The sequence below is a fragment of the Mangifera indica genome, chromosome 20 (genome assembly GCF_011075055.1).
Source record: "Mangifera indica cultivar Alphonso chromosome 20, CATAS_Mindica_2.1, whole genome shotgun sequence".
NCBI lineage: Eukaryota > Viridiplantae > Streptophyta > Magnoliopsida > Sapindales > Anacardiaceae > Mangifera > Mangifera indica.
Window position 1 is genome coordinate 8,396,475 of NC_058156.1, and position 63,453 is coordinate 8,459,927.

Sequence of the window (63,453 nt, forward strand, 5' to 3'; positions counted from 1 at the left end):
GGAGATGGGGTTAAAAACGCAGGCCAAGGGATGGCCTCATCTAAATTTTGCCTCAATATAGCAGGTGATACCCCTTCCTCAAATCGCCTTTTTGATGCAATTGCGAGCCACTGCGTTCCTGTGATAATAAGTGATGAGATTGAGTTACCATATGAAGATGTCTTAGACTACTCAGAGTTTTGCATAACTGTTAATTCCTCCAATGCTATCAGGGAAGGATTTCTACTAAATCTTCTCAGGGGTGTCAAGCAAGACAAGTGGACCAAGATGTGGGAAAGGTTAAAGGAAATTGTACACTACTTTGAATATCAATATCCATCCCAGCCTGGCGATGCTGTAGATATGATTTGGCAGGCGGTTTCACGCAAGGCATCTTCTATACGATTTAAAATTCACAGGCAGAAGAGATACAATAGATCTCAGCTTATGGTAAATAACGATCTGAACGAAGAATCTTACTGAAGATTGATATATTTCTTGACTTGACATCACTTGTCTGAGTTGTGGGATATTGAAAGAGAGACATCGATTTATCGAAATCTGTAAGAGCTTTTGTTTCTCATTTACTCATTCCTTTTCTTGATGTTGTAGTTGAAGAATATGTTATTTGTTGAGGCATAATCTTTAATATAGGATTTCAATTAAGCATAATCAAACCAAATTAGTAGCTTCATTGTCAAACAAAATCAAACTCTACCCAGAAAACATCACTTCTAGAAACTAACTTCATGCTTATCTCAATTTTGTCAAAACTATTATTTTCATCTTACTGAAACTGAGCACAAATGAGAAGGAACAAGCAAATCAAGATGGAAAACTTTCTGGTGAAGAAATCAGCATTTAGGTAGTAGTTTCATCTCCATTGTCCATATGCATGTTTGTGTATTTTTTTGGGTGTGTTAGTGATAGTTTGGGAGAGATTGTTAGGATTTCTTTTTAAAAAGCTAAATTAGAGTCACAAATCCAAAAGTAAACAAGTCTTTCTATAGATAACACTATATTTTGTATAAGTATGACAATCACCATTATATCTGATGAAAGTATTGAGCTGTTGGTTAGGACCTAAGTTTATACAATACAGAAAGGATGCTGGCTTACAGGTGAACTATACCTGCCCGTTTTCAGCTCAATAAAAACTTCATCAAAACAAATAGGAACAAAGAACAACAACAAACCCACATGAATGAACTTCAGAGAATGTTTGGAGAAACCTGCTGAGCCTTCCTCCAATTACAAAAATCTTCCTTACCATAAAGGTAGGGAAAAACAGCTTCAGCATGCTAACATCTGTTGTGAATAGGATCAGATCCTTTTCGAACCTGTCTTTTACTTGATTTATTAGGGTCAAGCATCGTCGTCGAAGGAGCAGGTGCCAAACTTGGGTTTTTTTGCAAATCCTTGAGAGCAACAGCCTCCAGAATACGCGAATTTCGGACAAATGGCAGCAACATGTTTTCCTGTCTGAGAACAAAGTCTATGCTTCTCAGGCCAGAAACTATGTCTGGTTGAAGAGCTAAAAAACCAATGCAAGCAAGAAGAATGACACCTCTATAAACCAAGAGAGCCATGAGCAGTACTGAAAACAAGAGAGAGACAACAGAGGTATCTCTAGTTTCGAAGTAATAATAAGAGAATGAGTAGTGTGTCTGAGATTGCAGGTTGGTGTTTCTTCAGGCTTATATGTGGGGGAATAATCCTGGGGATTATCTTTTGTGGGATTTGGAAGACTAAAAGTAAAAAGCACAAGGAGGGCCCAGAAACATGTAGGGAAGCTTTAGATTCACCTCAGTTATAAGCCTGCTATTGAAGCAATATATATATATATAAAGGCTGTATTAGAAGACTGACAGGTTTGAACAAAAAAGGCATAGTTAGAACACTATCCTTGGGAAGACAAGCATCTTTATTCATTTATATTTCCCTATCATTTGCCTTGCTCTTTTGTACAAAACGAAGTCCAATCCTGGTTTTTTTTTTTTCAAGGAACCTTTGTTGAGTCTCATCGTTCAACCATACTTAGTAGATAAAACCCTGCCATCGAGTTAAAGGTCTGATTTTAATATGACACCATCGAATTTTGAACTCAAGCTCCTTATCTTGAGAATTTTACACGTTTAACCACTCAAACTACCACTTTAGGGCAGTCCAATCTTATTTACTGTCAACTTAGCTGACTTGCTCAGCATCTGACCAATGCTGCCACCATCTCCTCTTCTTGTGTCAAAAGCAAACATTAAAAACACACCAAGGCATTCTTTGACGGGCAAGTTATTATTGAACAAGAAAGGAATATAAAGAAGCCTAAATTTTTGAACTGGGAAGTTACAAAATTGATATAGAAGGTATACTAATGTTATAGTTAAGTGCATTAATGCTTGTGATTAGAATAACTTTAGTGGGTTGGCTCTGAGAAGCAAGCTGCTGCCATTAGCCAGAAACAGTGCAAAAAAAGCCATTAAAAGTAGAGATGTTGGATGAAGGATGAAGGATGAAGAATAGTAAAATCCTTCAAAAATAAAAACCAAACATTTGCTTTATTATAAACAACTTTAGAATTCCAAGCTCTTCTCTCCATGCAACAAAAAATAACAGTCTTGGTTCCTTGTGCTAAATGGAATTCCTTTATGCTTTTCTTTGAACTGCCCGATTCCAAGCCCTTCATTCAAAGTTTCAAAGAGAACAACACCCCATCAGGCCTTCTCCAAATTTAGCCTTTTGTGTTTTTGTTTTTCCTTTTATTTTCTCGTTTACCCATGAAGACCAATGGACCATTTTATCTCTTTGCCTCCATTCAAATAAGCAAGCCAGCAAGCCTTCCCTCGCTAACTTTAATGGGGTTTTACTAGTTGTTCTTAAGGTTTAATGCATGGAAACTAAAGAGGGAAGAAACCCAGATGCTTTACTGAAATTTTCTAAGTTTGTGACCTTGAAATTGCATAATTTTCGATTTATTTTGTTTGATTAAAAGAATGCCAAAAGACTTATTCCCACCCAAGGTATAGTGAACTCTCAAACTCTCACCCTTCAATTTTCAAAAACCCAAATACATATCCAAAAGCTAATTTCTGTTAAAATCTTCAATTTGGGTAAAGAGTAAAATCATCATTTAAAAATAATATTTAAAAAATATAATATCATTTTACCCCCTAGATTTAGAAAATTAATAATTTTTCTCCAAAATTAAGTTTTGAAAAGTGACATTTTCCCCTTACCTAGGGTTTCAAATTTCATTGACGATTTTCCAACGAATGATGAGTGATCTCTCTCTCTCCCTTTGACGTTTTTCCTCCAACCAACGATATCTGGATTCAACAAAATCCAAAAATTGTTTTGATTTTTTGTTTAGATTTTGTCGAATCTAAACATCCTCAATCAAAAGAAAAGCACCAAAGAGAGAGACATTGTTGAGAGGGAGAGAAATCAGCCGTCATTCATCAAAATATCGTCATCAAAATTTGAAACCCTAGGTAGGGGGAAAATATCACTTTTCAAAACTTAATTTTAAAGAAAAATTATTATCAATGAGGTAAAATAATATAAACTTTTATTTTTTTAAAATATTATTATCAAATAACGATTTTACTTTTAACTCTAATTAAAAATTTTAATAGAAATTGATTCATAGATGAGTATTTTGAATTTTTAAAGATTTAAAGATGAGACTTTGAGATTTCACTATATCTTATATGGAAATGAGTCTTTTGGCCTTAAAAGAAAGTATATGTTGTCTTGTTAGAAGGGAAAATAGGGGCCTGCCATAGTCCTAGACTAACAACTGTTTACATACTCTATATGGAGTGGGGGCTTTTGCTTTTTAGCATCATCTCCATTTTAAAGCAAAAGAAAATGGATATGAGTTGTAGCTTTCAAATCCATTCTTCACTATCACATTTCACTTTGAACCTCTTCTTTCAGTTGCAAGGAATCATTAACTTCCTTGCTATTAGCTAGACTATTAATCAATCATGAGTTGAGAAGTACTTACTTTTAAGAAGGGTACATTTTTGGATTCCCAAATGGTGTAAAAAAAGGGTAATTAGAAGATAAGACTCAAAGAATATATGTCCCATCACAATCATTTTAGATATCTCAACATAGTAATTGAATTACGATTCATATCTTATATCAAAAATTTAATATTTATATTATTTATCATATAGTAAGATATGTTTTTTAAAAATTAAAATAATGAGATATTAATAAGATAATAATAATTTTAATTAGCATATCCACATTTTAAAAATATATCACAAATATTTTTAAAAATTTCAAATTTTTCATATACACTCTTATTAAATCATCATTTTCTCTAAAAAATATATTGATTTATATCAGTAATATATATTATATATTAGAATAAATATTGTATCATACAAAACATCTATTATATTATATTAATTCAGTACACTTTAAAACATATATTATTTTTCATATGAATTATATTATATCATATTATATAATACTAATAAGTATGATCTCAAAATAATGAGAAGGGTCCACATCCACCTCTATCTAAAGCCAGTGACCTTGGTAATTCAACACCTTATCCTGGCAAATACTACAAATAGTTGGGACTAATCATTGAGGGGGGTGGATTTAGGTCGAGCTGAGCCCGAACACCTCTTGGCTCAAGTTCGGTTCGGACAAAAAATGATCCATCTTGAATTTGGCTTGGATGAAAAATAGCTCAGCTCAGTTCAGTTCGAGTTTAGTTGGATTTCGTAGGTTGAATCAATAGTTTAAATTCGTAGCGTAGTTCGATTTGAATTAATGGTTTGAATTGACTGTTTGAATGTATGGCTCGAATTGGTGGCTCAAGTTCGTGGTTCATTGACAAAACAACGTCATTTTATCCAAATAATATTCAAAATTTCTTATTCGAGCTAAACCAATCTCTGAATTCGAACTAAATAAGTCACAAATTCAAACTATTGATTCAAGCTATGAATTCAAATCAGATTTGAGTTGAACACCCCTTGACTCGAGTTCAGCTTAAATTAAAAAATGAGTCAAATCTTTCAGCTCAAATTCGGTTTGAATTTTAATCAAACGAATTTGAACCAAACTAAATTGAACTAAATCGACTTTTAAGACTAAGTTGGTTTGGATCGTATTCAAGCATTTTTAAGCTTTTGTAATTAAGAAAAACTAGTATGGCCTAAGCCAAAACGACACATGGTTATGGAGGTGATAAAAAAATATATCTCTAGACCATAAAGTTAAGGCTAAAAGGCTTACTCCCACCCAAGATTTAGTGTATTTTCAAATTTTTATCTATTAAATTTTAAAAATCTAAATATTTACTCGTCTGTTAAATTTTATAACTAGTGTTAAAGATAAAAAAATTATTTAATGATTTTATTTTAAAAAATATATATTCCTTTTTTTTCACTTTAGTTTCGAAAACTAACATTTTTTTAAATTTAGTTTTAAAATTTTACTTTTTTACCCCTACCATTAGAATTTTCATATTTTAGGGTTACCAGTGAACTCTTTTAAAGTTCAAAACATTACACTTAAGCACCCAAAAATACATTCTGTCTTTTCTGCAACCATTATTCCTGATGATTCACTCTGCCACAGTTTCAACCCTACCGTTGGGACCTTTTCTCCCTCCCACATAGTTTCTCCACATAAAAATCATCTGTCATCTGATTGAAATGATTGGACAAGTCAAATCACACAAATTTAATGGACCGATAGATATTTAGATTTTCAAAACTTAGCGAATGAAAATTTAAAAATATGCTAAACCTTGGGTGGAAATAAGTCTTGTAGCCTAAAGTTAATTAAGACTATTGTGACTAGAACCATGGGACAGTTCAAATTAGCCTAAACAATTGACAATGAATAATCTTACAATCCATTTTCCATTGCTATACAGGACTGATTAGAAACTCCCATAAAAGAAGATAATGTCCTTGTAAGCCAGCTTGAAGCCTGCAACAAGACCTCGTACAAAATAATTGCTTCGAGAAATATAATTATATATACAAATAAATTATATAAATTTATCTATACAAACTAACGTAACAATTTGTGATTGAGTTATGTAATAATTTATTTTTCTTTTACTTCAAAATCATTCAATTAAATGTTATTATATCAAGTTATATGTATAAGTTTATACAATTTATTTATATATATAATAATACTCTCGTTTCGAAAATGCAAAGACCTCTAACAAAAAAGACTACCACCTCGATATTATGATCTTCGTTGTGTGACCAAAAGAATGGAAACCGTGTAAAATGTTAAAAGGTGTTTGATTCCAATGGTAAAAAAATTACTTTAATATTCTTATCTTTTATTGTTTACATTACTTTGTTCAGTTAGTAAATAATAAATAATTTCAATAATCTTCTACTATTAATAATGATAGAGAAAGTAATATGAAAAATAATATGATTACCATATTCACTGTAAGTATTAAAAAATTACTAATGTGATCTTTATTTTATTATCATTATAATCTTATATATTAATTTTTTAGGACAAAAATAACCTCATTTTCAATTAATATAATAAGTCACATAAAAAATATTTTAAAATAATTATATTAAGAATATTTAAATAAAATAATATCTTAAGATTATTTTATTACATCTAATCAAACATAATAATTATTTATATATATCAATTTTTATCAAACATAGTAATGTTTATACCCAACAATCTTTTAGATAATATATCTTTAAGGCAATCTTTTATTTTTAATAATAAAACATTACCTAAACTAATCGCCTCTATCATCGCTCAATCACAAGCTATCCTAAAATTTATTTTAACTGTATTAAAAATGTGTTTAAATTATTGAAATAATCTCAACAATACATAGAAATAGATTACTCAGATAATCTGATGCTAATTACATTATAATATGTAATTAATTTAACCTGGAAGGAAGGCTAAAATCTTAATTACATTACCATGTGAAACTTGCATGAAAGAATATCCACAAAAGTCGGCAATTATAGTCATCTGTAAAAACAGCTATGCAGCCCTGCTGACCCAACAAAGAACAATAAATTCAACAGCTGTGAGAGCCCTAATTCATGTACAAACATTATCATAGAAATGCATGATTGAAAAGGGTAAACAAAAAGAAAAGAGTTGCAGGGACATACAGTCTAACCATTTTCATTTAACCCCTTGGTGGCACCCCTGCAGCAGCAAGACAACATACTCATATCCATCATTGGCCTACTTTCTACACCAATGCAGTATCTCATCTGAAAAAAACGAAGACAACGTTATTGGAGTGGTTCCTGATGGGGGCTCACTGGAGGTCCTGGCACTACTGTGAAATGCAAACCACGGCGTTGCCCAGCGCGAAGCATAAATGCAACTTCTGTTGCAGCAAGTGCTGCTGCTTCCTGATTGAATACAAATAAAGCATACAAGGAAATCAACAAAGGAATAATAAGTCTAGGCAAAATACCATAAAATTTGCTTTCTAAACATGCTCTTGTGATACTCAGTGAAGATTTGTTTCATGATTCTCCTGAGAAAGACGGAGCCTGAAACTAACCTATCTTTGCCTTCAATGCTGCAATATGCCGACAGCCCATGCCATTATATAACATGTAAGAAGAAAACCAGCAGCCCAGAGCAAGAAAAGCTGTTAAAAGGAAATTGTTTAATAAAAAAAAGATGATTGTGCATTACTCAAAGGCAATGAACCTTCATATCCAACATACAGAGAAAAATGTAGAAGCATCATCCTCTGCATCTGAAATGGTGAGAGACAGTGCATGCCTCAAGAGAAGCAGCGCCATTAACTGCCAAAAAAAGGGAATCCTAATAGACATTTATCACACTAAAATGTGGAAAGTAATGTTTTTATTAGTAATTAAAAATATTCAACAAAATAAAAAAACTATAATTTCTCATCCAACTGTCAGAATAGTATGTCCAAGTTGTTCTTGCTCAACAACCTAGAGCAGATTCTGCACCAAGCACAGATTGATACAGTGACAGTTAAAAAGACATGGAAAAAACCTAGGTAAAGAAGGAGATGCATAACATAAGAAGCTATTAATCGGAGATGAATATTCATATTTCATATGTGTGCATGTGTTGTATCATTTTCTAATATATAACAATTCAAAACGGATACAAAACAAACAAAAAAATTGATTATTCTGTATGCCTTGAGCACAAAATTCTGTGTACCATATTATAATAACAACTCAAAATTTTCTTTTTGTGAAAGAATAACTGTCTTACAATTAGTGCTGCAGAGCGGCAGAAGGCAGCCCCGCTAGCATTGCTATCAGCATATTCATTGTACTCAGCCTCCAACAAATGGTGTTCTGCTGCTGCCATCACCAAAAGTCGTGGATCATGCAAGTCCAAGGAAGCACCAGAGACTGTCCAAGCCTCACTGTGCAACAAATTTTAAAACTGACGAGCATAAAATAGCAATCCAGAAAAACTGCAATATTCCATTCTTGATATTGATTTGCACATGGAGATAAAAAATTTGATATCCTGACTGGACTCCACTTTTGCTCTTGGGAATGTGCAATGACCCCCCAATGTATTTGTAGTTATGCAACAGTTTCACAGGTGGCATAAATACGACAAATCCAACATGGAAGGCTAGCTAGGTGTTCAAGTACTTATTACAAACATATTCATATTTATTAATTGAGTCCTTCAGATAATTCCCAAAAGAGTAAATATATTATATAATGACTAGCATTAGGACAAAGAGGCCCAGCACATGTATGATTAAAACTTGCCTGATATCAATTGTAGTATCTTCAGCCTGAGGGGGAGGTGGTGAAGTAGTATATCCAGGTTGGTATGGCTGTTATAACAAAAAAATTAAGTCAGCTGTAATGTAAACACATCAATATGGTAATCAACTCATACCAGGATTACTTAACTAACCATGTGTAAACAACCAAACTAACCTTTCAACAAATGAATAAACAAATTACTTAGCCAAACTACATGGATACAAATCCAGTTAAGTTCCCATTACAACTCAATTATTAGGAGCAATCAAGTATAAAAGATCAGACACATCAAGAGAAACACCATAATAACAAACCCTTTTACTGAACAGAAAAATGAGAGTAATATTATATACCTGATGCCAAATTCAAATTAAAAAAAAAAAAAGAAAAAAAAAACAAAACAAAACAGTCATACATGTCATGTTCAGCACAATCAAAATTTTCAAGGTAAAATGCTTCCTGCAGCAAGAAGAAGAATCCATGCAGGTCACCTACACGGAAAGCAAAAATGTTGACATTCAAAGGGGAGAACAAGAAGAATAAGAAGAAGGAAAAATACATTTTTTAAAGACAGAAACTGAATATGCATCCAACTATAGAGAAGCATTAAATTTAAAAGTAGCCTTTCACTGAAAAAAGAGGAAAAAGAATACTTATGGGATTATTCTATCAATAAAAAACTTTTAACTCCAATTACGAAGTTGATGATTTTGAACTATGCCATAGAGAATAATCTTAAAAAATGTTGCAGCAATTAGCAAAGCAAAAACACAAAACTTACACCTACTAATGAGATTTCTTGAGATCTTACTTCATTTTTTTATTTGAGATTTCCTATTAAATGTAAAGAATCAAGAATTAAGTTTGCCAAGTTTAAAGCTTGACGCAACATAAAAAAACATCTGAAAATTTTCAGGAAGAAAGTGAAAAAATCTAGTTCTCTAAAAAATATCACCAAATCATCTTCAATGTGCAATTTATTTAGCAAGCATCAGCCTCATGTTCTTTAGTATCAAGTAATCCAATTGCAAATGAATTTCTTCAAGATGGAAGAGAATTGATCCTAGTAATTAGGCCCCATCTTCCCCTCCAACAAGAGGAAACTAAAGGAAATATAGCCTAAAAAGAAAAAACTGCTTCAAACTATACTTCTATGTACACCATAATCCCATAATATATCATACAATAAACTTCTGCCAAGATTACAACATGCCACATTACAAGGTAAATATTTTCTACATATATCAAAAGTCTGCAATTTGATCTGTAAATTATACTTGACCTAGAAAGAAAAAGTACTAACAGTACCCCTAAGACCAAACCAGTAACATCACACACAAGTAATATTAATAAGAATTTAAAAATAGAAATAGAAAGCACTTATCTAGTAGATCCCTTGCTCAGCATTAATAAAACATAAATAAAAATACTTAGACAGCAGCAGCTTACCTGATGACATTTCTCACAAGTTATATCCCGTTTCTCTTTGCACCAATGCTGGACACATTTCCTATGGGCAAATTGGATAAACAAAACATGTCAGCCTTGGGATGACCTATAAAACCATAAATGTTTGAACCAAAGTCAAATACACATAAGACACAAGAGGAAAATTCCACTACTCTATTCCATACATGTAAGTGTACACTGCATGGCAAGAAAATATGTTCAAGCATGCTCTAACCAGTTGCGCTGTGTGTAGGCAGGTGTATCCATATTCTCCTTGAGAGAGGGAATAGAATTATATAAATTATTAACAGTAAATACACAGCATACAAAAAGGACCTTGAATTACTAGAGACTAATAAAATCCTTCATGAGAAATTTTAAAAGGGGAGAGATTATAAAGATCTGTACCTTCAAACTGCCACTGCAAGCACATGGGACCTCCAAATTCTTAATGCTATCCTCCTCCTGGCATATGCGACACTCCACCATTTGAATAAGTGGTTCTTCTTCTTCAGATACACCATATTCTCCCACTCCCTCAACATCAACAACACGAGCCAGTGGATCAGCAGCATGAGAACTGGAATACTCACTGGATGATCCCGGGGGCCCATTCCCTTGCAGAGTATGCAAATTATCAGGCGTTACAAGGCGGTCAACACACAAAATCAGGTGATCACTCATTTTTCCTGTTCTGATTCACCACCAAAAATACCAATAATACATTTTAGCCCAAACAATATGCCAAGCTACAATCCCAATCTACCAGTACACAGAGTACACAACCAGGTTACTAAGCAAAATATAAAACTCTTAGCCCAAAGTGACTATCCATCTGTTTAACAGTTCGAATAAATCAAAACCAAAACCAAATTTTGAATTTAAATTTTGCAGCTATAATTACATTCCCGTACAATAATTTCCCTCAGCTAAATTTTTAATTTTCCGAAAAAAAAAATAATAATAATAATAACTTAAAACATCCCATTTTCCTAATCTTCTCAACAACCAAGCAGTAAAACCTTAATTTAAATTCCCAAACCCACAAAAAAAAAAAATCACTAGCTCAATACCATCACCAACGGCTAATCGCAAATCCCGAAGACAAAAATTCGCAATCACAAAAAAACTTCAAAGAAATCGAAGATTATTGTGGCTTAAAGGAGCATTAAAACATAAAAATGGATAAATTTGAGGAAAATACCGGCAAATGTGAGTGTAAAAATCGGATTTTGGATTCTGCGAACAAGTCTACGCTTTTGAGATGATGAAGTTAAAAGGTTTTTTATGCATTTACACTTCAATAAATATAACTAGCAGTTGGGCTTTAACTAAGCTGAGTAAGCTCGATAACGTCCGTCCAAACCTAAGGGAAATATCACCGTTTGCTTGTCGTAACGGAGGTCATCATGATTTGTAGAAACCTAAATTACTATTAGAATCAAATTGAATTTGAATTTAAGTTCGAATTTATTGAATTTAAATTTAAGTTTGAATTTAATTCAAATAAACTCTAAAAAACCTAAGTTCAAACGAATTTAAGTCTGAGAGTTCAATATTTTTAACTATAAGTTTTTATAGGATTTTGTTCGTAAAGTTTGTAAATTTGAAAATTTGAGATGAATTGACCAAAACAATGTTATTTTAATTAATACGTATCAAAACGATATCATTTTAATATTAAACCAAACTCAAAACTCAATTCAAACTTGAATTCAAATCAAATTCGAGTTCGATTTCTCTCAAATGAGTTAAACTTAAACTTGAGCTTCAACCATATTTGAGCTTAAGCTTGGACTTTGTTTTACCAAAGTTAAGTCAAATTCAAACTCGGCTAAACTTTAACCCAACCCTATAGCAAATAACTCCCACCCAAGGTTTGACAAAATTACAAAGTTTCACTCTTTATTTTTTGAAAAAACAAATTTTCACTCAACATCCATTTATGAATTTATTTTGATTTTATGGAAATGATTGTTATGTGTTTTTATTGAAGTTACAAAAATATCAATGATACTTCCTATACATGTTAGTAGAGGTGTTTGAAATTATTCGATAATCAAATTGAATCAATTTTTGAACAAAAAATAGGTTATTTAAACAATTGATTTATATACAAGTTCAAAAATATAGAAAAACCAATTTTTTAGTTTAGTTATCAATTTATCTAACTTTCAAAACTGTTTAGTTAAATCAGTTTTAAAAAAGTTAAATAAAATATTAAATATATTTTTAAAAAATTAAAAAAATAATAAAATCGGATAATTATTTAAAATTCAGTTAAAAATGAGTTAACCAAAAATTTAGTTCGGTTAATTGATATTTTCAATTTGATTCAAAATTGATAAATCTTTTAATCAGTTTAGTTTCAATTTATAATTTTTTTAAATCAAAAATTCAGTTCAATTCAAAAAATTGAAAAACTGGTTTGATATACATGATAAATTACCAAAACATTATTATTAATTTAAAATTTTGTTATTTAAACCGCTAAAAAAAATCAAAACTCTAACTTACTTTAAAATGTAATGTTTTTATCATTTCTTTGAAAATGTAATTACTATTTTTTAAACTACCGAAAATTATTTTCAAAAATTAAAAAATTATTAAAACAAATATAGATGATGGTGTAAAAGATATATAATTGTATATTTAAGATATATTATAATTTTTTAAAATTTTAAAGGTAATGATAAAAACTTTTAGGGTTTTTAAAATTCTTAAAAAGTTTGAGGTGCTTTTAAAATTTTTTAATTTTAATATAACCCTCAATATTTTTAAAAATTAAATTGCACCCCAAAAAATGAATAAAATATTACAAATTAAAATTGTACATATCATATTAAAATTATTAAAATTATAAATATATTTTTTAAATATATATTATGAATATGATAATTTTGAAAGTAAGGTATGAAAAATATTTATTTCCTGCAATAAATTTTAAAAAATAATATTTACTTCTCTATTTGCATTCTATATTATAATATTTAAATATAAATGATATAAATAACGGTTAAAACTCATGGTTAAATTTAACATACAGATGAAAAATTGATTATTTAAACTTAAAAAGCAGTGGGATTATTAATTTATCAAATTTTGGGTTGGAGATTTTGCCTAAAATAAATTTGTTCAACAATCCTCGAATAAAAAAAGAATTATATAACAATAAAATTATATGTATAATTTTATCTATATATAATAAGATATTATTATATAATTGAATATTATTTTATTTTTAATTATTTAACAAATGACTATTTTTTATCCAAGTTTTAATTCAATCTCAAAAATATATTTACGATAGATGAAAAACTCAAACACTCATCAATCTCAAAATTGTCGTTAAATATAACGATAAAATCGTTATTTAACAATAATATTAAAAAATATATAATTTTATTTAATTTCCTTCTTAAATTTTAAAAATTAACATTTTTTCTCAATGTGTGAATTTTGAGAAGTAACTCCGTCCTCCCCCCCAACCAACATCTTTAAGTTTTTTTTTCATTATTTCCTTTGACCACTGGCGATTGGTGCTACATGTTGTTGGACAACATCTAAACAATGTTCATTGCCCTTCATTGGGCTACGAAGTGTTGTCCAAAAATGCGTAAGTTTTTTCTTCACTCCTCCTTACGCCCCCCAACGACTAGTGCGACACATTGCTAGATGATGTCTAAACAATGCTTATCATTTTTTATTGGACTACGAAGTGCCGTCCAATTTGAGCGACGATCATTGTCCTTGGACGACGCTCATCATCTAAAGGTCGTTCTCTAGATCACTCTGTCTTATTCCTCTATCATTCATTGAAGAAAATAAACAGATTTCAGATTTGGTATCCTATAGAAGAAAGTAAATTTTTCAAAATTTACCCTATAGAAAAAATGATAATTTTTTTATAAATATATTTTAATCGATTAAAATTTGAGTAGATATTTAAGTTTTTCATCTTCTACAGGTATATATTTCTCATTTCACTAAAATTTAGGTGAGAAATAGTCTTTTAATCTTAATTTTTAATTATTTAATCACATAATAATACACAATTTGTATATAAAATTACGCATATAACAGTACTTGTATTATAAATACTTAAGCAAGACTAAACGAAAATCTCCTGCTTCCACTGACGAGGGTTTTACGAAATCTAGGGTTTTAGTTTGAACAAAGAGGAGCCAATGGCGGAGGAAGCAGTGAAAGAAATCAGCAAGACCAACGCGGCCAAGGAAGACATGGATCTCGAAGCAGGAGGATACGAAAACGCCGACTTTAAGGCGAAGCGTTCGAGAGAGGAGGAAGAGGAGGGGGACGGTAACGCTGATGCTTCGAAGAAGCAGAAGGTTGATGAGAACGACAAGCCGATGGAGGAGGGGCAGTTGGAGAAAGAGTTAGAGGGTGCGGAGGCTAATAATGGATCGGGTCGGGTCACTTTGGGCCCGAAGATGTTCGGATCGTCGGTTGAGATGTTCGATTACTTTTTCAAGATTCTTCACTTTTGGCCACCCAATTTAAACGTCAACAAGGTATGTTTTTATTTTTGTTTGTTTTTCAAGGTTTAGAACATGTAACTCTTGTTATGGAACAGAGTGATGGGAAGTTATACGAAACATAAAACATGTCATGGGTAATATAATGCTATATTGTGACTTGAAGCAGTTGGACTCAGAAGGTATACGTTTGTTGTTGTGCTTGATTGCAGAGTCACAATTGTACTTGCAGATAATAGGTTTTTATAATATACGTGATTGTATAATACGTGTGGAATTGAAGTGAAATTTTGATAGAATGGGTATGAGGATAGTCTTATTTATGAAACAGAGTGATGGGAAGTTAGATATAAGCAGTGCATAGATGTGGCTGAAATTACAGAATTTGTGTGGAAAGTCTGAAATACAAGCGAGGGTAAGGCAAGAGATGAGTAAAACTGCCAGAGGATAGAGGTAGCAGCTATCTAGATAAGAAGATGGCATCCCTCTTCATGTAGGTATATCTTTAAGAATTACCCCAAATTTGGGGAGGAGAAATAAGTTAGAGCTATGGCTTTGACATTTGCAAGGTGACATTTTTAATTTCAAGGATTTATAGATTTTTGGGCACATAAACATTGGTGTAATTGATTCTGTTTTTCCTTTGATTAAGACGCCTGTTATGTGGTAGATACTTGTTGCTAGCTACACTCACAGTGCAATTACTGAATAGCTGTCTCTTAACATGGAATCTACTTTGTATGAGATGCCTTTTTATTTCTTTTTTTGTTATTTATTTCCCATTTGGACGAAATGTTCATCAATAACTATTGTTCCTTGAGTAATTAGAGACATCTCTATTGGTAATGGGTCAGATGCATCTAAGGGATAAGTAGATCATATCTTTAATTGTGCTTACCGAATTGAAAAACTTTGTATGAGTGCCCTTAAATATAGTATTTTCATTTTTTTCCCATTTGGACAAAGTATTTAAAAAGGACTATTGTGTCTTGAGTAATTAGAGAGATCTCTATTGTTAATGGGTCACATCCATCTAAGGGATAAGTAGATTATATGTTTTAATTGTACTAATCAAATTAAGAAACTTGGTATAACGGTTGCTGTTTGGTATAGACTCAGCTTAAAGGCACAATCTTTCTAATTGCTTCTTGGCTTGCAAATGGCAACTTCTTATTCAATGGAGTCACTGACTCTCTTGTGCGCTCTTTGATCCAGATGTATAGAAATTTTCATAAAATTTTTTTCTGGATTTTTGGTTTATACTGTACTACCATATGATCTGTATGTGCAGTATTTTCAATTAAAGTTGTCGTTGTGTTTGGTGTGTTTCAGTATGAGTACATGGTGTTGCTAGAGTTGCTCAAACGAGGTCATGCAGAAGCTGACCGCAAGATTGGAGGAGGAGTCCAAGCTATCCAAGTTCGATACCACCCAAGTTGGAAAAGTAGGTGCTTTTATCTCATTAGAGAGGATGAATCTGTCGAAGATTTCAGCTTCAGGAAGTGTGTGGATAACATACTCCCATTACCTGAAGACATGAAAAATAAAGTTGAGGCCAATAAGTTTTTGGGTAGGGGTGGTGGTGGCAAGGGTCGTGGAGCAAAAAATGGCCGTGGAAGAGGTGGCAAGTGGAGGAACTGAAGTGTCTGTTGTTAAATTATATGGGATTTAGTTGATTGTCCTATTGATAATGGTTTATAGACTCATCAAGCCTAAATCCAGCTAAACTGCTGTATTATCCAAATTTTGGGTATTAATGACTTTTTAATTATTTTTCTCACTTTGCTTTGCCTTTATTTATGTCAAGCAGTAGTTTTCGTCGGAGCTAAATCATCGGTCAATGGAGTGGACTTCTGTTGTTACAAGGCGGGCCTTGTATATTGGATTTGACTAAAGCCTGCAGTTGAATGATTAACATTTATAAATCGATATTTATAATAAATATTAATTTAAATATTGATAATAATAAAATATTATTTTATTTTTAATTTAAAAATATTTTCATATTAATATATTATTATTAGTATTTAAATTAATTTTATTAGTGTTTATAGTTTTGATTAATTTTGTAACATTTCTTGGATCACATGATTCTCCCTATCTTAAATATTTATTTTTACCAAACTTAAATATTTATCAATTAAACCTCTATCTTAAATTGAAAAAACAAAACCCTAAAAAATAAATTTAAAAAATAAAATAAATTAGCTGTAAAAACATATTCAATAAAGTTTTAAGGTAAAACATTAGTTAGCTCTAGGGATGACAACGAGGAGGGGCGGGGAGGAGATCTCAATCCCCATCCTCATCCCCGGCTCGTCCCTGTTACTGGGATAAAAATGATTCATCATCCATTTTCTGTAAAGAAAAATCTTTTCTCCATCCCCGCAGGAAAAAATACCCTCTTCATACCCACAAAAAAAAAATTCTTTTTTATCTTATAAACACAATATAAATATATTAAATAATATAATTAAATAAAATTAAAATTAACTTACTATTTCAAATATCACAAATATAATATATTAACTACTTTAATATATACAACAAAAACCTAAATAAATTTGAAAAGCATAAATAATTTAAAACTATAAAAAATATATTAGTATTTTAAATAAATATATTAATATAAAAGGGATGGGAGGAGGATGGGGGCGGGGAGGGGACACATGTATCCCTATCCCCGGCCCGTCCTCGATTGTGAAGATTTGATTCATCCCCATCCCTGTCCCCTTCTCTATTTCTATCGGGGAATCTCCTCCCCGTTAGGGTTAAGACCCCTAAAATTGGGTTCAAATTATCATCCCTAGTTAGATCTACTACACGATGAAAGTAACCAAAGAATATTTTGGTTTTTTTAGTATGCATATCCTAAAAATTAATGAATTTCATGAACAGTGGAAAATGTTATTTTTAAAGTTTGGGTAGAAAATATGAATTAATTCATTACAGAGACTTCGAACTTGATAAAATTCATATTTATCTCTCTTAAAATTTGGGGCCTTTACATTACTTTTTTGGCTTTGAAATTACTAGAAGCTTATATATTATATTTGTGTCAGTCAATCTAAGAGATCTTCTTCCAGTAAAAGCCAACATGCAAGAGTTTAAACCCTTTTCGCCATTGATGTCAAACTTGATAGTGAAGATAAGTTTGAGCACCCTTCCCTTCCCTTCCCTTCCCTGTATAGAAATGTCATAAGAGTTTTATTTATAATAATATCTAACTTTGATTTGATTAGACTTGGCATTTCTTTTTCAGTGAACAAATTAATCAATTTCTACAAGCTCCTACACAATCTTAATGGAAAACTTGTAAACAAAAAACCTAGATATATTCAAACCACTCTCACTTTTTTACATCTCATTTTAGCCTTCAATTAGAGTTTTGGGTAGTAGTAGTATTCAAGATAGGAGGTATATTACTTGTTATTGTCTGTCTGTTTCTTGAAAATTAATATTATATTATATTATACTACAAAATTAATCAAACATGATTGCTTTTTAAAACTTAATTAATTATTATTAAGAAAGTGGGAGATGAAAAGTGTAACTTGTTTCCTCAGTTTTAAAAGCTAATTATAATCAACCACTCATTTACACATATATGCTTAACTGTAACCTCCCACTGCATTAACTCACTTTTATAAATAATGGGCCAAAAGACTCAATCCCACCCAAGGTTTAGTGTATCTCCTGACTCTCATTTGTTAAGTTTAAAAATCTAAATACGTATTGTTTTACTAAATTTTATTGTTTATGTCAAAAGTAAAATTATTATTTAAAAATTTTATTTAAATAAAAAAAAATTGTGCGAAAAATTACACAGAGATAAAATTTTCTTTATTGAAATAAAATTTATACCCTTGATAATAATAAAAAAATTTAACAAATTAGCGAATATTTAAATTTTTGAAATTTAGCGAAACCTTTAGTGAGAATAAGTTTTTTGGCCTAAATAATTTAATGCTAATTATATTATCTCCTTTTTCTATCAATGAATGGAACGTTACACTTGCACCTACACCATATAGTTTAACAATGATTGTCTTAATTAATTATCCGAGTGAATAACCCTTTCCCACCCAAAGTTTAGCCTTATAACCTTTTTAGTTTCTAATTGATATAAATAATACTTTTTCACCCATAATCATAACCAAGCATAAATAACACTTTTTAATTTAAAATTAAATTCTGTTAATAAAATAATAATAATATTAAAGAGTAAAATTATTATTTCATTTTTATTATATTATTTTTTCAAATTATTATATAATTTTAAATTAATAAAAATAAAAAAATGACATTATAAATATCTAAATTTTATGAACAACTTTTTATTTTATTTTTCTTTCACTTTCATTAGTTCTTCTTCTTTTCCTATTGATAATAGTATCTTTTTCATATAATTGTATTTTTGGAAAAAGAAACTGTAAATTTTCAAAATGATGGGGGTCTTTATAAAATTTTTAGGGGTTATTAGAAATTTGAAAAAATGTGTTCAAAATTTTTGAAATATCAGTTCACTCTCTAATGGTTTTAAAATTGACTGTTGCACCCCAATAAAATTGAAGATAATACAACAAAGTTTTTTACGGGTTAAGTTGTCATGTTTAAAATATTTGAGTCTAATATAAAACTTTTATTTTTTTATTTTCAAAATTAATGGATAGTAACATTACTATTTTATTCTTATGTAGTTGATTTTTTAAACAAAATTTGGGTTTGAGTGAAAAAAATGTTATTTATACAAAATAAAAGTGAGAGTGGTTTGGTTAATCTTTGACTGGGGAAATGTTGTTTACTGTAATTAAAAATAGGAAAATTAAATTAAATACCCAAATATAATGTGTTTAAAGCAAAAATTCCCAACTATTTTCCCACAAAGTAAAAAATTTTCCCATAAGGTGAAGCTTGGCCCTCGAGATCCATATTTTTCGACCAAATTATCATTTTCCGAGTACTATTTCAACAAAAAAACAAATCTACACCTACTCTAACATAATAACTCTCAATTAATTCATTCAAAACAAGTAAGAATCAATCTATACAATCAAATATTCAAAACCGAAAATCTTAACTAAAAATATCTAAAATCTTCATCCGATTGATAAAATCTCAATACCAAAATGATTAAAACATAACAAAAGACAATACACTAACCTTTTTATCATTTTTGCTATCGGAAAACTAGAAAAATTGTTAGGGAATTGTTAATCTCATACACCTTATGGATGTCTCGTGAGAGAATGAATTTACCACCAAAATATAAGAGCATTGAGGTCAATTCACATAACTATATTTTGGGTATTTAATTTAATTTTTCTTAAAAATATATAAATAAAAAATGAAAGAAGAAATAATATAGATTATCGAAGCTTAATTATGGTGTATGGATAATTATTAAGCTTGCTCGACAAATGGTGGCGGAGATAAGAAATAATAATCTTGTTTATTGAAAAAAGAGTTGATGATTCCAAGTTTTTAGTGCCTTAGGGTTTAAAATAGACCATTCATACAATCGCCTTCTACGTGTTCTCCATGCATTAATTCCCTTCATTATCATATATCTGCTCTTAATTTCCAGTTAATTATACTCATAAAACTTGTATCAGCACGCTACCTCCATTTTCATTGATGAAATAACTGGTTTAAGCTTCGAAAAGAAAAGAAAATTTGGCACGCAACCTGCAAAATTTTCTAAGTTCATTGAAATACCTAGTAAAAGTGAATTAATTTTGCATAGAAATATATCAATCTTTCTAGGAAACCAAAACAAAGAAATACATAGTAAAATTGAATTTGGAATGTGGTTGATTCAGATAAAGTTTTATTATAAAAATAAAAAATTTATACAAAAATAAATTATTTAAAATATTATTGGGTATAAATTATTTATATATTTAATAAAAAATTGTATAGTATATTTTTAATATTGTTATATTGATTGATAATTTATGTAATTTTGTTTTAATAAATTAATGAGTAATGATATAATTATAATAATATTAAAATTGTTTTTTTAATATTTTAAAATTACTCAGATTATTATGTGATAATATAAATTTATCGGAAATTTTTATTATATAACAAAATAAATAAAATAATATTAATAATAAAAAGATAAATAATATTTATATAAGTGAATTACTTATATAAATTTTTAATTTTTTCAAGTAAATTTCTTGGAAATTTTAGTTATGAATTTATCGTAAATTAATTACCTTTCTCTCTCTATTTATAAAAGAGGAATAAAAATAAATAAATAATCTAGTAACTCTCGCACAGTAATCAATAATAATAATAATAATAATAATTATGCATGATTCTCATTCATTAATTCATGCATGGCCGGTTTTATCCCGTGAGACGGCGCACGATCTTCTAGAATTTATTACTCCATATGTATCATTCATCTCCTTCTTCCCTCATCCACTGCTCCTTATATTCCATTTGCTCAGATTTTCTTCTTGCTTCGTATGACTTATATTTGCAGAAACAGAAGGTTTTTTAACAGAAATATGGACGCTCAATCTTGGAACAACTATGAAGTCGTCCCAAAAGTTGACGATCAAGACCCCTTTGATTTTCTTTCTCATCTTCCATCGTTAGATTTAGGGTAAGATTAAGGTTTTGGTTAATAGTTTTACAGAAATTTGATCAGTTGATGAGTTTTGATAATCATTTTTGTTAATTTTTCAGGATAGAATGGCAGAACGAAATGGCCATTCAAGGGAGCTTTATCAATGCTGCTCCTTTGATGGAAAGCTTCCCCGACCCTTTTTATTCTTCACTTGATATGGTTTCAGCCCCAGCTGTGGCTCAAAAAGGTGAACCCCATAACATAATAACTGGATTCATAATTCCTGTAAGGAATGTATCAGAGTTTTATCAGTCGTAACAACTCTCTTTTTTGAACTCGGACTCTTTTGGAGATATTCAAACTCTACCAATTTTACTAACGTTAGTCCATAAATAGATTAATTTGAACTAATTAGTGTTGTTGCATTCTTCTTGTCATTACAGGGGATATGGTGTTTTGCGATTATGGAAACGGGTTTGCCCGGTGGGGAGAGTTGGGGCCTTTATTTGACCCTGAGAAACAGCAGTTGCCAATGCTGTGTAACAATGGAGGAACTTTTTCAGAAGCTAAACCTTCAAAAAAGGAAATTAGAAGGTGCAGAGAAGATAAAGTTGGAAATTCTGAAAGTCCAAATACGTTGTCGAGAAAAACTATTTCTCAGTACTTCTACATGCCCATAACAAAAGCAGCAAAAGAGCTCAACGTTGGATTGACCCTACTGAAGAAAAGGTGTAGAGAATTGGGAATCAGAAGGTGGCCTCATAGAAAACTTGTTTCGCTTCAAACCCTAATCAAGAATGTCCAGGTTTTTACTCTCTTTGAATTCATATATCTCTTTACCGATATATACAACTATATAGCATGAAAACAGAAATGTGGAGACGTTGAAATGTATTTTCTCAAAAAGATAAAAAAGAGAAATATGAGAAAATGTATAAATCTGAAAAATGTAGAGTATCGCATAAATAAGAATTTTAACATGTCAAAGAGGAGAGAAGCTTTAGATCGCTGAGGAGGGAAACGAAATCAACATAAAAGTTTGAAATTGTAATAGAGTGATATATAAAATTGATTTTTAATCGATTAAAATTGATATAAAAAAAAATGCATTTTGAATTTTTTTTATATTCTCAAAATATTTTGTACAGTTTTGAGGTATTTCCAACGTGGAAACGTTTCTGAAACATGAAAACACATCATGGGTAAATTTTCATCCTTCCTAGGTATACAATATTATATATTATTAATAATTGTCACAGTGAATTTTACAGGCAGAGTTCGAGGAGGAAGGGGGAGGAAATGAGGGGAAACTGAGAGAAGCAATAGAGCTGTTAGAGAGAGAAAAGAAAATGATAGAGGATTTGCCTGATTTGCAAATGGAGGAAAAAACGAAGAGGCTTAGACAAGCGTGCTTCAAGGCGAACTACAAGAAGAGGAAGCTGATGGGAATGGCGGATTCAGTGGAAGGCTCGTGTAGAGGAAGTGGTGGCGGTGGAAATTTAAAAGGAAGTATCGCGTATGAGATTAGTCGTGAGGAAGATGAGGAGCTTAAAGCTCTATTTTCGGAGTCTTCTTCGAACAGTAATACTATTTTTTGAGAGTTTAGGATATCACAAAGAATAATTTGTTTGAATGTAGTTCTGTATGTTTATGTATCAACATGCGCTTCAGAAATCTGTTGATGAAGTGTTGCACACATTGTTTTATTTTTGGAATGTGAATGTTTTTGTTATGTTTTGTTTTTTCTGTAATTTGATTTGGACAAATAGCAATTCTTCATCATTTAAGGGTCGAATGACTATTCATCAACAGAAGTTTGATGAGGGTTTAGGGTTTCCCAATTCATCACCTTAAGTTTTTTATGGGTAACCGTTAGAGGGTAAATTCAGAATATAGTAATTAGATTCAATCATTACACCAGACCCTTGAGTTGTTAAGTTAAAAAGGTTAAGAATTTCTTTCACCTCCATTCTTCAGAAGACTATAATCTAAAGCACACTGCGTATTCTGTGCTCACCATAAAAACAGTGATGAGATTTTGAGGAATATTATCTTTAATAGCAGCAGTGTTATCACAGTTGATTGATGGAAAAAGTTTTGAAAATCTTGGAAACATTGAATACCTGGCTTTGATAAGAGTGGCACAGCCGTTAAAAGGACTGTGTGAGCAGTCGGCGTGTATAAATAGTGACTTTTATAGTGTTGTCGTGTTGTAGGAGGAGAGAAAAAATTGCGTCGCAATTAAAGATGACAATTTGGACTCGATTTTAGGGGTTCTGACCTTCTTCGACCCTAACAGAAAGGGGAATCCCCAATAAAAATGGAGAAAGGGGCAGAGATGGGGATGAAAAAAATCTTTGTAATCTGGGAGGGGTCGGGGACGGGGATATATATGTCCCCGCCCCGCCCCGCCCCTCCCCTCCCCTCCCCTCCCCGCCCACCCCGCCCCACCCTTCCCCTCCCCTCCCCGCCCCTCCCCGGCCCGGCCCGCCCCCTCCCCTAAATCTAATATATTAATATTATTTTTTTGAACTATTAAATTCTATAAACTTTTACATTATAATTTATTAAAATCATAATTTTAATTTTATTAATTTTTGAATTATCAATTATCAGTTTTTACTAATTTCTGAACTATTAATCTAATATATTAAAAAAACCTCAGAATCTCATTATCATAAAATACAAATGCACCAAATTAATTAAATTTAATGTTATTACAAAATTACCCTAAATCACATACATATTTACTAAAAACTATAACCTTAATAATTTTTATTACAAAATTACCACCCATCTTTTAACCTTAAATATAAATCCCCTTTTTCTTCCATTTTTCACTTCACAGCCGCACACTCCCTCTCCCAGCCAAAGCTTCCATTTTTCACTCCACAGCTGCACTGCACACTCCCTCTCCCAGCCAAGGGCGTCTTTGTCTTGTAGTTGGAGGTAAGCTTCTTCCTTCCATGATTGCACTGGCAACTGTGGACTTTTGATATAAATATATTTCCTTCAACATCTTTTTATGTGCATTAAATCCACTTGTAATGGATTTTGTTTGGCTTAAAGCTTCTTTGGCAATGGTTTTGGCTTAATCCACAGTTGTAATGCATTAAATCCATTTTTTGATGTACATTAAAGCTTCTTTGGCTTTGGATTTTTGCTTGCTGGATTTTGTTTTTATTTTATCTAATTATGCTTACAATTCTAATTCTCCATTCCACTACTAATTCTCAGATTCCTTGCCTCTGTGGTTGAGATCTCTGCATCAACAAGCAGGTTGGGATTACGGATTGAAACATTTGTTTTTTTAATTTTAGAAGGAACATTGATAAAATGATTATTAGAATTTTTAATAATGCACCATTGAAGAGTGTATATCCATAAAATATTGAGAAATTAAAATTTATTGGCTTGGGTATGGGGAGGGGATTTTTCCCCTTGGGAACAGAGTCGGGATAGGGAGGGCATTTTTCTCTGCGAGGATGGGGAGGGGATGGGAAGGGGATTTTTCCTCGCGGGGACGAGGAGGGGATTTTTCCCCGAGGGGACGGGGAGGAGATGGGGAGGGGATTTTCCTTCGCGGGGAGGGGACGGAGATTCTTTGTTATCCCCGTAATGGGGACGGGGATTGATATCCCCTCCCTGCCCCTCCCCGTTGCCATCCCTAGTCGCAACATAGGAATTATAGGTTAGTGGCGAAAAATAAGTTAATGGGACTTGACGAGAAAAGGTTAGGTTATGCTGGTGATGGGGGGGTTTTGAAACAACGCTAAGTCTAAGATACTTGTCATGGGCTAAAATTTATGGCATGTTCAATACACTGCTTTTGTAAGGATCAATCTTGTATGTATCCACTTTATAATCTAGAGTTATTAGTTTCATTTTATTTTAGATTTATTATGAGAGTGATTATAACTCTCAATCAGTTTGTATAGAGATAACCTAATCTTTTATCAATACGCCCCTAATTATATTACGTATGTCTGGTGGTTAGAACGCTCCCAACCCACAGTAACACATCCATGAAACCAACAACAATGTACACTCACACTTAAACGTATTATCAACCGTGTTTGTTCAAGCCCTTCTCATGCCCTCTAGCCTTGGGTTGTGACAACTCTTCCCTGCTCAAAAATGGTGCATGCCCTTGTGCACCGCTCGACATGCAAACACCTACAGACCTTTTCGCTTTGCACCAATACCATTTTGATAAGTGTCAAACTTATGGCTTAAAGAGATGTTGTCAAATGCGACCACCTTTTCATGCCAATATCTCATGACACCTTGAAAGATCCCCGTCCTCTGCCTATTACACCTCCTTGGCGAGGTCTGTGTGGCATTTGCCTTTCTTTTTATCACTTTTTTCGTTGTAGGAGATTTCTTTTTTATTTGGCAACTTTAGTGATGGTTTGACTTTTATACCAACTGTCACAGGTTAAAAAATCCAATTTGCCTGCGTGACATTATGATATTGTCTTCTCGAGGATCAATTTTACATGCGTCATATTATGATTTAAGGGTACTGGTTTTATCTTACTTTGCTCTCATCAAAAGAGCTACTCCAACTCCCAACTAGTTTGTATAGGAATGACTTAGATTACATTGCCCATATACCTGGTAGTTAATGTTGTTGGTTCGTGTTTATATTATGTCAATTCAAGTTTTGAATCGAAGACTCTAACTCGATTTGAAACAAAATCATGTCAAATTTTCTCAACTATAAACTATACTAAAATATTTTCAGATTGACTTGACCTAACTCAAATTATGTAACAGATAAAATCATGTCAAAACATAATATGAAATAACATGATTTGTTACGAAACAATAAACTATGTCAAATGTCAAAGAATAACATGATTTGTCACAAAATAATACACAAAACATATTATGACTTAAGGTTATTGGTTTCATCTTACTTTGCACTCATCAAAGAGCTACTCCAACTCCCAACTAGTTTGTGTAAGAATGACTTAGATTACATTGCACATAGACCTAGTAGTTAATGTTGTTGGTTTGTATTCATATTTTGTTAATTCAGGTTTCAAGTCGAAGATCCTAACTCGATTTAAAATAGAATCATATCAAAATTTCTCAACCATAAACTATACCGAAATATTTTCAGGTTGACTTGACTTGACCTAAATTAACCCAAATTATGTAACAGATAAAATCGTATCAAAACACAATATGTAATAAAATGATTTGTTACGAAACAATAAACTTTTTCAAATGTCAAAGAATAAGATGATTTGTCACAAAATAATACACAAAACATATTATGACTTAAGGTTACTAGTTTCATCTTACTTTGCACTCATCAAAAGAGCTACTCCAACTCTCAACTAGTTTGTATAGGAATGACTTAGACTACATTGCACATAGACCTGGTAGTTAATGTTGTTGATTCGTATTCATATCATGTCAATTTAGGTTTCGAATAGAAGATCCTAACTCGATTTAAAATAGAATTATGTCAAAATTTCTCAATCATAAACTATATCAAAATATTTTCAGGTTGACTTGACATGACCTAAATTAACCGAAATTATGTAACAGATAAAACCGTGTCAAAACACAATATGCAATAATATGATTTGTTACGAAACAATAAACTTTGTCAAATATCAAAGAATAACATGATTTATCACAAAATAATACACAAAAAGACATTTTGATACAAAACGATATTTTGTCAAAACAAAATTGATCTATTTTAAGTTAATTTCGATAGTTTATTTATTATATTTTTATATGATTAATTGTATAGATAAAAAACAAAATATAATAATCAATAACCCAAATAAGTCTATAACTTCAATTTCAAAATAATGCAATTGATAATCAATGAGATTAACATTTACTTATCAAATATTTAACAAAATTAATTTTCAATATAATACAATTGATAACTAATAAGATTAACAATTACTTGTCAAATGTATAAGAGAATTAATTTTTAATCCATATGATAAATGTGACAGTCATAAATATTAAAACATTAACAAAAATATGAATATAACATATTGAATATAATAAGTTCAAATAAGTAGTACTTACAACATACTAACAAAAAAAAAACAAATATATTACAAATTTGCCAAAAAAAGGTTATTAAATTAAAATGAATGTCTTGGGGGTAATGCAGATTCAATATTTGGAAATGTAATATCAATTTCTTTGTTGATGTAAATTAGAGAATAAAGATTTTGTGGATTAAATCTCTTTCTGTCAAACAAAGAAAATAAAGGATATTGGAAAAAAAATTTTGATAGGTTATTTTGGAGATTTTTACTATTATGATGTTATACAATACTTTTTTCACTATTGGCTTCGTGTCAACACAATATGGAAAGTTGAAAAATCATCAAAAGTTGAAAAATCATTGTATAATAATCTAGAAATTGAAATAGAAGAGAAAAAGGGAAGGTTTGAGATGATTTTTCAATCTTTTATATTAGGTAATCTAGCATCCTTATGCATGAAGATAATTAATTCGGTCGTTGTGGTTGGACTCTATCCTTAGGGCCCTCTTATCTCTTCATTCTCCGAGCTCGGGTTACAGAAGAAGGAGAAGAAGAAAATGAGAAAAAGGTGAAAACAATAACTAATTTTATTATAGGATAGCTCATTGGTCTATTATATGCCTTTACATCTAACATTGGGTCATGTATAAAGTGAGAGACTATGTATGTATTTTGGTATGTTGGATATGTATTGTATAATATTTGTCTAGTTCCAAGAAAGGAAGATAGAAGAATAAATAAGAGAAAAAGATAAAATGAAGCACAATAATAAAAATTGTTATGCATCCAAATGGCTTTCCACCTCATCAAATCAAAATAATGCAATGGGAAAGCATTTATGGCAGGGTGGCTACATGATGAAGGAATTGGAAAATTAAAGCAAGGCATTAAATGCCTTTGATATGATCAAGCCAATTTGTCAAGGGAGTTGGTAAAAATTTGTGTATAAATACCTCCGCTCTCTCTCTCAATTTATGGATATCTTTTCTTCTCTTTTCTTCATTCGGATATCAAAGTTTCATAGTCTTGTTTTCTTCTCCTTTGCTATCTTCTCCTGCGTTCTTAATTCTTCTTTTAATTTCTTTATCTTCCATACTTGCTTAATCACTTATATAACACGTTATCAGCACGATCAACTCAGGTATATTATAATATTTTTTTTTATGTTGTTATACTGCTTGTATATTATAAATACGGATATCTCAATGATATCCTAATTAACTTTTAATTTTTGTTTATATTTCTGTTTAATTCTTCCATAATTATATAATATTTTTGCAACCCGAAGTTTGCAAAATCATAAATCTGGACCTGAAGTCCCAAAACTTTTACCTGAAGTTCTGAACATTATTTGTAACCTGAAGTTACAAAATTTATGAACATGACCCTGAAGTCCTAAATATAATTACTATATATAATTTGTAACCTGAAGATTACAAAATCATGAGAAAATATATATAGGCCTGAAGTCTTATATTTCACTGATTTATTTATTATAATTATATCCCACTTGCAACCTGAAGATTGCATAAGTGATGAAAATAATAAAATAGAATTCTGAAATATTATGTAACTTTTATATACTATAATATTATGAATATTAATCATAAAACCAGAAGTTTTGTGAATATATGACAAATACGAACCTGAAGTTCGCATATAATTTCTCCTCATTATATCACTAATTGTTATTTCTTTCATCAACCTGCAGTTGGTGAAAAATGGCAAATCTTATCAAACTTCAATATGTTGCCCTTCGATTGGATGGAGAAAATTATTCTGAATGGGCATTGGACACAGTTCTCCATCTGCAATCAATGAACCATGGAGAAACATTAAATGAAGGAAATAATACATCCCAGCAGGATAAATCTAAAACTACTATTTTCCTTCGTCATCATATCCACGAAGGGCTACGAGCAGAATACGTGGATATTATGGATCCACTGGAATTATGGAGAAATCTGAAAGAAAGATTTGATCATCATAAATCAATTACATTACCAATGGCCCAATATGAATGGACTCATTTACGCTTACAAGATTTTAAATCTGTAAGTGAATATAACTCTAACATGTTCAGAATTGTCTCCCGAATGAGACTATGTGGAGAAAAAATAACTGAAGAAAATATGTTAGAAAAAACTTTCTCCACATTCCATCCTTCAAATATGCTCCTGCAGCAGCAATATAGGGAAAGAAATTTTAAAAAATATTCTGAACTGATATCCTGTTTATTGGTGGCTGAGCAAAATAATGAATTATTATTAAGAAATCATCAGACTCGCCCCACTGGTACTGCACCGTTCCCTGAAGTGAACGCAACTACTAGTAGTAGTTATCGTGGGCGCAGACGAGGTCTTGGACGAAATAAGTTTCGATCCAGAGGTGGTCATAATAGAAAATCTTTCCACCTTCAAAGGACTAGAGATAAAGCAAAACAGGATAAATGGAGAATGATACAGAGTAAACCACAGAATCATGATAGTAAATGTTATAGATGTGGTTCAAAAGGTCATTGGTCACGTACATGTCGTACGCCAAGACATCTGGTAGATTTATATCAAGCATCTATTAAAAATGCAGACCAGAAGATCGAAACAAATTGTGTTGAGAATCCAGACCCTGTCGATCTGACAAACTTTGATCTTTCAGAATTTCTTCAAGACTAGAAAATTATGTATATTATAGTGTGTAATTATTACTATATGTTTCTTCCTTTCAAATTTTGTAATAACTAATGTAAATTTTAAAATGAAAGGAAATGAAGTCCAAACTTGAAGCGTTAACTTCAAAAGCTGGTGATGGAAACCTGTGTTTGGTAGATAGTGCAACCACCCATACTATATTAAAAGAAAAAAAATTTTTCTTAACTTTATCACCAATAGAGGCTAAAGTAAATACTATATCAGGATCAATCAATCTGATTGAAGGCTCCGGAAGAGCTACAATTATCTTAAACAATGGGACCAAATTAAGTATCAATGATGCATTATATTCAAGTAGATCCAGAAGAAATCTACTCAGTTTTAAAGATATAAGAAACAATGGTTATCATATTGAAACCATGAGTGAAAATGGTGCAGAATTCATTTGTATAACTAGTAATGCCTCCGGAAGAAGGCTTATACTAGAAACTTTGCCTACTTTATCATCTGGATTGTATTATACAATCATAAAGGCAATTGAAACCTACGCAGTATCGAACCAGAAGTTCGTTGATCCAAAAGCATTTATGCTTTGGCATGATCGTTTAGGCCACCCAGGATCTACAATGATGCGTAGGATTATTGAAAATTCACATGGACATACTTTACAGAATCATAAAATTTTATTATCCAACGAACAATTCTGCACCGCCTGTTCTCAAGGTAAATTAGTAATAAGACCATCCCCCTTTAAAATTGGAGGTGAATCTCCATCATTCCTGCAAAGGATTTAAGGGGATATATGTGGACCCATTCATCCATCAAGTGGGCCATTTCGTTATTTTATGGTCTTAATTGATGCATCTGCACGATGGTCTCATGTTTGTTTATTGCCTACTCGAAATGTTGCATTTGCTAAACTGTTAGCACAAATTATCAAATTAAAGGTACATTTCGCAGATCATTCGATTAAGTCAATACGGCTAGATAATGATGGTGAATTTACATCCAAAACATTTGATGATTATTGCATGTCTATGGGGATTGAGGTTGAACATCCAGTCCCGCATGTCCACACACAGAATGGATTAGCTGAGTCTCTTATCAAACGACTCCAGGTAATTACACGTACTTTATTATTAAAAAGTCAATTACCTACTTCTATATGGGGACATGCTATATTACATGCTGCAGCGTTAATTCGCTTGCGACCTTCTTCTTATCATTAATATTCTCCCCTACAATTGGTTCTTGGTTTTCAACCTAATGTATCTCATTTGAGAATATTTGGGTGTGCTGTATATGTCCCTATTGCGTCCCCTCAACGCACAAAAATGGGACCCCAACATCGTTTGGGAATATATGTTGGATATAATTCACCATCCATTATCAGGTACCTAGAACCAATAACAGGTGATCTTTTTACTGCACGATTTGCAGATTGTCACTTTGATGAGGCAACTTTCCCGTCTTTAGGGGAAAAGAAAATGCCTCCTGAAGTTAGGCATGAACTTACTTGGTATGTACCTACTATGTCTTATTTAGATCCCCGCACATCCCAAAGTGAAACTGAAGTACAAAGGATAGTGCGATTACAAATTATTGCCAATCAAATGCCTGATGCTTTTATAGATATGACAAAAGTGACAAGATCACATGTTCCAGCTGCTAATACACCAGCAAGAATCAATGTGACTGCTGAACAGTCCATTCGAGCTGTGACTGATCAATCTACCTCACGCCAGAAGCGTGGTAGACCTGTTGGATCGAAGGACACTGTCCCTCGAAAAAGAAAGGCAAATAATCAAACAAATATTCCTCCAGAAGAGGTTATGGTCCCTGAAGAGACTCAAGCCCCTAAAGTGGCACAAGCCCCTGAAGTGGCACAAGCCCCTGAAGTGGCACAAACCCCTGAAGTGGTATAAAATCCTGAAGAACAGGAAAATGAGAATATTGAAATATCTTTAAATTACGTTCATACACAAGAAATGTGGAATCGTGAAACAATTATAGTTGATGATATATTCTCATTTGCAGTAGCTACTGAAATTCTGAATGATGATGATTTTGAACCACGCACTGTGGTTGAATGCAAACAAAGACATGATTGGCCTAAATGGGAAGAAGCAATTCAAGCAGAATTAGCTTCTCTAGCAAAACGTCAAGTGTTTGGGCCTGTAGTTCCAACACCTGAAGACGTACAACCCGTTGGATATAAATGGGTATTTGTGAGAAAAAGAAATGAGAAAAATGAAATTGCTAGATATAAAGCCAGACTTGTAGCCCAAGGTTTTTCCCAACGGCCCGGTATAGACTTTGATGAAACATATGCACCTGTAATGGATATAATCACATTCAGATATTTAATCAGTTTAACAGTCTCTGAAGGACTGGATATGCGTCTAATGGACGTAGTTACTGTTTATTTGTATGGAAATTTAGACACTGAAATTTATATGAAACTCCCTGAAAGATACAAATTGCTTGAAGCAAAAAGTGTCAATTCAAGAGGCTTGTACTCAATTAAATTACAACGATCATTGTATGGATTAAAGCAATCCGGACGTATGTGGTACAATCGCCTCAGTGAATATTTGAAAAAAGAGGGTTATGTGAATGACCCTATATGCCCATGTGTCTTTATCAGAAGGTCAGAATCAGGATTTGCTATTATAGCAGTTTATGTTGATGACATGAATTTAATTGGGACTCCTGAAGAGCTCTCAAAAACTACTGAATATATGAAAAAAGAATTTGAAATGAAGGATTTGGGGAAAACAAAATATTGTCTCGATCTGCAGATCAAGCACAATTCAAATGGAATACTTATCCATCAATCAGCGTATATTGAAAAATTATTAAAACGCTTTAATATGGATAAGGCTTATCCATTGAGCACCCCAATGGTTGTTCGGTCTCTTGATCCAAAAAAGGACCCGTTTCGTCCTAAAGAAGAAGATGAAAAGATACTTGGTCCTGAAGTACCATATCTTAATGTCATTGGAGCCTTATTATATTTGGCCCAATGTACGAGACCGGATATATCCTTTGCAGTTAATTTATTGGCCCGATTTAGCTCTGCAACAACCCGTCGTCACTGGAACGGAATCAAACATATACTCCGTTATCTATGTGGGACTAGAGATTTGGGATTATTCTATTTTGTCAAATCCCCTAAAAATCCTAGTTTGGTTGGATATGCAGATGCTGGTTATCTTTCTGACCCCCATAAGGCCCGTTCACAGACAGGATATGTTTTTACTTATAATGGCACAACTATATCATGGCGCTCCACCAAACAAACCTTGGTTGCAACTTCTTCAAATCACTCAGAAATTTTAGCTCTCCATGAAGCCAGTCGAGAATGTATATAGTTACGGTCTGTCATCCATCATATCCAAAATGCATGCAGTCTTCCTTCTACAACAGACACTCTTTCCATATTATATGAAGACAATGCAGCATGTATAGCTCAAATTAGAGGTGGATACATCAAAGGAGACAGAACCAAACATATCTCACCGAAGTTCTTTTACACTCATGAACTCCAATAGAGTAAAAAGATTGATGTCAAGCAAATCAGATCCAGTGAGAATCTTGCAGATTTGTTCACTAAGACACTACCAACATCAACATTTGAGAAGTTAGTGTATAACATCGGTATGCGGCGGCTCAACAAGCAACCAAGTTAATCCTACTACAAAGAGGGGGAGCGTTCATCAGGGGGAGCATTCATCAGGCAAAATTTTGAAGTATTGGACAAAAGGTGCACTGTACTCTTTTTCCCTTCACTAGGTTTTGTCCCACTGGGTTTTCCTAGTAAGGTTTTTAATGAGGCAGTTTAAGCACGTCTAACGCCAACTTACAGGACATTTAATAATTATGTTCCTTTGCTTTGGTTTTTATCCCACTGGGTTTTTCCTTAGCAAGGTTATTATAATTATCTGTAAGTGGTGGAAATCCAAAAGGGAATGTTATGCATCCAAATGACTTTCCACCTCATCAAGTCAAAATAATGCAATGGGAAAGCATTTATGGCAGGGTGGCTACATGATGAAGGAATTGGAAAATTAAAGCAAGGCATTAAATGCCTTTGATATGATCAAGCCAATTTGTCAAGGGAGTTGGTAAAAATTTGTGTATAAATACCCCCGCTCTCTCTCTCAATTTATGGATATCTTTTCTTCTATTTTCTTCATCCGGATATCAAAGTTTCATAGTCTTGTTTTCTTCTCCTTTGCTATCTTCTCCTGCGTTCTTAATTCTTCTTTTAATTTCTTTATCTTCCATACTTGCTTAATCACTTATATAACAAATAACCTTTTTACTGTTTTTCATAATAATTTTCATCAAAACTATGTGTACGATAAGTGAACAAATTGATTTTTATAAGTTAGAAGATCGAAAAAAGTGATTTTATATATATACTTATAATAAATAATAATTTATTTATTGATATATTTTTATATAATTGAATATTATTTAATTTTTAATTTAAAATCTTCTAATATTATAAAAATATATATCCAAATTAATATTCATAGGTTTTTTTTTTTTTAAAGCTTAGATTTGGGAAGTAGGAATTTTGGACCTTTAAATGCTTGGTTAATTGACATTATAATAAAACTATGTGTATATATTTTTTGTATATAATTTAAATATATAGATAATATGTTATTATATATTTAAATGATTTTAAATTAAATATAAATTAATTTCTAATTACATGATGATATATCATTTGTATAGTCAAATTACATACCAGAAATATATACATATAACATTGCTCTTGACATTAACACATATAATGAAAACATCGAAGTCGAAGCAAGTATTAATTATTCGGGGAACCGGATAGGGTAATGGGAAATAAAGCCCTAAACCCTAAATTAGATCAAAGAATAGATTAAAATTTTAGAATCTAACTCACATTTGGAAAGGATTAGCCTATAAACAGAAGATTAATTTAATTTAAGAGGAGACGCATTGCGTCTCCAATGGATTCTTTCCAATCAATTCATCACGCCCACCAAACAGAAATGTTTCAGGAACATTGAAATGAGAAAAGTATTAGCTTTCCATCGTTCCTCTTCTTCTCTTAATGTCCATTTACTCCCCTGTTCTGTTTCTTGTTTTGCAACCCTTACTCCCCTGTTCCAATCAACATCACAAACTCAAAAACATTTTATTTCACTCATCAAATCATGTACCCAGAAGATCCATTTTCTCCAAATCCATGCCCACATCATCCGTACATCTCTCATTCAAGACCCCACAATTTCTCTTCACTTGCTGTCCCGCATTTCGCTCCCTCCCTTCCACGATCCTCCTTATTCCCGCTTGATATTCGATCAACTACGTAACCCAAATGTATCTCATTTCAATACTCTTATAAGAGCTTACTCTATCAGCAACTCGCCTCAACAAGCCTTTTATTTGTTCAAAATAATGAGACAAAAATCGGTATCAACAAACCCCTTAACGTGTTCTTTTGCAATTAAGTCTTGCGTTAGATTTTCTTCATTGATAGGTGGTGTACAAATTCATGCTAGAATTTTTAGAGATGGGTTTCAATCAGATAGTCTTTTGATGACTACTTTGATGGATTTTTATTCAAACAGTAAGAAAAGTGTTGAAGCTTATAGAGTGTTTGATGAAATTCCCCACAGAGATACTGTTGCGTGGAATGTTTTGATTTCTTGTTATGTAAGTAACAAGCGATCCCGGGATGCTTTGTGTGTGTTTGATAATATGAATAGCGAGGTCAATGAGTGTAAGCCGGATGATGTTACTTGTTTACTTGTTCTTCAAGCTTGTGCCCATTTGGGTGCATTAGAATTTGGAGAGAAAGTTCATAGCTATATAGAGGAACATCGGTATGGTGATGCTAATAATGTTTGTAATTCTCTTATAGCAATGTATTCACGGTGTGGGAGTTTGGATAAGGCTTATTGGGTATTTAAGGGTATGCGAAAGAAGAATGTGGTTTCATGGAGTGCTATGATTCATGGTTTTGCTATTAATGGCCATGGGAGAGAGGCTATTGAAGCATTTGAAGAGATGCAAAGAAGGGGCGTTTTGCCGGACGATCAGACTTTTACCGGGCTTCTTTTGGCTTGTAGTCATTGTGGGTTTGTTGATGAAGGAATGATGTTTCTTGATCGAATGAAAAAAGAATTTAACATATTACCTAACATACACCATTATGGATGCATCATTGACCTCTTGGGTCGTGCTGGTTTGCTTGATCAGGCTTATCAAGTTATAATGTCAATGGAGGTCACACCAGATCCAACTATATGGAGAACTTTACTTGGTGCTTGCAGAATTCATGGACATGTCAATCTTGGTGAACAAGTGGTTGGACATTTGATTGAACTTAAGGCTCAGGAAGCTGGAGATTATGTTTTGTTGTTGAACATATACTCCTCAGTTGGAAACTGGGAGAAGGTGAAGGAATTAAGGTGTGTTATGAAGGAGAAAGGAATCCAAACTACTCCTGGTTGTAGTACAATTGAAATAAAGGGAGTAGTGCATGAGTTTGTTGTGGATGATGTTTCACATCCACGAAAGGATGAGATCTATGGGATGTTAGATGAGATTAATCAGCAGCTGAAAATTGCTGGTTATGTTTTTGAAATAACATCTGAATTGCACAACCTGGGTGCAGAAGAAAAGGAGTATGTGCTCTCTTACCATAGTGAGAAGTTGGCTATTGCTTTTGGGGTCCTTGTAACCCCACCTGGCACAGCAATCCGAGTGGCCAAGAATCTGCGAATCTGTGTTGATTGCCACAATTTTGCTAAGGTACTTTCGGGAGTTTATGACAGAGAAGTAATCATTAGAGATCGTACTCGGTTTCATCATTTCCGACAAGGACACTGCTCTTGCAATGACTACTGGTAGGGCGTTAATGGTTGGAGAAAGGCTCTTAAAGCATGATTCTTGAGGCCACTGATGTCTGAGAAAGTATTAACTGCCAGTGCTAGGCTTGGCTTTTATACTACCCATGCCTTACGGATCATGTGGAGAAGAATCATTATTTCCTTGGCCTATAAGGATTTAGCGACCCCAACAATAAGTGGGAACAAGTATTTCCTCCATTAAAGCATACGGTAGCGTGCAATTTGGTTCAATTGTATCCAGCAGCCTTGCTCAATCTCTGATTCTTTATATAAAGATTGCAAATCCTGATCAATAAGACCATACGTATCTACTTTGAATACATAAATGAGTATATATTTGATATATGTCATATGATTGGGTGATTTTGAATTAAAGATAAAATAACAACCAATCACGTGACGACATATATAAGTGTATGCCTATACTCTTAGTAAATACGTATAGTATTATTGCTCAATGTTGATATGGTGTATTTTGGAATCCAGCCATGTATTCATTGTACATGATTGAAAAATGAGGTCAGGAGCTTCATTCATGTACTGCCTTATCTTGATGGCTAGATCGGGGATATTCCATCCAAAGGTTGACTGATAAAAACTTGGAGAAATGAAGAAACTTATAATCAGCAGAGAATGGGAAAGGAAAAATTAATGGGCTGTGCCTGAATATATCTTTTGTGGACCGATATATAATATCATATATATTTTTATTTTTATTTTCAATTTTAATTATTTTTTATATTTTTTATGGATTGGACCCAAAAACTGACAAAATTTTCTGTTGGTAGCTTTTAGATTTTAATTTGGTTAGTGTGCATAGAATTGGTACTAAAAAATCTAAAATAATGTTACGTGCTTTTATGAATGTAAAAGATAATATATCATCATATAAATAAATATTATTTTATTTTTAATTTAAAATAATAATATAATTTATATTAAATTTAATACTCGTTTCAAAACCACTCAAGCCAGTGACCAAAGTTCTATGATTGTAGTCCAGGCAGAAAATATGATCAGTTAAAAAAACAAACAAAAGGTCCATTGATGTCGAAGTTTAATTTTTCAGACATCTGCGGCATGTGGTGAGACTTTGGAAACCATAAATATTTGATGAAAGATAGTAGAGTTCAGAAACTCAGAGTTCAGATCTTTCAAGATTATTTGAAATTTAAAGTTCTCAAAACTTGGCAACCAGAAGCCAATGTTGAAGAAATATAGCCCACCAGCCTAGTTATTCAAAATTGTCTAGATATACAACAGCAACATAACCCACTCCAGTCTTTGATGTTTTATGCTTTAAGATTTTTTGCAGGAAGAAACAAAAATCCTCCCATTCTACAAAAATAAAACTACCGAGACACGATAAATCCACAACAAAATAACCAGACTCACCAATTTTTCTCTTAAGCATTGTATTTTAATACCGTTAGAGCTTCAGTATTTGAATCCTAAGCGGTAACCGCTTGCTTCTGCACAAAAGCAATGCCCTTCTCGATGCTGCCCTTCAATTCAGGCTTGAGAGCTTCCAGACCCTTTTGTTCATACTCAGTCAATCCCTGGAGGTCAGCCGAAATCAAAGCTTCAACACCTTTCCTTCCAATCTTAACCCTTGAAGCAAAGAACGGAAGCTCGGTCAAATTTGATTCGACATAAGCACACTCATAGACATCCTCGTCTCCATCCAGTGCACGAAGAGAAGACTCAACAAATCTTGCTGCTGCATATGCCATTGAAAGTGTAGCGGATCCTGCACCAACCTTTGCCTCCACAACTTCAGTTCCGGCATTCTGGATCCTAACAGTTAGCTCTTGCACTTCTTCATTGGTAAAACTGACAGAGGGTTTTGTTTTTGACAGAAGGGGTAAAATAGTTATCCCAGCATGCCCTCCAATAACTGGAACATCAACATCAATAAGCTTAAGGTTTTTTTTTTGAGCAACAAATGTGTTTGCCCTCACAACATCCAGTGTGGTAATACCAAAAAGCTTCTTTGGATCGTAAACACCTTTCTGTTTCAAAACTTCTGCAGCAATTGGCACAGTAGAATTAACTGGATTACTGATTATATGGATGAAGGCATCAGGGCAGTTATCAGCAACAGCCTCAACCAAGGTCTTTACAATGTTGGCATTGATGTGGAAGAGGTCGTCACGAGTCATCCCAGGTTTTCTTGGGACACCAGCAGGTATGACAACAACATTAACACCTTTCAAACAATTTGCTAATTCAGAAGCTCCAGTGAAATCCAGAACTTGAGAGGGAGTATTGCAGTGACTGAGATCGGCAGCAACTCCCTTGACATTTGCTATATCATAGAGATGCAAGGCTGAAACTAATGGAGACATCTTGACAAGAAGTGCCAAGGATTGACCGATCCCTCCAGCGGCTCCAAGAATTGCTACTTTGAAAGAAGCCTTAGGCTGTAGGCAATATTGAGTCTGGTTGGGTCTATAGGCTTTTCGTGCAAAAGAGCTTCGAAGTGCTTGGACAGTCTCCTTGTTCAAGAAAGAGGTCTCTGATTCACAGCTCACAAATGTTGCTGCTTTGAGGCCACTGAAATTTGCAAGCAAATTCTTGGAGTTGAATTGCACACCAAAAGGCTTTGACTGTGCAACTTGGCTTGCTTTGCGGCCAAAGGAGACAGTTGATCCAATTGAAAAAGTAGTAGCTGATGTTGCTGCCATCTTTCACTCTGCACAAAAGAAAACAAGTATAAGGAACTGCTCTGGTTGACATGTAAAATGGTGTGGACAACAACCTGGAAACTTAAAAGTATCCGAAAACAATAACAATGATATACATAAATATAAGCGCCAATTAGAACACATTGTTGTATTAATAGTTTCATAACACACAAGATGATCCATCACTTTACACTATGTTTGGTTAACAGATTGTTTATTTTATTTAAAAAAAAAAAAAAAGAATAGTTAAACTATATTAAAGAAAGATAATGAATCAGGTACATCAAAGTACTATATTCAAAAAATGCATCAAACTTAGTTCCTAAGAGAGTGTTTAAAGTACCTTTGTAATAACCACTTCTACTTCTATCCCTCAAAAACAGAGCTACTATTTAATTCAACAAAACATAACAATATCGGCAATAAAACACTTTTGGAAATACTATAAACACTCCAAAACACAACTTGATAGATAAATTGAGGCATGCTTCTACACAAAGCTCATTCGACCAAAAATGCTAAATCACTTCCAACAAGTTTACGCATGAAATGTTTGTTAAAGGAGTACTTCAAGCACTTTCATCATATAATCCCTTTCTAACAAAGTAAGTAAATTGTTAACATCAGTCAATTCAATTTCAACCAAACAGTAAACAGAAGAACATGACTCCCTAATAAAACGCACATAGTTTATTCAGCTATACAATTGGAATATAAACGTAACAGAGACATAAAAAGAAGCTAAATGTAATCCACTAATATAAACACAATTCAAACAACTTCCCTGGCCTCTGCTTAGAAAAACACTAAAGACTGATTCCATAACATTATTCATTCATTGTATATATTATCTTTAAAAAAAATACAAAAAATCAACGAAAATTGCGAATTAATGAAACCAGAGGTTAAAACAGACCAAAAAAACCTAAAAAAGACAGATCTGAAGCAGTGAACAGTTTGAAAGAGCTAAAATTATTTTAAAAAAAATAAAAGAAAGAAAGAAATGAAAGTAGAGAAAGGAACCTTTGAAGAAGAGAGGTGATTGAATCTATCTGCGTTTGGTGAGTGAAAAGGCGAGAAAGTTTATAAGAGGAGAGTGTAATGGGTTTCTCCGCCAATGGCCTTGGACGAATCTACGCTTTTCCGCTTTCAAAGTTCAAACAGCTGTGTTTTTTTTTTCAGTATTTTTATTTATATTTTCCAAATATATATACACTACGTCGTTTTCGCTCTAAAGAACTTGTTCCTTTTTGCCTTTTTTTTACATCCTAGCCGTTGCATTTTTAACGGCCAGGATTTTTAATAGAAAGGAGAATTTTGTATAAATAAAGGTTAAAAAGGGAAGAAACAGAATTGACTTCTGCAGCAGACTTCCTAGACAGAACAGTGGGTGTTCGTTGAATTTAGTGTGATGCTTCGTGTTCACGGGATTATATCGTAACAAAGTTGTCAAACGGTAAGCCTTGCAAACCGTATTAGCCCACAACATGATAAAATCCAAGACACAATTTGGATCTTTTGGATCATGCTAATGTAGGCTTTTAACAAGTCTAACTTATTCAAAATATGTATAATTTTGTTCAAATCATAAAACTGAACTAAACTTTATGGAGAGTTTCATTCTATGGGTGAGTTATGGGTAAGTTATTCACAATGTTGAGACACTCATGTAAATAGACATGCCAAAGTTTGTAGTTTCTAGACGGAGATTGTTCATAAATAACGAAACACCTTTTGAAAGAAGATTCGAGCCTCGTAATCTAATAACACCACTAGAGCTCAAGACTAAACAGAATTCGCAAAAGCTCTTCTTCGAACAAGAGGTCATATTGTGGGTATAAATCGGTCGAAATTATCATTAGAATTAAGAAAAAAAAAATCCTAAACGAAGAAAGAACCCAAAAACAAGAAGATAAGAGTTACCAGGATATCTGGGTTTGTGATATCTAAGAAAGAGAGAGGGTCTAAAAGGGTTACCAAATAGGTTTTAGCTTGCAGCAAGATCTACACCAAATAAGTTAAAGGCATCACAGAGCCAAAGCTCAACCGGGCTTTCTATGCCGATATGCTATACTAATGAAGCGAAACTTCAATGCCGTTGATTAATTTGGAAAGGAGGTTTTCGAGCCGGAAATAAGAGGGTTTTCCTCTGTTATTGGGATTAATCCATCATCACTACCCATTTAAGTTCGCTCGTGTAGATGTAAGAGGAGAAAGGTCAAATACCCCTATTATGTTCTTCCAACGAGAATTTTTAGCATGATTTTAGATGTTTAAAATACCCATCCGCTTGATCATTTCTAAAACTTTAGGGTGGGTAACCATTTTTCTCACCCAAGGTTTGTTAGAAATGACATATTCCCATCTTTTAAGCTTTGGAAAGCTGGATTTTCATTTATCATCCATTTCTTTGAAGCAAAGTGATGGAGAAATGCCAAAGCCCTCTTTCTTGATAGCAAAATGATAGTGTAGAGACTTGGGATTTCTTTGAAGCCGAGATGGAGAACAAAACTGACAAATCTTACTGACACAATATGAATAATTCAAAGTGCATCTCTAGTTTTATCCCCAGAGTCAAATTGTTCTTCCATCAAACTTTCTTCTGCCTCTTTATTCTCTCCAGGGCACCGAGATGGTTCTTGCCATCATTATCTGTAACAGCAACTCCATCATCCCTGTCCTCACCTTTTTCGCTCTCTTCTCTCTTTCTGCCTAGACTTCCAAAAACTGCAGATGGAACATTCTTTTGTGCAATTTCTACTTTTTCTTCATCTTCTGAATCACTTTCATCAGGAAGCTCAATGTCTTCATGATTTGCTGAGGCTTTTATTCCTCCATCAGGCTGAGACTCCACTCCAGCACTGACAAACCCCACTTTTCTGCTGCTATCTTTGGCAGTGGTGTTGTTTGTCGCAGGTGCTAATTGCCTTTCCAAGGCTGCCATTTCATCTTCGGGGACACCAGCCTGTTTCAGTTTGTCCTTGGCATCATCTAGTGTCAGTCGCTGATCTTTCTGCATGAGATACTCTGGGAGAATGAAGTGCGTCTGAAAGAGCAATAACATTAGAATTAGAATCTAAATTTTCAATGCAGAAAGAAAATCCAAACAGAGATGAGATGGATATCAAAAATGAGAAACCTCAGTACAAATATTAGAACCACCACCAAGGATTCAGGCAAAGTGACCCACTCTGGCTCAGCTAAGCAAATACACTCAATATTTATACAAACAGCTGCTCTCAGAAAAAGTACCAAAAGGTTAACAGGGAAAGCAACTTGTATACATTTTGTTAAAAGGAAGAGAACTCATACTTATTTTAAAAGATTTGGATAACCTGAACTGGTATTGAACATCTTTATTAAAGTCTCCAACATTAACCAGGAAACAAAAAAAAAAAAAATTGAAAACAAAAGATTCAACTTGATTAAAATTCCCATCCAAGCACATCTTCCCATCACTTGGCTTTCTTTATTCATTTACAAACACTGCTTGCATCAGAAAAATAAATTATGGTTCAATTTAACATAAGCCAGGAAAATTCCGAAAGACAATACTAAGTGGTGATCAGCCATATTCTTCAGTGATAGTATATTCTAGACATTCTAACCTTCTATCAACTGTAGAATAAATTCAAAAGGCTAATTCTATGTCTGCCTTTCAGAAGAAGAAAAGAAGTTTTCAGTAGTCATAGTTCATATGTCATTAACTTAATAGTTTGATCAAATATAAAAGTTGTATCCACCCTTTTGTTTGTTGCATAGAGCAATCTAACAGCCACAGGCAATTCCAAGCTAAAGCATGGTTTCTAAACATAGAAATTATTTCCTCTGAGGTAATTGAAACCAACTCAAGGCCAGGAAGGAAAAAAGAAAAAGTACCTGGCTATAGCTGGCAGAAACACTCCGTTTAATTCGTAGCATTTCTCGGAAGGTATCTTCATTTCCATGTTGCACCTCAAATTCATGCCATCTATTCCAGAAGTCAGAATCAGACCGTGGATCAGCAAACTGAGATGCAAATACATATATAGCACGAGCACGATCAATTTCTCCCAAGCTCTTTTCAAGTTCTGCATACTTCAAACACATATTCTTCACATCTTTGTCTGGAAGATCAGACTCTATAGCTTGCTCATAAATTTCCCTTGTTTTTGGTACACCAAATATCTCAGCTGCCCGTGCAATATATATTTCATACATGCCCAATTTCTCGTGGTTTGGAACTGCCTTGGTAGCCTCATGATAGACTTTCATAGCTCGCTTTGCTAGACCATAATCCTCCTCCAGTTTTGCATATTGAAGATATAATGGTTTAACTGCATCTGCAGGGGCCTGATTAAACATAGAAAAAGCATGTTAAGTCCACGTCATGCAGTTCAAAAGTCGGAATGATAAAATAATACACAAAGCTGCAGAGGCTATATGATAATTTAAGATTTAGTTGATATTGCATCATTTTATAATGATTAGAATTAAATTCTTAAGCCTATAAATAAGGCTCATATTGTTATCGTGCTTCGTTTTAGAATATAGCATATGATTTGTCACTTTGCTCCTCTATCAATATATATGAGAAAGTTCTAATTTCTCTAAAAGCTTCAACTCCTAAACCCTACACACACACAAAAACACTGAATTTTTCCATCAAATCCTTTTCCATTACACTAAATAGCACAGAAAAATTAGAAGACCCAACCCTACCCTCCCCCCACGCCAATGTCAGAACCAATACTCTTAAACCATTGAAACAGTCAATGTCACGAATCTTTTCACAGCACCATTAACTGTACGAGTTATTGGTTTTCAAATTCTACCGATCTACGTTATCGCAAGCTTTCACTTGGTGTCCATCTACGCCTAAATTAGTTTTTCAACATGGAAGGTTAGGTTCATGGCACTTTATTCACTGATTTAGAATTATTTGGTTGGTGTTTTGCATGTATGCACTTTGATCCATGGCCTCTGATACCAAGAAGATTCTTGCTCTTGCATGACATCCAAATAAGAATCAATGAAACTGAAGCTATCCTATTCCTCCGACATCATGCATCTATGCATGATTTGGTATGAATGAAACAGAAACATGGTTTGAGGTGAAAAAGGAGAAGAGTCAGCAGCTTGTGGGACAGGACTCATTCTCTAGCAACTTTATGGCAGGTGTTATTACTTAATATGTTCTTGGGGTGTTTTTGCAGCTAGGATTAGTTACAAGTCTATAAAGGCATACCAACAAAAAGGTTCATACATTGTTGTATAGTTTTGTTCCTCCAAGGGCCTTTCTAATTGTGGACACGTGTACCACTTTTGTAATTCTTTTTCTACCAATAAAAATAAAAATGAAATAAGGATAATAATAATATATAATAATGCCAAAAAAATAAAAATGGCTTATATAAAGACATGAATTTGATATCGTTGCAATAAAAATGATGAAAAAAATCCATAGAGAAAAGGTAAGTATATAACTGTAAGGCAATGTGTATCCTTTTCTGTCCAACTTTTCTGCAAAATCCCATTTTGTTATACTCTAAATCATTTAAATTAAAAACTGCAGTCATTGGTCCAACAACTTTTATACAGTGATATAAATTGAAAAATGAAGCCACATGCCCCTAACAAGCTAGCTCAACTTAAGAGTGACATAGCTACTACCACCATAAAATTCTATCCTTTTAAAAGCAGACTTAATTGAGCAAACTTATAGTACAGATAACAAGTGAACATAAAACTTACTTGATAGTACATTATTGACGAAAATCACTTGTCACAACAATATGACTAAACTCCCACGGCATCCAAAATATCCGTGATCTAAAAATCAACCTAATGAGCTTAGCTTTCATTTCCATTTTGTTTTTGTTCAATTTTTTACAAAGGCATGACATAAAATTAAAATTAATCAAACAAACAGAAAAGAGCCTCAAATGCTAATTCTTTGCAACTTTGAGATATATAAAAGACATATTTCTTAAAATCGCAGAGGCAACACATAATATTTAAATATAATCAACAAGAGAAGAAAGAAACTGAACAAACAGACAAAATGCAAATGCACAGTGCAGGACTTCAAACATCCAATGCTTAATTAGAATGGTTATGCCATATTGATTAACCCATTTTTCATGTTAGATAAGTTAAAATAAAAAAGCATACCAGAAAACAGCATTCACATGCTTCACTTCGATGTGTATTTGAAATATACAAAAGACATATTACTGAAAATCACAGAGGCCATAAGAAACATTTGGATATAATTACAAAAAGATGGAAGAAGCTGGACCAAACACCGAAATGCAAATGCACAAACACAAACCCCTAGTGCAAGACTTCAGATGTTCAATGATTCATTACCAAAGGTTATGCAATTGACTAATGCCTTCTTCATGAGATCCCATTGACTTGTTCAATGTTAATTAAAACATATGCAGAATATGTAGAATTGATCATTCTGAATATCTAAAGTCAAGAAGAAAACTAGATGAATCACACAGAACACATCTATCCAGTAAAGCTTCAAGTAAAAATCATGAACCCAGCATAACAGAGGTAACTCTCAAACAATATATAATGCCAGAAAACGGTAAAACTACAAAAAGCTGCAATGATCAAAAAGTAACAAAAGCATACCGTTTCAACAGCATTGTCAAATAATTCTCTTGCCCTTTCAAGTTTTGTCTTCCCATATCTCTTTACAAACTTTGAAAGGTATGTGACCCAGATATCTTTTACATGAGGATACTTAAAAATTTTGACCCCTCTTTCATATACTTTGAATGCATCTTCAAAGTATTTATGCTCCTGCACAAGTTGAAATAGAAAATATATATATATATATGTACAAAATCCAATAAATTTAAGAGTGTAGTAAAAAAAAAAAAAATGTACATACTTCCAGAAGCAGTGCATAATTTATGATAATCTGAGGTGTGGCAATTCTTAAATCCAAAATCCGCTCATAAACAGCCCGAGTGGATTCCAAGGTACCCAAACTCTCTTCCAAATCCACATAAAAGGTCCAAAGTCTCAATGATTTATGCAACTTCATCTGCACAGGTTCATTTCCATCAGCAGCCACTGCAAGTGAACATACAAAAACATGGCTAGAAGGTAAGTAATCAGTCCACAAATACCCGAAGATTAGCTACTCAATCTTCTCCCCTTGAAACTTAATAATCCCAGAAAAAACAATTAAGAAAGATCAATCAAGAAAACCACTTAAGAATAAAACAAATTAAGTAACAGACTAAAAATCATGCTGAAGTTTCCATATCAAAATTGTGTACACAATAAAATCTATGGTAAATACTTTTGAATCCCATATAAGGCATAAGAAAATGATCAATATTCATATCTTTCTTAAATGGTTCAATAGTCAAAACTATTTGAAGATGCTACCTAAGTGCATGGTACCTAACCTCAATGTATATTTACGTACACTCATTTATAATATACTAACTGTTAATCAAACATATAAGTTTTCACACATTTTAGACCTATCCACTTACAATTGTTCTAAGTAATCTTTGTTTCAAGCATGGTAAAACATCTAATACCAGAACATAAAAGACCACAATCAATAGCAAGTAGAACAAGAAAATCCATAAAGAAATATGGAAGTGTAAGGATTACCTCTTTGTTTAACTTCAACTGATGGCTCTGCTGTGGCCCGCCTCATAAGGTCCAGTGCTCCTCTGAAATTTTTATGCCTCAACTCCATTTCTGCCCACTCACACCAAACACTGGCCAGGTGATCTACAGTCTTGTAGTTTACTTGAACTGCTTTATCAAAAATAACTCTAGCATTGGCAACATCCTTGTGGCTCTCATATAACTTAGCAAATGCAACCCAAAGAGTGTGAGGCTTTCCCACAGCTTTCATAGGATCAATGGTCCTCACTGCCTCTGTATATGTTAAAATTTGCTTGGTGGGATTACCCTCAAATATCTTGACCCTTCTATGCCACTGTTCAACATTATGTGGATTTTGCCTTAAGAGGACACTATTAGCCAATTCTGGCCTCCTGTTCATCAGATTCTCCAACCGAGCCAACCTTAAATCTACATCCTTGTCATCATGCAACCAAAAGCCATGAAGAATCTTCTTCTCAAGCTTAGCAATTGATAAATTCACATCCAATCGAACATCTTCATCTTCCTCAAAACCATTCTCCTCACCACCATCTTCTTCCTCTTCATCACTTGGCTCCATAGTTTCCATCTTATGAGCAACCATACTCTCCTCAAACTGTGAGTATGCATCAAAAATCACACTAAAATCCCGCACAGTAACAACCGTTGACATCCCTTCCTCAAAGATATCTCTTGCCTTCTCAAATAAATTTCTCCTAATATAATAATCGGCCAATGAAGTCCACAACCTCCCAACCTCATCAGTGAACTTCCTAATCCCACCCCTAATTATAGCATCCACATTAAGCCCTGAAACCTCAGTTGCATGTCTGGTTAACAAATCACACAATTCTAACCATAACCTATGCTTTGTTTTCCCCTTTATCGAAAAGAACTGATCATCATTCAACACTGAAGCTAATCTCTCAGCAGCCTCTTGCCAAAGACTTGAGTTCACCAAAAACTCAATAAAGTCCTCAATGTGGGATGGATCATACTTCAAGTACCTCCTATAAACCCTAAGAGAAGTTTCTATAGGAATTCCTCTATGCTCCACAAACCGCAAGTATATTTCCCAGATCCTATCATGCTGTGTCACAGGCAACGCACACAGTGCCCTATCAAATGTTCTACGAGTTTTAGTAATCAACTTCTGCTTGGTCAGAGTCTCCAGATACATAATCCAAATTCTAGGCATTTTGTGCATAGTCACCAGGGCTCTCTCAAATGTATTATTAAGGGTTTCATACTGTGGGTGAGTTATGGGTAAGTTATTCACAATGTTAAGGCGCTCACGTAAATAGGCATGCCAAAGCTTGTAGCTTCCAGGCAACGCTTTTAGAGCTCGTTCATAAATAACAAAACGCTTCTTGAAAGGGGACTCAAGTCTCGCAATCAAATAGCGCCACCAGAGCTTAAGACTAAAGGGATTTCGCAAGAGCTCTTCTTCAAACAAGAGGTCATCTTGTGAAGGGTATAATTCCTTCGAAATTGTCATTAGAAGGAAAAAAAAACCTAAACGAAGAAAGAACCGAGAAACAAGAAGATAGAGAGTTACCAGATGATCTCAGTCTGTGATGTCTGAGAAAGCAAGAGGAGTCTAGAAGAAGGAGTTACAAGTAAAATAGATTTTAGCTTGCCGCAAATCCATACCATATAAATAAGGGCAACTCGGTTCAAAATCACTTCCTGCAAGTTTACCCATGAAGTGTTTGTTAATGGAGTACTTCGAGTAAGCAAATTGTTAACATCATTTATATCAATTTCAACCTAACAGTAACAGAAGAACATAACTCCCAAATAAAACGTGCATAGTTTAATTAGCTATACAATTCTTTCATGCAATTGGAATATACATATAACAGAGACATAAAAGAAGCTAAACGTAATCCACTAATATAATCACAATTCAAACAATTACCCTTGCCTCTGCTTACAAATACACTAAAGACCGATAACTGATTCCATGACCTTAACCATAACTTTATTCATTCATTGTATCTATTATCTTTAACAAGAAGACAAAATATCACGAAAATCGCGAATTAATGAAACCAGAGGTTTAAACATACGAAAAAAACCTAAAAAAAGACAGATCTGAAGAAGTGAACAGTATGAAAATGCTACCATATCAAAAAAGTAAAGAAATGAAAGCAGAGAAGGGAACCTTTGAAGAAGAGAGGGTGATCGAATCTATCTGATTATGGTGAGTGAAAGACGCGAGGGTTTACAAGAGGGGAGCGTAATGGGCTTCTCCACCAATGGGCTTGAAAAAATCTGTACTTTACTTTTCGCCTTTCAAACAGCCGTGTTTTCTTTTAGTATTTCTATTTATATTTTCTAAATATATATTTTCTTTACATCCTAGCCGTTGCTTTTTGACGGCCACGATTTTGAAAAGGCAGGAGAAATTTGTATAAATAAAGTTTAAAAATGGAAGAAATAGCCTTTATAGTTTTAATATAATATTTACACTTTTAATTTATAATACTAATAATAAAAATATATATAATCCGATTTGATATAATTTAATATATTTTTTAAATTAAAATAAAAAAATAATTTAAAAAAATTCAAACTAAACCAAATCAAATGAAACTGAAAAAATATAATTTAATTCAGTTTTATTTATGATTTAAACTTAATAAAAATCATTTACTTTTGATATAGCATGTCTAAGAGGGGAAATTGTTATTGGGAACCTTAAGGGAAAATCATACTCTAATTTTCATAAGTGATGACATCATAATTATTAAGAAAAACAACATAAAACACTTCAACCACATCAATCTAAACACGCGACCTTTTTGTGACGAAAGAAAGAAAAAAAATAAAAATAAGTTGTAAGCAAAGGAAGCACACTATGATAAGGTTGAATTTGAAATGAGTTTATTCGAATTTAAAACAAGTTTTGCTTGAGTGACTTTAAATACGAATATGAGATAAACAAGCATGAACCTGAATATAAATTGGGGAATAGTAGGGAAAACAAATCCGAACCAACACTTCAAACTCATCGATCTAAACACATAACTTTTTTTCTGACCGAAAAAAATGAAAACAGGTTGTAAGCAAAGGAAGCACACTATGATAGGGTTGGATTCAAGGTGAACTTGTTCAAGTTTGAAACAAATTTTACTCAAGCAAGTCTGAGTACTAACATAAGGTAAACAAACACAAATTTGTACATAAGTTAGGGAGCAGTAGGGAACACGAATTCGAACCTAAACAGAGGTCGTGTTTGGCTCATGTCTCGCATCATTAAAAAAAAAAAAAAGAAATGATGTTATTTAGGAGAGTCGAGCCGAATATCTTGTGCGAACCAAAGCCAAGTCCGACCCATCCACACAAACTTGACCCAGGTGCGAGCCAAACACAAATCGTTGCTTCTTCATGCTTGGAGAGTTTGAGCCAAAAATGAGCTTCATTTTATTTGGGTTCAGTTCGGTTTGAATCCAACCCTACACTATGAGACTAATATCACCACCAAAAAACGTTCTTTTTTTATTAAATAAATCTTCTGCCTTGATGCCATTTCATAACGATAACAGTTGTTGACTTTAGATTACCAGGTGGTAGTTTGCATAGCATTAGATGATAATCTGTTGTCCTTAAGATTATGCATCAAAATTTTTAATATTAGCTAGAAATTTTGTCAAACACATTGTGAGCACCGACAAAGCCAAGTGAATGCTAAATAAATAAAGATACCCATCAACCAAATGAATGGTTGAGCAACTAAACAGCAAAATAAAAAAATCAGGAAGGCAAATAAACAATAAAATCAACCAGTTTATCGTACAAAGACAAATGAATGGTTGACAAGTAGAGACACTCATCTAGTTCAAGTAAACAACCAAAAATAAAATAATTGCTTATAATAATAAATTAGGAAGAAGAACGACTTATTGGTAAGTTAAGCCACGATTGAGACGAGTCTACAATGGCACAGCTATGGAATTGTTGGATGTTAAGTTGATTGACGCTTGAGATGATGATAGAAACCAGATCGACGGTGATGGAGTTATGATTCTTTTCTGTCCAGAAAAAATGATAGTGACACCGGAGAGTTCAAGACGAACAAAGTTCAAGACGAACAAGGTCCAAGAGTTGTGGTTGGTTGTGCACGAGAGGGAGAGATAGAGACATTGATCCTACTTTAGTTTAGTAATAAAACTATGTATACAAACAATGATACATCATGTAATTAAGTGTTACTTTATCTCTAATTTAAAATTATATAATCATATAATGACATATTATTATTTGTGCACATTGTTTGTATAAATAGCGTTACTAAAATATTTTAAAATATATAAAAAATATATATTTAAAAATAAATATTGTTTACGATTTGGTTCAATTCGGAAATTGCTCAAACCATAAACCAAATCGTAAACTATTTTTCAAAAATTTCTCAACTCAAACAAAACTGTTTTATAACGTAAACCAAATCAAATCATAATTTTTTAAACGGTTAAGTTTGATTTTATAATTTGAACCGGATTATATGTACTTTGATCTAATAAGCAAAATTTCACAATGGAGTGTTGGAACTTATTTTATTATAATCTAATATTTTTGTGTGCCACTAATTATTGTAATAAATATTAGGGATGACAATGGGGAGGGGTAAGGTCGAATGCCCTATTCCCCTTCCTTGTCCTCGACTTGTCCGTATTACCGAGATGACAATAATTATCTATTCCTTATTCACGAGAAAACAATCCCTTGTCCGTCCCTATACCTACGGGAAAAAACTCTTCTTCATAACCTTTAAACATATTAAATAAAATTAAAATCAACCAACTATTTCAAAATACGACAAATAGCACATGTTAACTACCTTAATATATAAAAAAAAAAACATAAATAAATTTGAAAAATATATACAATCTAAAATTATAAGTATGCTAATATTTTAAGCAGATATATTAATATAAAAGTGCTAATATGAGGACAGGGTGGGGACGAGTGGACGGGGAGGGTACATATGTATCCCCATCTCTAGTCTGTCTCTGGTTGTGGGGATATTTTTTATCTTCATCTCTGTCCTCTTCTTCAACTTTATTAGAAAATCTCATCCTTGTTTGGGTAGAAACAAAACAAAGACCCTAAATTCGGACAAAAATTGTCATCTCTATTAAATATGTTACAATTCATCTTGAAATAATTTTATCCTTCTACGAAAGTACTAAGTTCATAATTTTCAATAAAAATCCCATTTCTCCTTATTCAACGTGCAAATAACTGAATCACGGGATAACATAAATGAACTTCGTGTTTAGACCTCAAGGGTTGACATGAGTGGAGGAGTTGTAGAATCTCCAAGTGAATGGATTGAGTTCGAGATCCAACGATGTTATGTTAAGCAAAACCTTAAATTACCTGTACACTAGTTGTGAGTCTAATCACTATATCTCATGTAGGTTCCGGTCATAGAAAAAAAATATTTCTTAAAAATTTCTTTTACATTTACACACACAACCAGATTGAGATTGCACGAAGGGGTAGGTTGAATGGCCCCATATATTTCATAATGCTGCTCAACAATTATAAAATCCACAACTAAACTAGTTGTTCCCCAGTGTTGAATTTGAAATCTTGAAGACGTACGTTTTTTATTATTTCTTTTTCAAAGTTTGGATGAATTTGAATGAGTCTATAGACACCAAAACTTTGGAATAAAATATGGGGGGTGCTAATTAAGCAATAACTTAGTAGGTGAACTCACCGTAACAACTCACAGAAACATTGTTCTCTTGCTCACGCTTCATATGCTATTCCTGAATTTCTCTAATATACCCAATTTCAGATTCATCAAGTAGTTGCAGTAGGTTTGAATCTTTAGCAGTTGGTTCATCAAATTATTTAACCTCTCTGGAAATTTTACTTTCATATATATGGATAAATATAAGCTCAGTTCTTTTAGAAACATAAGTTCCAGGCTCTGAAAATTGACAATACATTATTCCGTCAAACATGAAGCTCACTGCAGTTCAGTTGATTCTGATCGTGATCCTTCTGGTAGTCGTCATTGATGGTTACCATTGCAAAGTTGTTCAGTTCATTTTCGGTGACTCCCTTTCGGATTCTGGCAATAACAAATACCTTTCCAGGAGTCTTGCTAATGCAAACCTCCCCTGGTACGGTATTGATTTCGGCAATGGGCTGCCTAATGGAAGGTTCACCAATGGCCGCACTGTTGCTGATATAATAGGTACATATTTATGTTCAACATGTGTTTTACTTGGTTTTAGTCTGCTTTGCCGAATTGGGTTTTGTCTGAAAGTGTCAAATTCACCTCCTTACGAGAGGCAACTGGTTCAATAGAACAAATCATCATTGTCCATCACGATTTTGTATTTGGACTTTGCAATCTAAAGCGTGTTTGACAACTTAAGTATCTTACAGACTATTTAGCTTCAACATCTCTCCTATAGTTTGTCAAACTGAAATTTATCTAAGGGTGTCACAGAACCTTTCTGTTGGGTACCTGTGACATTTTTTTGGTTTGTAATTTGAAGCAAATTAAATGAACTTTCGTTTCTTTCAGGTGACAAGACCGGTCTACCAAGGCCGCCTGCATTTCTGGATCCATCTTTAACAGAAGATATCATATTGGAGAATGGAGTGAATTATGCCTCTGGTGGCGGTGGGATTTTGAATGATACTGGCAGTTACTTTGTAAGTTGCAACCCTGTAAATCAAACTTCATTTTCACTCCACAGATTACTAAAATATGTGTGCTGAAACTCCATAACTTGTTGCAGATTCAGAAGTTGTCACTTTATAAGCAAATTGAGCTATTCCAGGGGACACAAAAGCTTATAATAAGCAAAATTGGCAACCAAGAAGCAGATAAGTTCTTTCAAGATGCTCGGTATGTGGTGGCTTTAGGAAGCAATGACTTCATTAACAATTACTTAACAGGGCTTTACAGTGCTTCATGGAATTACAATGATCAAACTTTCATTAGCTACATAATGGAAACCCTTGAAGCCCAACTCAAGGTAAATTCAACTAGAATTAAGCTGCTGTAATCTTTTTCTTTTTCTGGGTTTCTCTGAAATTGTATGTTTATGATTGGAGCAGTTATTGCACCAGTTGGGGGCGCGGCAATTGATGGTATTCGGGCTAGGACCGATGGGCTGCATTCCACTGCAAAGGGTTCTAAGTACAGATGGGAGCTGCCAGGACAGAACCAACAAGCTGGCTCTTAGCTTCAATCAAGCTGGAAGCAAGTTATTAGATAATCTGTCAACCCAACTTGTCAATGCAAGCTTCAAATTTGCAGAAGCTTATGATGTTGTCAATGATGTTATCACCAATCCGCAAAAATATGGTATGCAAATGTTGCTATTCCCTTTATCAACTATTTGTTTGTCCTGAAACTAATGATCCTTCCAAATTTGATGGTTGCAGGATTTAGTAACTCGAATTCGCCATGTTGTTCATTTGGGAGAATTCGACCGGCGCTTACATGTATACCTGTCTCATCACTGTGCAAAGACAGAAGCAAGTATGTGTTTTGGGATGAATACCACCCATCAGACAGTGCTAATGAGTTGATAGCTAATGACCTCATCAAGAAGTTCGGATTTCTGCATGTCGATGCTCCATCGCCTGCACCCGCTTTCGAACCATCCTCAGATACACATGGATAACCTGTTTTGCTATGACTGTGAGGGTAGCAGCTTCTTTGCATTCTACATCTGTTTTCTGAAAACAGTAACACTATTGGATAATAATAGTGACGAGGTTTTTAGTTGAATTACAGTACAATTCATCTATTTAATGAGTTATTTGGCATGTATTCATAATTAATTAATGTGTGGTTAATCTTTAAATGTGATTTCAATTGTGTAATGCTGATTATTACAAGTATTTGATTGCTCAGGATTGGGGGGTTTGGTCTCTGTTCTGTGAAAAATTATTCATATGTCATAACCATTCAGCTTTTGGAATTGCTTCTGAACATATCAAATATAAAAATTCTAAGGCAACATAGAAAAAGGCATTGATCCCATAAGGAGGGTCTGGGTTCGAACTGCATTAATTAGGAGTAGATACGAACCGAACTTAGTCCGAACATCCATTGGTTTGAGTTCGGCTCGAATGAAAAATAGGTCGATTTGAATTCGTTGAGCCAACATTAAGAGTGGTTCGAGTTTAGTTCGAATAAAAATAACTCAATTTAAGTTTGGCTTATACTTATGGTTTAAATTCATGGTTCAAATTCTTGATTTAAATTTGTGGCTTATTAATAAAACAATATCGTTTAACAATTATTTAACATAATTCAAATCAAGACATGAGTCAAGTTTGAAACAAATCGAGTCATCTATCTAACTCACGAGCCAAACTAAGTCAAACTCTCTCTAGCTGAAGTTTGGCTCGGTTTTAAAATAAGTTGAACCTTTTAACTTAAACTTGGTTTATATTCAAACTAAACAAATTCAAACCAAGCCGAGCTGACTTTTGGGCCCGAGTCAACTTAGTTCGGGTCCAACCCTAGCATTAATCCTACAACTAGTGAAACTCTAAATTATCTAGTTGCAGTGGTTGTACATTCAGTCATTGAATCCAAGGTTTACCTAGGTGGCCTTGTTGTACAGGGTTCTCCAATAATTAAAAAAACCATAGAAAAAGACATAGCACCACAGTTTCCTACATTAAGAAATTGTATTGACTTAGTCGACAATAAATTTATTTGAATTCTGATAGTTTCAATTGTTTCCATGATCACTTCAATATATCATTCCAATCTCTTGATATTATAAGATTTCTTTCCATTTTTATCCTTATTCATTACGTGATTGAATAATTATTTCTTATTCTATAAATACAATATTGTAAAAAGGAAATAAGTTAACAATTTGTAATCATTCGTTATTATTGTTTACACTAAAAATAGTGTTATGTATACAAACAATGATATGTCACTATATGATTAAATAGTTTTAAATTAGAAATAAAGTAACACCTGATCACATAATGAGATATTATTATTTGTTTTCTAATCACAGATACGCTTGTATAATTTATATAATATGCGCTTCCACAAGTTTATCAACTATACTTTGTTGTCCATTATAAGGATCATACACAAACAATATGATATTTGAGTTTGACAATCTTACTTCTCAAGGAGGAGAAGCATCCAGAAAGCTGTGTGCAATTCAAAATGAATGCATAACACCTCATAATCCACCTTCTCCACTAAATTGAATGTCAAAATGGTTTAAGATATAAATAAAATTACGTGTACAAACAGTAAGTACAAATTATGAAATATCATCATGTGATTGAATGATTCTGAATTAAAGATAAAATAATACTCAATTATATGATGATATATCAATATTTTATATTCAAGTTTGTAACCATTATTTGTGTATACAATTCTACTCTTGAGATATATATACAAGGATTTTTTAAGTGGTTTGTCTTATTAACCAATATTTGTATTATCAATAAAACTATGTTGGCATGTTTTTGATACGTAATGTAGGTATATAGATGATATGTTATCATGTGATTAAATTATTTTGAACTAAAGATAAAGTAATACCCAATCGTATGATGACACATTATTTATATACACAAATTATGTACAAAAAAATATGTATGTATGACATTGCTTTTGTATTATAAACAATGCAGATAACCTGTATTGGACTTTGTGGGAACTAGGCTGTCCAATACCAATTTTGGGAAACCATTTTCAAGGTCTTTTTGCTATTTGCTTTTTAGCAAAAATTACGGTAAAGACAAGCATATTTGACGGTAAAGGCTGCATGGATTATGTTAATTGTAGGTCCAAAACCCAATTGCATTCACCACGTAAGCCACTGTCGTCTTTCTGTTTGTTTTTTTAACATGTTCTTCCTCCATCGTTCACAAAAAAGGGAAAAGGAATAGCATAGAAGCTTCAAATGTCTTCACAAAGATAATAGGTCAACAATAGACTTGACAAATGGACTAGTTGACTCAGGTTAGAATGGGTCTGGATTCAAAAACTTAAAAACCCATACCCGTTTTTTGAATGGGTATCAACGGATAATATGAGTGACTCGTCCGTTTTGCCAATTCTAATCAATATCACATAATGAACATACAAGATATCACAAAAGAAAACGACTTGTTGATAATAGACACTACACTAGTGCACAACACCTGTTCAAATTTTGCTCCAAAACAACAAGGAAAACGCCCCAGAGCAGTAAGAATCTTGTATTTGCAACCAAAGTTCCTGAAATCATAAGTGCAGGAACTTTGGGGTGGTGTAGCATCCAGTTCCAAGAAAAGAAATCGGATTCGGAACTGCTACTAGCTGCAACGTACGAACTAGAGATGGTAATGGGGCAGATAAGGGTTGAATACCTTAATCATTATCCTCATCTTCACAGGGGAAGAATTTCCTTGTCCTTGCCCCATCCCTGATACGGTGATGACAGGGAATCCTTGTCTTCTCCAATGAGGAAAATTTTCATCCCCTTCCACTCCTCCCTATCCCCACCAAAAAAATTATCCACACTTTTCTCTCTCATCTTGGCTAAAAATATTTTTTATATATATTATGTGGTAAAATATATTTGTAATAATTTAAAATTTTTACAAAAATTCGATATGTAAGGGTTTCGGGTACATATAGGTGAGAGGACAAATTGGGAAAAGAATGGGTTGGGGTGAGGACATGTTAGGGCTATATTTATCCCATGCTTGGCCCATCACAACTGTGGGGATTTTAACCATTCTTATCCCCGTTTCATTTTTTATCGGGAAATCCCCTCCCGATCAAGAAGGGGCAGGCTGAAGACTTGATTTTATGGCCATCTTTAGTATGAACTCATGCTTCATTCATTAATATCCTGTAAGGACATATGTAGATGGGATAAAAAAGCATAATTGCAGCAAGAGAAACATGCACGAGCTCATGCTTTGGCTTAAAATATACATAACAGAAATTGGTATTAAAGCTCATACATAATGATCAAGACAACATCTCTATTGCATACAATATTGCACTGGAATCCACTCCTAAGTAGGTTTTTATAATACTACTTCTCAACCATTTCAAGGAAAAAGGGAATGAAGAACTTCCTAAACATCTCGACTAACTAAAATCATGCTTAATCATTTTTCTCTATTACTTATATTACTAACTAGAGTAGCTCATCAACAATCAACACAGCCTCTTCCAAGTTGTGTTCTTGGAGTGTGGCGGTTGTTGGCCCCTGATCCTGGATAATCATTCAGCTCCACCCCCATCCTTCCAACAATAGTATTTTTCTCCCAACTTTTCTCACCCGTTACCTGTTATCAGCATAAAAAGAATGCATAAGAGCAACACTATGCGTATCCCCTTTGAATTCATAAATGGGTACAAGTGTGTGTTATCAGTGTTACTTTATCCTTAATTCAGAATCACTCAATTACATAATGATACATATCAAATGTGTATTCATTTGTGTTTCATAGTTTTATTGATCAAACTTAAAACACCATTACTCTGATGGCAGATGACGATGAGATAAGAAGTACCAGGGGGGTTTTCTCTAGAAGTTCATAAACTTGAGATCCATTCATGAAGTTCCCAATTCCTGGAAACACAAAAATATTCATAAAATATTAAAAGGGTGATGAAAATACAAGAAGATGAAGTATTGGAGTGATGAAAAAGGATAATTACTTGTAACTGGCACTGCATTCAAGCTTACAAGGAGAGAAAACACCAATGAAGTTACAAGTAGTCGACGAAAGAGAGAGCTTTCTGCCATTTCTGAAACAGTATTGCTTCTTGTACACAAACTAGAACTACACTGAATGCAACTGCTGTGTCTCATACAGCAAGAAGTCTCAATTTATACATTTACATGAAGATTTTTCCGAAGTTTATAGTGTTGGAAAAGGAAGAATCAAATAAACCAAAGTCAAAAAGGGGAAAGGAACACCAAAAATTGTGGGGGCTAAACGCGTTTTATAAAGAGAATAACTTAGTGAGTAGAGTAAATATGAGCCATAGATTTAAATATGAAAAACTAGTGTAAGATTTATTTTGCCTAAACTAAATAAAATCAATCAATCAATCCAAATTTCAAGATCTACACATACATTATAAAATACTGAATTTAAATATTGTAAAGTTATAAGAACATCTGAAACATCATACAATATAAAATCGTAACAATCCTAAAATTACATGCATTAAAGTGATTGATCTTTTGCTTTTGAAACCTTTCTAAATAACAGTCTTCAATGAAAAAAAAACTATATTGTCATGGTTTCAAAGGTTCAATCTACCTTAAAACTACATTAATGTTGTCTATCCAAAGTATATTAGATTTATTTTTATTTGATAACTTAAACTTATTTGTAAACTATTATTAGACTATTCAATTACCCGATTTTATTAAACTAAAATTATAATTAATGTTGATATGCAACAACAAATTTTCAAACAACTAGGCCACTGTAAAGTTGGAAATAAGGTTGGGAAAGTGGGCAATGCCATCAAGAATTTTATTTAAGCGGAATTTGTGAAGAAAGATGGAGCACACTATCAAAGTGGAAGATGACACAAGGGTGATAGTGTGTCTACATTTCTTCTTGTTCACTTATTCAAGTCAAGCCCCTAGTGGGCATTATCATTGCACCTTCCATCACCACTATTCGATGAATTTATATTCATATTTATTTCCTGCAAACTTCCTCATTAATTTCACCTTAGTTTTATTATATGTTGCATTGTTAGCGAAATAAAAAGCTGTATTTCTTCACGCCATTATTAGATGTTGTCCATTTTAGAAACCATATGCAAACTCTTGTTATCATGTAGCATTACTCATTAAAATTGAGACAACAAATCCAACCGCAGCTAGCATTCCATTGATGAAGTCGATTGCATAGCTATAAATTCAAGACCACGAGAGTAATATTACTGTATAGTTCAAAGCACAATGTTATGTTGGAACTTTTTAGGTGAACATATATTGATTATGATTTTAATTTGATTAAAATAAAATCGGTTAAATATATAATTCATAATCATATTATCAATAAAATTATGTGTACTTACTTTGAGTATACAAATATATACACACTTATATGTGTCATCATGTGATTATATGATTTTAAATTAAAGATAAAACAATACCTAATCATATGATGAGATGTGTAAGTGTATACATATTTATATATTTAAAATAAGTACATATAATATTGCTTTCAGATTATTGGGTATTGTGTGATCATATTGTAGAACTCATTACACTTCATAATGGACCCTTTAATTTTAACTGATAAGTGTAGTTTGTTGTAGTCTATTAAACTTTTAATGAGAGGGTTTAATAAACTTATTAATAAAATAGACTAAGTCCCATTCCCAAATATATACGTGATTTTACCTCATTTCAAACTGTCGCACTTTGAACTAGTGTTGGGAAGGAAGACCTTCTGCTACAGAAGGATATTCAATCTCAATTTCCTAATCAAATTATTCTACCTATGGAGATAACTTAATCATGTTTGTCTAAAACCATACAATTTCTTTTGCAGAATTCTTTAACCTAGTTTATGAGTATTGATTGAATTAATCAGGGGAAATTTTGGTTATGGAAATTCTTTGGTCGATTCATATTTTGCTTACATGTTATTCAAAGATTTGACTTCAGTTTTCCTTTGCAAATGTAGGTTTCACAATAGAAGATTATTCTGATTTGCATGAAGAATCAACACAACATCTTGCGCTGACAGCGGCGGACTTAGGGGCAAGACTGGTTAATTGATCTCTCTTGAGTTGAAAAATCATTAGTATAAATATGGAGAAAATGTTAATATAATCCCTAAAATTTTACACTGGTAATTCTTAAAATTCAGTACTCTTTTAACCATTATATTTTACTTTTATCCCATCTTAACCATTTAATTTTTATCAATGGTCTGTCAGCTCTTACCATAACTACTCATCTTGGCCATAAAATTTACACTATAAAAAAGAAAGGGGCCTTTAATAAGAGGAAAAAGTCTTCTATCCATACGATATAAGTTTTTGTGTCATTAAAACCTTTTAACGAGAATTCCCCTTTTATTAAAATCATAATTTTATTTAGTTTCAATAAGAGTATAAATGATTCATCGCTAAAATCATTAAAAAATATACTTATAATAGCTAAATTTTATTCCCTTGTTATTTCCCCTTTTGCTAATGCTAATTTTTGTTTGTAGTGTTATCTATTTAACGCGTTATACATTAAATTTTACTTTTCAAATAGTGTAATTAAAAGTAATAGGGGGATTACACAGCAAAAGCTTGAAAGACTAACCGGTTAAGTTTCATCACTTTATGGAAAACAAAAGTTCATGACTAAATCAACACACAACTTTACAAAAAATATGTTCAAAGAATGCAGAAATTGTAGAGTGATGAGTTGAAAAGCTTCAATGAAATATTTTGTTAAAAAAATAAAAACACAAAACGCCAATATTATTTATATTACAAATCACTTTACAAGCTTTTCTGCCTTCACCTTATCACTTTTGTCTCATAAGTCAACTCCAACACCCTACCTAGGTTATGTCATTGCATTATTATACGTCTAATTACCTTATTGGTTAATGGGAAAGTTAAAATTTAAAATCGCTACCGATTCTTACATGTACATATTTTGAGTATACAAAATAGGTACATAGATAAGATATCATCAGGTGATTAGATTTTACTTTATCCGTAATTCAAAATCACTCAATTATATGATGATATATTATTTATATATTTATTTTGTATATTTAAAATGTATACATATAGTTTTATTGAATTTTAAATGTATAATTTAACTTATGTTGTTAATTGAAGACATTGATATGTGGGAAAAGAATGCCTAAGATTTGTAGAGAATATCAAATATTATATTAGAATTGGATTAAAAAAATATTAAATTCCTTCTTATTTAAAACCTTAAAAAATCTTGAAGGGAAAACTTTGACAAATTAATTACAAATGCTAAATATGTGATTATACACTTTGCACTCTCATTTTTTTATGTGCAATATTATGTATACATATTTTTTATTATACAATTGAGTATTCAGATAATGTGTCATTATATAATTAGATATTACTTTATTTATAATTTAAAATCACGCAATCATATAATCATATATCATGTGTGAATGTAATTATATACACATAATCTTATTATTTTTTAATTAGATGTGGAGACACAAAGAATGATCCTAAAGAATCATTCTGAAAAATTCTTTCACCGGCCTACTTTATCAAATCTCTTCTAATATAGAAAGAGACACCAAGAATATGATATGAAATGAACCGGAAACAATATTCTAGATCCAATGGGCTAATCCTCACTTGTAAGCACTCATTGGACTTATAAGCAATACTATGCATACTCACTTTAAGTATATATTAACATATGTTATCATATGATTAAATATTATTTCATCTTTAATTCAAAATCACTCAGTCATATGATAATACATATCAAATATATACTTATTTATTTACTCAACGTAAAAACACATATTTTATTGTTCTTATATTTGGTAAATCCTTGTTTCTTTAGATTACTGCTCCACTTATACTTGAAATATTTATTACTTATGTGGACTTTGGGCTCCTCCAAGTGTTAATATTAGAATAACTATAAATTGGTTACATACTGGTTTTCTACATGAACTTTATTAAGAGGTTTTATATTATATTTACCTGTTCTATCAAAGAGAATATTTTAGGGTTGTACTATATGGATGTAGGCTCATTTTTGAACTACATGGACACATAAAATTTGCATTTCTCTTCACAAGGTAGTGCTTCTAGTGAATGGTGTTACGTTCTCAACCTTCGATGGTATATTAACATGAACTAGATTTGCATGTTAGAAATTATTTGTACTTTTAGTACCATAATTAATATGGATCTTCTTTTCGAACTTAAGTTTCTTAATAAGAATATAATTATTTTATGATCACGTCAAATGTGCCCCAATTAAAACCCTTTGTTTTTTTTCTCATTTACCCAATTCTCTATTGTTTTCAATATATCAACATCATACATATTCGCCATGTCATCATCACTAGCTTTTTGTTTGGGATTTGACTTGACATGTTAAACCTCTTGCAAATCATCGTCATCTTCTGCATAATTATGCGGTTCAACCCTTTATAAACCATCATCATCTTCTATATAATTATGTAGTTCAATCCCTTGTAAATCATTATTGTCTTCTACGTCATTATAAGGTTGTTAAACATCATACTTG

The 63,453-nt window shown here is 32.8% G+C and overlaps 10 protein-coding genes across 14 annotated transcripts in view; 6 read left to right on the forward strand and 4 right to left on the reverse strand.

Moving 5' to 3' along the window:
- Positions 1–1,100, forward strand: part of LOC123204811 (probable arabinosyltransferase ARAD1) — a 3,916-nt gene extending 2,816 nt beyond the window's left edge. For 3 of the 4 annotated variants that reach the window (XM_044621613.1, XM_044621614.1, XM_044621615.1), the window contains exon 3: positions 1–651. This exon is cut by the window's left edge and continues 78 nt beyond it. In XM_044621613.1, coding sequence (XP_044477548.1) covers positions 1–462 — 462 coding nt within the window. In that variant the 3' untranslated portion in view covers positions 463–651. Of the gene's footprint in view, positions 652–1,081 lie in introns of those variants that run through there. The other variant, XR_006499631.1, reaches the window with a different exon arrangement.
- A 5,689-nt stretch (positions 1,101–6,789) lies between these two features.
- On the reverse strand, positions 6,790–11,505 carry LOC123203905. The gene is given in 8 exon segments (XM_044620379.1): positions 6,790–7,376; positions 7,532–7,621; positions 7,701–7,781; positions 8,230–8,386; positions 8,748–8,815; positions 10,197–10,270; positions 10,607–10,890; positions 11,401–11,505. Coding segments are annotated over 7 exon segments (867 nt in total). The 5' UTR covers positions 10,881–10,890; positions 11,401–11,505; the 3' UTR covers positions 6,790–7,253.
- Positions 11,506–14,303: 2,798 nt separating this feature from the next.
- On the forward strand, positions 14,304–16,472 carry LOC123203959 (protein EMBRYO DEFECTIVE 514-like). Its single transcript, XM_044620457.1, has 2 exons — positions 14,304–14,728; positions 16,025–16,472. The coding sequence occupies exons 1-2, from the start codon at positions 14,384–14,386 to the stop codon at positions 16,331–16,333; spliced, it is 654 nt and encodes a 217-aa protein (XP_044476392.1). The 5' UTR covers positions 14,304–14,383; the 3' UTR covers positions 16,334–16,472.
- A 4,741-nt stretch (positions 16,473–21,213) lies between these two features.
- LOC123204292 (protein RKD1-like) lies at positions 21,214–22,873 on the forward strand. Its single transcript, XM_044620902.1, has 4 exons — positions 21,214–21,311; positions 21,395–21,522; positions 21,719–22,080; positions 22,547–22,873. The coding sequence occupies exons 1-4, from the start codon at positions 21,214–21,216 to the stop codon at positions 22,871–22,873; spliced, it is 915 nt and encodes a 304-aa protein (XP_044476837.1).
- A 6,152-nt stretch (positions 22,874–29,025) lies between these two features.
- On the forward strand, positions 29,026–29,976 carry LOC123204293. Its single transcript, XM_044620903.1, has one exon. It carries the CDS (start codon positions 29,026–29,028, stop codon positions 29,974–29,976), a length of 951 nt encoding a protein of 316 aa, XP_044476838.1.
- Positions 29,977–34,873: 4,897 nt separating this feature from the next.
- LOC123203995 (pentatricopeptide repeat-containing protein At3g47530) lies at positions 34,874–37,393 on the forward strand. The gene has a single exon (XM_044620509.1). The coding sequence runs from the start codon at positions 35,011–35,013 to the stop codon at positions 36,856–36,858; it is 1,848 nt and encodes a 615-aa protein (XP_044476444.1). The 5' UTR covers positions 34,874–35,010; the 3' UTR covers positions 36,859–37,393.
- A 671-nt stretch (positions 37,394–38,064) lies between these two features.
- LOC123204822 (malate dehydrogenase, chloroplastic-like) lies at positions 38,065–48,862 on the reverse strand. Of its 2 annotated transcripts, none has more exons than XM_044621626.1 (2): positions 48,732–48,862; positions 38,065–39,552 (listed from the first exon to the last, which is right to left on the reverse strand). In XM_044621626.1, the coding sequence occupies exon 2, from the start codon at positions 39,542–39,544 to the stop codon at positions 38,309–38,311; it is 1,236 nt and encodes a 411-aa protein (XP_044477561.1). In that variant the 5' UTR covers positions 39,545–39,552; positions 48,732–48,862; the 3' UTR covers positions 38,065–38,308. The 2 variants fall into 2 exon arrangements, with proteins under 2 accessions (XP_044477561.1, XP_044477559.1); XM_044621624.1 differs by lacking the exon at positions 48,732–48,862 and adding an exon at positions 40,568–40,728.
- LOC123204821 (pre-mRNA-splicing factor SYF1-like) lies at positions 41,969–48,738 on the reverse strand. Its single transcript, XM_044621623.1, has 5 exons — positions 47,174–48,738; positions 46,434–46,618; positions 46,172–46,342; positions 43,424–43,876; positions 41,969–42,590 (listed from the first exon to the last, which is right to left on the reverse strand). Exons 1-5 carry the CDS (start codon positions 48,669–48,671, stop codon positions 42,135–42,137), a joined length of 2,763 nt encoding a protein of 920 aa, XP_044477558.1. The 5' UTR covers positions 48,672–48,738; the 3' UTR covers positions 41,969–42,134.
- Positions 48,863–53,078: 4,216 nt separating the features above from the next.
- On the forward strand, positions 53,079–55,042 carry LOC123204823 (GDSL esterase/lipase At1g74460-like). The gene is made up of 5 exons (XM_044621627.1): positions 53,079–53,393; positions 53,730–53,860; positions 53,947–54,186; positions 54,269–54,518; positions 54,599–55,042. The coding sequence occupies exons 1-5, from the start codon at positions 53,156–53,158 to the stop codon at positions 54,838–54,840; spliced, it is 1,101 nt and encodes a 366-aa protein (XP_044477562.1). The 5' UTR covers positions 53,079–53,155; the 3' UTR covers positions 54,841–55,042.
- Positions 55,043–58,130: 3,088 nt separating this feature from the next.
- LOC123204939 lies at positions 58,131–59,113 on the reverse strand. The gene is made up of 3 exons (XM_044621756.1): positions 58,869–59,113; positions 58,721–58,779; positions 58,131–58,492 (listed from the first exon to the last, which is right to left on the reverse strand). The coding sequence occupies exons 1-3, from the start codon at positions 59,020–59,022 to the stop codon at positions 58,355–58,357; spliced, it is 351 nt and encodes a 116-aa protein (XP_044477691.1). The 5' UTR covers positions 59,023–59,113; the 3' UTR covers positions 58,131–58,354.
- Between the last annotated feature and the right edge of the window lie 4,340 nt (positions 59,114–63,453).

Coding starts and splice junctions, on each gene's coding strand:
- LOC123203959 (XM_044620457.1), top strand. CDS start 14,384: ATGGCGGAGGAAGCAGTGAAAGAAATCAGCAAGACCAACGCGGCCAAG. Junction 14,729..16,024: donor CCAATTTAAACGTCAACAAG/GTATGTTTTTAT, acceptor GGTGTGTTTCAG/TATGAGTACATGGTGTTGCT.
- LOC123204293 (XM_044620903.1), top strand. CDS start 29,026: ATGGCAAATCTTATCAAACTTCAATATGTTGCCCTTCGATTGGATGGA.
- LOC123204292 (XM_044620902.1), top strand. CDS start 21,214: ATGGACGCTCAATCTTGGAACAACTATGAAGTCGTCCCAAAAGTTGAC. Junction 21,312..21,394: donor CTTCCATCGTTAGATTTAGG/GTAAGATTAAGG, acceptor TTAATTTTTCAG/GATAGAATGGCAGAACGAAA. Junction 21,523..21,718: donor CCCAGCTGTGGCTCAAAAAG/GTGAACCCCATA, acceptor TTGTCATTACAG/GGGATATGGTGTTTTGCGAT.
- LOC123204821 (XM_044621623.1), bottom strand. CDS start 48,671: ATGACAATTTCGAAGGAATTATACCCTTCACAAGATGACCTCTTGTTT. Junction 46,619..47,173: donor AGTTGAAGTTAAACAAAGAG/GTAATCCTTACA, acceptor GTTCACTTGCAG/TGGCTGCTGATGGAAATGAA. Junction 43,877..46,171: donor TTGACAATGCTGTTGAAACG/GTATGCTTTTGT, acceptor ATGTTTAATCAG/GCCCCTGCAGATGCAGTTAA.
- LOC123203995 (XM_044620509.1), top strand. CDS start 35,011: ATGAGAAAAGTATTAGCTTTCCATCGTTCCTCTTCTTCTCTTAATGTC.
- LOC123204939 (XM_044621756.1), bottom strand. CDS start 59,022: ATGAGACACAGCAGTTGCATTCAGTGTAGTTCTAGTTTGTGTACAAGA. Junction 58,780..58,868: donor GAATGCAGTGCCAGTTACAA/GTAATTATCCTT, acceptor TTGTGTTTCCAG/GAATTGGGAACTTCATGAAT. Junction 58,493..58,720: donor TTCTAGAGAAAACCCCCCTG/GTACTTCTTATC, acceptor TGCTGATAACAG/GTAACGGGTGAGAAAAGTTG.
- LOC123204822 (XM_044621626.1), bottom strand. CDS start 39,544: ATGGCAGCAACATCAGCTACTACTTTTTCAATTGGATCAACTGTCTCC.
- LOC123204823 (XM_044621627.1), top strand. CDS start 53,156: ATGAAGCTCACTGCAGTTCAGTTGATTCTGATCGTGATCCTTCTGGTA. Junction 54,187..54,268: donor CCCTTGAAGCCCAACTCAAG/GTAAATTCAACT, acceptor TGATTGGAGCAG/TTATTGCACCAGTTGGGGGC. Junction 54,519..54,598: donor CACCAATCCGCAAAAATATG/GTATGCAAATGT, acceptor TGATGGTTGCAG/GATTTAGTAACTCGAATTCG.